At 33.7% G+C, this 72,089-nt stretch overlaps 3 protein-coding genes across 6 annotated transcripts; 2 read left to right on the forward strand and 1 right to left on the reverse strand.

Moving 5' to 3' along the window:
- The first annotated feature begins 22,839 nt into the window (after positions 1-22,839).
- Positions 22,840-37,969, forward strand: LOC117914682 (protein PHR1-LIKE 2). 2 transcript variants are annotated; one of them, XM_034830122.1, is made up of 6 exons: positions 22,840-23,228; positions 35,464-35,540; positions 35,949-36,003; positions 36,522-36,600; positions 36,699-36,768; positions 37,159-37,969. In XM_034830122.1, exons 1-6 carry the CDS (start codon positions 22,880-22,882, stop codon positions 37,603-37,605), a joined length of 1,077 nt encoding a protein of 358 aa, XP_034686013.1. In that variant the 5' UTR covers positions 22,840-22,879; the 3' UTR covers positions 37,606-37,969. The 2 variants fall into 2 exon arrangements, with proteins under 2 accessions (XP_034686013.1, XP_034686014.1); XM_034830123.1 differs by having other exon boundaries at positions 35,949-35,994.
- A 2,200-nt stretch (positions 37,970-40,169) lies between these two features.
- Positions 40,170-46,225, forward strand: LOC117914847 (probable calcium-binding protein CML22). 3 transcript variants are annotated; one of them, XM_034830346.1, is made up of 5 exons: positions 40,170-40,384; positions 44,983-45,204; positions 45,320-45,522; positions 45,612-45,786; positions 45,889-46,225. In XM_034830346.1, the coding sequence occupies exons 1-5, from the start codon at positions 40,369-40,371 to the stop codon at positions 45,999-46,001; spliced, it is 729 nt and encodes a 242-aa protein (XP_034686237.1). In that variant the 5' UTR covers positions 40,170-40,368; the 3' UTR covers positions 46,002-46,225. The 3 variants fall into 3 exon arrangements, with proteins under 3 accessions (XP_034686237.1, XP_034686236.1, XP_034686238.1); XM_034830345.1 differs by having other exon boundaries at positions 40,173-40,384; positions 44,983-45,222; XM_034830347.1 differs by lacking the exon at positions 40,170-40,384 and adding an exon at positions 44,561-44,776 and having other exon boundaries at positions 44,983-45,222.
- Positions 46,226-46,327: 102 nt separating this feature from the next.
- On the reverse strand, positions 46,328-49,135 carry LOC117914846 (receptor like protein kinase S.2). Its single transcript, XM_034830344.1, has one exon. It carries the CDS (start codon positions 49,007-49,009, stop codon positions 46,529-46,531), a length of 2,481 nt encoding a protein of 826 aa, XP_034686235.1. The 5' UTR covers positions 49,010-49,135; the 3' UTR covers positions 46,328-46,528.
- Between the last annotated feature and the right edge of the window lie 22,954 nt (positions 49,136-72,089).

The raw sequence follows: 72,089 nt of genomic DNA on the forward strand, positions 1-72,089 counted from the left end.
TTCCTTAGTGTATTGTATGGAGGTAGTGCTACCAGTTGAGATATAGATGGGTTCATTGAGGGTAGCATTGGAGCGGCATATTTCAGAGGCAGATTGGGCTCATACTCGATTAGACTAGCTCAATCTCTTGAATGAGAGGAGATTGAGGGCAGCAATCCATGTTCATGCCTGTTAGAGGAACATGGCTTGTGCTTTCAAAAAGCGGGTCAAGCCTAAACCATTACAAAGAAATGACTTAGTCTTGAGGGTCATCAGAGGATTGATCAAAGATCATAGAGGGAAATTCAGACCCAGTTGAAGCGGTCCTTATTTCATTAAAGAGTTTACCCCAAAGGGCACTACATGGTTGATGGATCTAGACGGAAACCCATTCTCAAAGCGGACCAACGTAGATCAGCTAAAAATGTACTATGTTTGAGACCATGATCGCAAGATGGGTGGTCATCATTTCAGTTAGCCATATACCTTGTTATCCCCTTTTTGACATATAGACCGTTGCTAGCCCATTAAGCCTCACATGTGCATCATAACCTTTCTTTCTTATTGCCTACTTACATTTCTACACTAGGATAGGGGCCCTTTCATGTATTCATGCTTTGTTTAGGAGTTTCATGAGCCTTAGGCCTATGGGCGCATCTTTCTCATTATTTTTCCTACCATCACACTACCGTATTTCATCATATGTCATTGGTTGTGTTCTTCATCTCTTTTTCTTATCTCATTTGCTAGTTGTTTTGCTTCATCTTTCCTCTACCCTGAGTGGTGATCCTTCTTAGTTTGAGAAGATCATCTCATTAGAGAGAGTTTATTCTATATTAGTGCTTGAGAGTATGTCTATCCATTATTGATCTCATCTTTGAAAATTATTTTGTTAATGTTCAGGGTATGTGTATTTGTATATATGTAAAAAAATAAAAATAAAAAATAATAAAAAATTCACTCATGTGTGTATGTGAATAGTATTCTCCATCATTGAGTATGTGTATTGATATTCGAGGGTCACTTTATGGAGTATGTTTGTTAGTGAGAGTTAGTATGTGAGCTTTTCGAGACTGTCTCTTCTTTGTATTCACTTTGTCACATCTGTTTTTAGAGTGAGATGAGTGATCTTCTCTTAGGGGCTTTTGATCATTGTCCCTTCCATCATTACATTCATTGATGATGTGACTTTACTCCATATTCTTATTTGAGTTTATCATTATTCCTCTTTATATGTTCATTGTTTCACCATCATCTTCGCTATGACTTTCGATTCATCCACTTCGTTTCATCCATTTGTTCTTTTTCTTACAATAACCTATTCCAAGTTTGATACTTTCTTTGCATCATTCTTATACATCTCTTTATCAATTTGATTTTCTTCATTGCCTCATTATTGTTATTATATTCACATTAGGCACCCTCAGGTCTATGGCTCACAAGATTTTCTATACATGTTGCATTTTATAAATAAGGGTATGGGTTTTGATCATTGGGTATTTGGTTCTAGTTTTTTTTTTTTATTTCTATTTCTCTATTACCCTAGCCTACGTTTCGTCCCATGTCTTAAGACCACTCCGAGGCCATAGGATCAGATGTCATCTTCGACGACCTCCATTTGGACAGGTGTTTGAGATTTGGTTGATATTTAGATGTCATCATGCTTCTTCTTATGGGAGATGCCTCTTTGATGTTTGGATATGATTCAGCTGTGGATATGGATGATTGGGATTATACATTTGATAATGGATGATTTGATGTCATTTGATTTTCGGATCTACCGCACAATCTGATGTCATACTAGAGCATATTCCATCTTGGTTGAGATTTATAGATTTTCATTGATTCACATGATCATCCCCACTTATGATATGCATGTCGAGCTAATGGTCTATTTTTTATTATTTTATCATGATTCCCCAATGAAGCCTCTCTTAAGTCATTCAATAGGCAGACTCACATTCATTTTTCCTTGGCGGAGCATTTTCGAGCCAATGATGGATAAGCTCTCATACATCAATTCTTAGTGAGATAGTACAGTTTGATCATCTTAGGTCATTATTGGGTTTCTATTGAATCACCAAGACAAACCGGTATACCTATGCTTTCTAAGTTGTGGATAGTTTGACTTTTTGATACAGAAGTGATTGGCTTGAGCCATTTGGTTACCTGCATGATGAGATGCATTAGTTGTTATACTTGGGCATATTTTCCCTTTTCTATTGTGGAGATGATTGTTTTCTCACATAGCTTTTACGATTTTTTTTATTCGATCGAGGGATATTTATTCACACAGAGCGCTTTTGAGCCAGTGATAGGTAGGCTCCCATATGTCAATTCTTAGTGAGATGATATAGTTTGATCATCTCAAGTCATCATTGGATTCCTGTCAAGTCACCAAGATAGACCGGTATGCTTATGCTTTCGGAGTTGTGTACAGTTTGAGTTTTCAATAAAGAGGTGATTAGTTTGAGTCATTTGGTTACCTGTATGGCAGGATGCATCAGTTGTTCTACTAGGGCATATTCCCTATTTTTTGTTGTCAAGATGATTGATTTCTCACATAGCTTCTACAGTCTTCCTTCTTCAATTGAGGGATATTTATTTCCATTACTAGTCATAGTTTTGATGATTTTGTCGAGATGAGCCTTTAAGAGATCATGACCTTTGAGTTGTGGTCGTCCCACTACTTATGACTCATCAATAGATCGTTATGTTGAAGCAGTGATAGTTTCCCCAATGGATTATTTTTCTTAAGACTCTCTAGTGGATCCTTCCTTCAAGACGACGATGAATTCCTCTAGTAGAGTATTCCTTTGAGACAGTGATGGTTTTATTAGCGAAGTATCATTGATACAGTATTTTTAGACCTTAGTCCAACATATTTTGAGATATAGACACTTTTACCACATGATTCAGGATACGGTCATAGTTCCTTAGTGGAGTGTTTTGAAATTAGGCCACATGATCGCATTGTGACCAATATCCCTAGATGAACGCTTTTTGAGATAGAGACAGTCCCCAACGGAGCATGTTTTGAGATGCAGATATGGTCTTTCATTGGGAGCTTTCAAACGGTGACAGTTCCTCCCTATGTCATTCCTCAAGATAGATTAGTTTGCCTCTTTAGTCCTCATTGGATTATGCATGGTGATAGAGATAGCTCTCAATAAAGCACCACCTTAGAGGCATTGATGGATGTGTCTTTTCGACTTCTCAACAGAGCATTTCGAGTCAAAGGCATTTGGATTATCATGACACTTCATGAGGCCTTTTGAGTTATTTAGATGAGTTATAAGACTATATTTTTAGCCGATTTGATCATCTAGAGTCACCAACGGGGAATCTTTTTTTAGACGCATAAAGTCTCCCTTAGACACTTTTAGTAGATTGAGAAGTATGGCAACTAGTTACACTGGGGCATATTTTCCCTCCTCATTTCCCGTAGTAAGGCGTTAAGAGCCATAGTTTGGAATTTAGAGCCATCTTTTTTTCTTTGTTTGGCGTTCAAAGCCATAATCGGGCATTTAGAGTTGCATTTCAGGCGTTCAGAGCCGCATTCCCAGCATTCAAAGCTATCAGTTTTCAGTTTGGCATTCAGAGCCGTTGTTTTTAGTTTGGCATTCAGAGCCATTTTTTTTTCTTTTTTGGCATTCAGAGCCCCATTTCAGGCTTTCAGAGTTTTATTCCCAACATTTAGAGTTGTCGGTTTTCAATTTGGCGTTCAAAGTCGTTGTTTTTAGTTTGCCATTCAAAACCACCTTCTTTCCTCAGTTTGGCGTTTAGAGCCTCATTTCAAGCGTTTGAAGTCGCGTTCCTAGCATTCAAATATGTTAGTTTTCAATTTGGCATTCATAAACGTTGTTCATAGTTTGGCATTTATAGCCACCTTCTTTTCTCGGTTCAGCGTTCAGAGCCACAGTCAGACATTTAAAGTCGCATTTCAAGCGTTCAGAGTCACTTTCCCAACATTCAAAGCTGTCAAATTTTGGTTTGGCATTTAGAGCCATTGCTTTTAGTTTGGCATTTAGAGTCACCTTATTTCCTCAATTTGGAATTCAAAGCCACAATCAGGCATTCAGAGCCTCATTTCAGGTGTTCAGAGCCACATTCTTAGCATTCAAAGATGTCAATTTTCAGTTTAGTGTTCATAATAGTTGTTCATAGTTTAGCATTCAGAGCCACCTTCTTTTCTCAATTCGGCATTCAAAGCCATAGTTAGACGTTCAAAGCCACAATCGAGCCTTCAAAGTTGCATTCCTAGCATTTAGAGCTGTCAATTTTCAATTTGGCATTCAGAGCCGTTGTTTTCAGTTTGGCATTCAAAGCCACATTCTTAGTGTTCAGAGCTGTCTGTTTTCAATTTGGCATTCAAAGTTATTCTTCAGTTTGGCATGCAAAACGTCATTTCAGGCATTCAGAGCCACATTTCAAGCATTCAGAGTTGCATTTCACGCGTTTAGAGCTATTTTTCAGGCATTCAAAGTAGTTTTTCAAACATTCAGAGCTGTATTTTTAGTTTCGTATTTAGAGCCACCTTCTTTCTTGGTTAGGTATTCAAAGCCGCTTTTTAGACGCTCAGGGCCGCTTTTCAAACGTTTATATTCGTATTTTCAATTTGGCATTTAGAGTTGTATTTCAAGCATTCAGAGCCGCAATTTTGGTAGTCTTGGCATTTAGAGTCGTTGTTCATAGTTTGGCATTCATAATCGTTTTTCATAGTTTGGTGTTCATAGCCATTGTTCATAGTTTAGCATTCAAAGCCACCCTCTTTCCTCAGTTTTAGCATTCAGAGTCATTTTTCTTCAACCTTGTCATTTAGAGTCATAGCTCCCAACATTCATATTCACTAGTATTGCACATGACATAGTCATTTGAGCTTTTAGCACATGTTTTGATCATTTTATCGAATACCCTGTGCTTGGTGTACTCATGTGGTGCACATGTAGTTTCCCTTTGAACACGTTATGTCATGTGCTCCTAGGTGATTCGACTACTACTCGACTTTGACATTGATTTTCGAGTCACTTTTGGAGGAATCTTCGAGGGAGTCTGGATCCATAGTGCAACTTTATAGACACTCTAAGAGTTACCTTTCTCTTAGGATTTTAAAGCCCATTTTGATCATTTGTTGTTTTGAGCGAGTTTGTGTTTTATTAGCGTGCCTATGGGGTATGTCTTGTTCTTCAATAGAGCTCACTTCATTACACTCATTATTTACACTCTCATTTCATTTCAATGTTCTTATTCCTTACACGTGTGAGCTTTACTAAAGAGTGGCATATTTGTATTGCTCTTACTTTTTTTTGCCAAACAATGGAGTTTTTTAAGAGCATGTGCCATTTTTAGAGGGGCTATTAAAGAGTGGTAGCACGTCTATTAATGGGAAGTGATTTTTTGAAGAGACAACCAGGGGAAGACATGTAGCTAAGACCATTGGGAGGCATCAGGAGTATTCGTGAAAGACAAGAAATATGGAGAAAAAAAAAAGTAAGGCTATAGAGGAGTTGTTTTAAAGAGAAGAAACATAGAGAAAATGAGGATTCTAGGTTGAGTATGGTGAAAAAGTGAGATATGGGGAAAAAAATGATAGTTAGATGTTCTGAAAAAACCATTTTGAGAGAGAAGCAAACTGTGAGAGTTTCATTTTTTAGTGAGAGGTGAGGCTGGGAAAGTAAGGAGAAGTTATGGAGAGACGAGGACCATTCAATAGGGAAGATATGGATTTTGAAGGGATAAGAAAATGGATTCTCGGGTGTAGCAAGAATCGTGGAGGAGGAACACTAAGAAGTCCAACAATCTTTGCTTTAAAGGAGTTCTCAGGTAAGTTCACTGTGTTTCTCTTGTTTCATCTTCACTACCACTATTCTTTGTCTTCTTCTCTTGCTATTTGGGACTTTGTTTGTTTGTTTGGTTATAGATAACAGAGGTTACACACGAGTTTTGTTGATTTCTGGCTTGTTCATACGCTCATTGTTATTGTTTCATTCACTATTCTTTTTAGCATTATTTGAATTCAATGAATCTTTGTTTCATTTAACTTTATTTGGAGATATTGGTTGCCTTGTTTTTTCTTGCTTGAATCTGCTTGTATTCTTCCTACCAATATAAGCCTATCGAATGAAACATGAAATATGGCTTTCACTAGTTCATTTTTATTTCTTTTCTTCGTGCTTTATTTTCTTAGTTATCTTCCTCTATTTTATATGGGTATTCTGGGTGCATGGCATTATGTGTGTCACTAGTTAATGATGTTAGAGATTGGCTTCTGGATGTTGTTTGGACGTTGGTACCCAAGTTTGTAAAAATGAGAGTAGGCTCAATGGTTTTTGATGTGATTATTAATTCATGGGGACGATTGCTTGTCACTGAGGCATGGGTTACCAAAGAATGGTGATTATATGGTTTAGGTTTCTTTAGCTTTAGGCCGCTATTGAGGTTTATAGCAAGTTTAAATAAACTGGATAACCAAAAACCCCTTCTTGTTGCAAGGTAACCATGCTTTCCAGCAGCTTAACATTTTCTGCTTGCCTGATTGCACCTAGCTCAAATTCACTCAAGTTCCCTTTTATCGGAGTCTCAATCTCATTCATCCTAATTCTGATCAAGTTCTCTAAATTAAGTTTGGTGTTTGTTTGGCTCATAACAATAAGAAGAGTAGTAGAGTTCCGAATGGTATTCTGCACATTCATCTAAGTGGCTTGTGGATTCAAAGTTGCATTCAGACTAGATTTGACACTAGATTTGACATAAAGAAGGTCAAATTGTGCGGATTCGCTAAATTCTATAAAGCTTGGAAGCACCATAGATAGACCTGGTTATCCATCTCCTTTAAGATCTTTTGGTAGAGGCAATGGCTCTCTTTGCAAGTTTAATGAACCAAGTGGACAGAATCAAGGATCCATTTGCTAGATCTTTGACCAACATGAAGAAGGTTTGCTTCTATACAAGACATGATGTTGTTTTCTCTTGATGATGATGATGAGAATAACATAGTTAAACGAAGAAAATTATTCCAATGCTATATCCATTCCAATGTTTTAAAAATCGGACTGGACCGGCCGGTTCAACCTTCGACCGGTGGCATTTCTGGTCTGGTTTGCTCTATTAAACTGTTTGAGGATTAAACCGGTCATGAACCTCTTAAATCTGCAGTCGGACTAATGACCTGGTAGAACCAAACGATTCTAATCGAACCAAACAGTTCAAGTGGAACCACCATTTTGCTAGCATGTAATGCTCCCTTGTATAAAAAAACTTTTTCAAAAGCCCATGTTGGGCTTTGTCTTATAATGACAAAGCCCACACCCCATTCAACCATATTGTTGGTTGAGTCTTGAGCCCACCAGATGAGGTAATGCCTTGGTCCTCAATGAGGATAGCTTTTATAGGCATCCTTTGCATCCTCATTCCTCTTAGAATCCGATGTGGGATTGCTAACCAACCTAATCAATGGAAAAAAAATAACGAATCCCACCCAAGAGGATTTGAACCTTGGACCCTAGATTCTATAGCCATCCTAGGACACCACTCGGCTACACAGTTTTTGTTATCTAATATGCCAAACAAAATAATATATATTGGATTTTAAAATTTTTTTATAATATTAAATAAAAATAATATAATATTTTTAAAAATTATAAAATTAGTTTAAATTTTCATTTTTAATATATTCACATTTAAATATTTTACATATTTCAATTAATAAAATTAAAAATGTTAATGTGATTTAATTTGATAATATTATTGATTTTTAATTTATTCATATATATTTTAAAATTTTATAGTTATTTTTAATTTTAATACTATATAAATTATATGTTTATGACGTCACCAGTTCGACCGTTGGTCCAACCAATGAACCATGAACCGATAACTTTTCCAGTTCGATCACCGGTCCGATTCTGAAAACATTGATCCATTCTGATCAAATATTGAAAGAAGACTCTTTCCAAGTGGGAATCCTACTGGTATGGAGAAACCGGAAAGTCAATATATATAGATGCCCCATTGATTCAAATTGATGGTTGACGACTTACTCTTCAAGTGGTAGAGGTTACAAGAGGAGGAGTATGGGGAATTCCACTATCGATATTGAGCCTATGCTAATAGTTTGATGTACGTCCTAAATGGGTTTAAAGATCTCAGAATTGAAGCATGGTATGTGGAGAACAATCAAGGAGCTGCATTAAGGTACGAGAGCAAGGAAATCACTAATTCATGGTAGCACTCTTGTTCTTTACTATCGTAAGGAAGCAATTGGATGGAATATGGAGATTTTAGGACTATAGAAGCAATTAAAAGATGCAAAGATAGAAAGGGTATCAGATGTAATGAAAAAGGAGTAGGTGTCACAACTGCAACCATCAACTCCAACAACTATAATTGATCAAGCTCCTCTCCACACGGGTCTACGCGCTCGCGATTCCAATTAGCATGGCCTTCCCACAATTGCTACATGACCACCCGCTCCATTTATTTGGTCCACCCAAAGGAAACCCAGATAGCCATTCTAGTTTAAATCTCTCTTCCTCCACTCATTTCCCTTGAGCTTCTTTTCCATCCTACGCATGTGCATGAGACCCAATGTATGCATAGCCACCTAAAATCTTTCCAAAGCCCTTCCTTAAAGTCCTTCCCCACCAAACCCAAATCTCAAGCTAAACACTCCTCAATCCTATCCAACCCAACTCCATCTTTTCCACCCAACATGGACCTGCAAACACCACTAACAGCTGGTCTCACACAAACCCATCATTTCCCTAACCTTCATACCCACTAGCTTATCACCCATCACCATACCCACTACCTTTATCCCATTCACCAAACTCATACCAAACTCACCACCATCAACTTACCCCATATCATCACTCCCATCAATCACTCCTCATTTCTACACAGCATAGACCACTTTTTCACTAACCTTTTTTTTACCCTTTTCCTACCTTTGTATGGGAGTGCGTGGTCACCTTTGGGGGTGCCATTTTCAAAACCATAGCTCCTAGGACTTTTCGTGGAATCTCAGGTGCTCACTTTGGTGGCAGCACTTGTGCTCTCGTTGCCTAGTCTCTCGACAGTTAAAGCTTTGGTTTTGACTCCCATTTGCCTGCTCATATGAGGGACAAGAGCTCAAGATTAATCCTTGAAATTCCTAGTGGCAAAGAGGTTGCAATTTGTTAGGGTGAATTCATAATATTCCAACAAACACCAGAATTTTTCTACCCTTTCTTTATGTAAAACTAAATAAGTAATATCAACTAAAGGAAAACCCCCAATGTGAAGGGAAAAACCATGGGACCTAGTCCAGTTCAAACCTCCACTATCAACAATAATGGGTTACACCTGTCTTTTCTAGAATAATCTCTAGAGGCTACCAAATACATCAAGAGTACATATAGCCTTGGATTATACAATCTCTCTTAGCAAAAACAAGAAAATTAGAGAAGTATACCAAAAACATTGTTACTGTTCATGGGTAGTAACATCAGTTTCCAAGCTTAAAATCTGATCTCACTATTCAAATTGTAGATACTTAAGTTTCAAACCTCTCCTCCAAATTTCAACTCGATCGGACCACAAATGAAGCAAGATCGGCTTGTTGATGAAATCTGGGTAGATGCGTTTTTCCTCTCTCTCTTCTCTTCTCTCTATTTTTTTTCTTTTCCCAATCTTTTTTTTAATGCAATTGACTTGGTCCCCAAGCATATGGGGCCTACTCCCTCACATACCAACAAATATCCTCCTCCCCACTATGTGAGAGGCTCTACCAAGTCCTCTTGCTTTCTACAGAATTGTAGCTTCTCTGTAGGTATTGGTTTTGTCATCATATCTGATCCATTCTCATCAGTATGGATTTTCTCAAGGCAAAACAATTTCATCTCTAGTGCATCACGAAGCCAATGATATCTCACATCAATATGCTTGGATATAAAGTGAAAAGTTGGTTTCTTATTGAGATGAATAGCACTCTTACTATCATAGTAAAGTAAATACCTTATTTATTGTAGACCCAATTCCTGTAGGAACTTCTTCATCCAAAGTAACTCCTTGCTAGCTTTGGTGATAGCAATATACTCACCCTCTGTAGTCGACAAAGCAACACATTTCTGCAACCTTGATTGCCATGACACTGTCTCCCCTAAAAAAGTGATCAAATAACCAGAAGAGGACTTTTTGGAATCAACATCCCCAACCATATCTACATCTATACATCCTACAAGCATAGGTTTGTCAGTCCCAAAACATAAACATATCTTAAAAGTACCCCTCAGATACCTGAGAATCCATTTCATTGCAGCCCAATGTTCTTTGCCAGGATTAGAAAGGAACTTGCTGACAACTCCAACAACATGAGCAATATCAGGCCTCGTGTACACCATGGCATACATCAAGCTATCCACGGCTGATGCATAGGGCACCTTTCGCATTTCTTTTTTTTCTTTCTCACTTGAAGGACTTTGTTTAGAACTTAGTTTTAGATGACTTCCAAGTGGAGAACTCACTGGTTTTGCCTTGCCCATGTTGAACTTATCTAAAACCTTCTCAATATAGATTTCTTAAGATAGCCACATTTTTCCATTCATCCTATCTCGACAAATCTTTATACTTGCAGACCCCAAGTCCTTCATTTCAAAGGACTTACTCAACTCCTTTTTCAATTTATCAATTTTACCAGTATCACGACCAACTATCAGCATGTTATCCACATATAGCAAGAGAATTTATTCACAAACACACAATGGTCAGAAGCAATTCTATCATACCCATACTCAACTATGAAGGAATCAAACTTCTTGTACCACTGTCCCAATGCCTGCTTGAGACCATACAAGCTCTTCTTTAATCGACACACTAAGTGTTCCTTGCATTTGATTGAAAACCCTTCTAGTTACTCCATATATATTTCCTCCTCTAAGTCACCATGGAGGAAAGCAGTCTTCACATCAAGCTGTTCAATCTCTAGATTTATACCGATAGCTAAGCCTAACACAACTCGAATTGAAGACTTCTTAACCACGGGCGAGAAAATCTCTTCAAAGTCAATGTCTTTCTTCTGACTAAAACCCTTCCCAACCAATCTTGCCTTGTAGCTTGGCTGTGATCTATTTGGTTCAGGCTTTCTTTTCAATCCCCATTTATTCTTCAATGCTCTCTTACCCTTAGGCAACTCCATCAATTCATAAGTGTTGTTCTTATGCAAGGATTTCATCTCTTCATGCATAGCTCTCAACCACTCTTTTTTCTCGTCATGCAATAGAACCTTTTGATAATTTTTTGGTTTTCCCCCATCAAAAAGCAAAAAATACTCATCACTAGTATACCTTCTGAAAGGTTGACGCTCTCTAGTAGATCTTTTTAACTGTGTTTCAATAGGCAACTCTAAAGTAGCTTGTTCTTGCTACTGTTCTAGGCCATCATTCTCAACTGTAGGATTTTCTTCTACATAATCAATTGCAAACTCATCATTTCTGTCAACTGTATCAACCTATTCTTCTTACACAACTTTCCTGTGTTCATTATGTCCCATAAAGTTAAGAAAGACTGGACCCAAATCAACTTGTTCTTCATTGAAAGGCTTTGGCTTCTTAACCCGATCTAAGTCTTCAATGGTTTGATCTTCAAAGAAGATAACATCTCTACTTCTTATAATCTTTTTGGTAGTTGGATCCCATAACCTGTACCCAAACTCTTCATTTGAATAACCTAGGAAGATACACTGTTTAGTCTTGTTGTCAAGCTTGGACCACTTGACTCTAAGAACATGAACAAATGTCATGCAGCCAAACACTCTCAAGTGCTCAAAGGAAACAAATTTTCATGTCCAAACCCTCTCTAGAATATCACCCTCTAAAGGATATGATGAAGACAGATTAATCAAATCAACGGTTATCCTCATAGCCTCACCCCAAAAAGACTTAGGCAATTTTGCATGAGAGAGCATACACCTAATTCTATCACAGATGGTTCTATTTATTCTCTCAGCTACACTATTTTGTTGTGGGGTCTTAGGAACCATCTTCTCAAGCCTGATGCCATGACTTCTACAGTATTGCTCAAATGGCCCCTTATATTCACCACCATTGTCTGCTCTGGCAGATTTTAACTGTTTGCCAGTTTGCCTCTCAACCTTCACATGAAAATCTTTGAATACATCAAGTACTTGGTATTTGGATTTCAAAGCATACGCCCACACCTTTCTTGAATGATCATCAATAAAAGTCACATAATAAAGTGCACCACCAAGAGTATTACTTTGCATAGTACAAACATGAGTGTGAACTAAATCAAGAATATCTAGTTTTCTACGTGAAGGAAATCTACAAAATACAACTCTACTTTGCTTTCCAAACAGACAATGTGTACAAGGTAATATTGACATACCTTTCACTGGTAGAAGCTTCTTTCTGGCAAAAACCTGAAGTCCCTTTTCACTTATGTGACCAAGTCTCTTATGCCATAACTCAGTAGAGGCTTCATTTTCAATAATGTTCACCTCTCCCTTAACTAGTCTCGCTTTTGTCTTGTAGAAAGTACTATTTTTTCCCCCTAGTTGAAACAAGAGAACCCTTAGTAAGCTTCCACTTACCCTCTCCAATGTGATTCTGACAAGCCTCATCATCAAGCTTCCTAACAGAGATCAAACTAAAGTGCATTTCAGGAATGTGTCTAACATTTTTCAAAACCAATTTGCGCCCAATGCTAGTTTCTAGATCTACATCTCTCATGCCAACAATTTTACATTTTGCTTCATTTCCCATCCTAACCCAACCAAAACTACCACTGGTGTAGGAAGAGAAGAAATCTCTACGAGCAGTGATATGAAACGACACTGTTGTATCAACCACCCAAGTGGAATCCTGGCATGCAAGGTTTACACACGCATCATCACAAATAATGATCGTATCACCATCAGATGCAATTGTTGCAATGTCTTTGTCTTCTTTCTGTTCTTCACTTTTTCTTTTAGACTATTCTCTTTTGAATTTTCTACACTCTCTCTTAATGTGCCCTACCTTACCACAATAAAAACACTTTATCTATTTTCTGGACTTTGACTTTCCTCTTGACTTGTCACGATTATAATCATTGGAAGGTTTTTTGCTTTTACTTCTCTCTCACCTCTCTATAACAAGTGTTTTTGTGTTAGAGGAAATACCTAACTCTTTTCTTATTGCCTCTTCATTAAACATGTTGTCTTTTACCATGTTGACAGTTATCACACCATTTAGGGTCGAATTACTCAAGGATACCACAAAAGTTTCCCAACTGTCTGGTAAGGAACTCAACAAAAGTAAAACCTGTACCTCATCATCTAGCTTAAGCTTCATGGTAGACAACTCATTCAACAACCCTTGAAAATTACTGAGATGCTCTGCAAAACTATTACCATCCTTGTACTTTAAATTCACAAGCCTTCTTATCATAAAGGATTTGTTATGTGCAATTTTTCTCTCATAAAGACTAATTTCAGCCAAAGGCTATATGCATCAACTTCTTTGGCTACATAATGGAAGACACTCTGATCAACCCACTGTCTAATCTGTCCAATGGTTTTCCTATTTAATTTCTTCCACTCATCCTCAGTTATAGTAATTGGCTTATAACCCTTGCATTCAATGGGCTCAAACAACTCTTTGCAATATAGAATATCATTCATCCTAGTCTTCCAAATTGAATAATTGGAAATTGTGAGTTTAATCATTCCTCTGTCAGCCTCCTCCATTTAATTCACACAAGAGATCCCACTGATAATCAACCTTGCTTTGATACCACTTGTTAGGGTGAATTCACAATATTCCAACAAACACCAGAATTTTTCTACCCTTTCTTTATGCAAAACTAAATAGGTAATATCAACTAGTAACAATAAATAAATAAACTCATATAACATAAAAATAAATTAGACACTAGAATTTTTTCATGGAAAACCCCCAACAATAATGGGTTACACCTGTCTTTTCTAGAATAATCTCTAGAGGATACCAAATACATCAAGAGCACATATAGCCTTGGATTATACAATCTCTCTTGGAAAAAACCAAGAAAATTGAGAAAGTATACCAAAAACGTTGTTATTGTTCACGGGCAGTAACATCAGTTCCCAAGTTCAAAATCTGATCTCCACCGTTCAGATTGTAGCTACTTGAGTTTCAAATCTCTTCTCCAAATTTGAACTCAATCAGACTACAAATGAAGCGGGATCAGCTTGTTGATGAAATCTAGGCAGATGTGTTTTTCCTCTTTTTCTTCTTCTCTCTATTTTTTCTTTTCCTGATCTTTTTTTTTTAATGCAACTGACTTGGTCACCAAGCATATGGGGCCCACTCTCTCACATAAGAGGGAACCCAACACAATTGAAATACTATTTTTCTCTATTTTTGCTAGGTTCATTGGTGTTCGCCTTAGTTGGATAGTGGTTCCTAAATAGCTGTTATATTCAAGTGGATTCCCAATCACGAAGGACTATAATCGCCTTGTGTACACTTGTTTCAATAGTGCATCCAACATACCTCAAGTTGGTGGTCTAGCATGCCTTTCCCCAAATGGTTACCTAGCCACGGGCACAGTCCTCAACTACTATAAGGAGAATGCCAAAATAATCATCAACACATTTGCATCACTTGGACTGATTCATCAAGCACTATTAACATCAATATGAGACTTCTTGATTTAATATAATAGTCGGAGCTAGGCCTATGCTAAATTATTCCATTCAATATTGTTTGGAGAATTTGAATAATATTGACACCACCATCACTAGTGGAATCTCTTCAGCTTCAAGGCACACAAATGACATTTTTGAAAATTTCAGGGATCTAGGCTATTATAATGAGAATAAGCTCTCTTGTGTTATGGCTCTAACAAAGGAACTAAATAATTGAGGTGAAGTTTCAAACGGGCATCGAAGTTATTCACTGCATGTGTTGGATCACAACCTGTATCAGATGCTCTAGAAAAATGGTGCTCGTGGTCTAGAAGATATTGAGCCCTTCTAATGAAGTTCCTTGTGGGGTTTATGAGGATTTGGCATAATTTAAGGATAATATAGGAGAAGTTTTGGTGGTGCAAAATCGAAATTTCCAATTTCAAACAATATGATGTTCAGAGGCTTTGGTTTTGTGAACTTTGAGAGTCCAGAAAATGTTAAACGAGCACTGGAAACTGTAAATGGATCACCACTTGGTCAGAAGTTTCTCTATATAGCAAGGGCATAGAAGAGGGCAGAACGCAAATGAGGGTTTAGCATAAGATACAACAATGAAGTCTCTTTGCACCCCCAACCCTATTCTGACATGGTATGCATGGCCACCTTTTGGTGGGTCAGTTTTCTAAAATCCATGCCATCCTCTTAATTCTTCATCCTTGATGTCAAAATTAGATTTTCAAAACTCCAGTTTTCAAATATTTTTAATTCCACTCCGGTTTTCAAATAAATTTAATTCCACTCATGTTTTCAAATAATTTTAAGCCCCCAATTTTTCTTCCTTCCTTAGGGTTTTAGGTCACCAAAAATCTTGATTTTAATAAACTAGCTACCATTTTATTTCCTACAAGCTCATTTCACAAATTTTCTTTGATTTTCAACCCCTTTTTTTTTTCGATTTTCATGTTTTTAATAAGTATGAATAAAATTTCTTAATTCCAAAGATGATGGAATTTATGAGATTAATTCATGCAAAATCAATTGGGCTTTGGTGGGCCCAACATATGAGATTCTCTTGTTCGTTGATTGATTGCTATGCTTGATTGATTTTTACCCTGCTCTGTGATATGCATGTGATTATTTTATACTTGAGCTAATCTTGTTTCCATGATAGCACATTATTATTTGCAGCTAAGGTACACTTCCACTCCCACTTTGTTTATTTATTCTCCATGCATGGCTTGCTTCCATTGTATGACTATTCCTTGGTATCTATTGGTTTCCTTATTAATCACCATATATGTCTTAGCCTTAGTTAGTAGAGACCTATTTTTAAGGGCTTAGAGGGGTGCTACAACTTGTCTTCATATCTTTCCAATAAGTAACTTGACCCTCGGACCAAGACTTGGTTTTAAAAAACTTGTTTTTCCTTTTAAGAGTCACACTTAAGGTTTTTTTTTCTTATTTTATTTTCCATTTAAAAAATAAAATAAAAATAAGTGGCAACTTCAAATCTTTTTCAAAAATAATAAAAAGAAAGTCTTGTCATCGAGTGGGAACACATTGTGAAAAATGCATGGTCCACAATGTGGTAACTCCAATTTTAACAAAAATCATTTTTTTTCACTAAAAATCAAGTCTTACCATGAAATGAGAGCGCATGTGAAAAAGGCGAGTCCACACACAGTAAGATTGATATAGAAGGGTAAGTCCTATATGCAATTGCATTTTGTGTAAATACCTACGCCCTTTAAAGGATTTACAGAATCATATTCTCAACATCACCACTACAATATTGATCTTCAATTACAAAACCATGACATTGACAATTGAAAGCAAAATCATTTGTGTCACATTGCTAATTATGGGGATTTGGGTTTTTCAAGGCTTTTCCTGAACATTGCACAAAGTTTCTACGTTTGAGAGGCATGAGGAATGTATGGATCTTTATAGGCCTAAATACAAGGACAGTATAGAACAATGACATCACAACACCAATCCCACAAGAGCTTGAAAGGCTATCAAAAGTTCATACACTTGATTATTATAATAATTTATCCACTATTGAAATTCCCTTTTATCGGGGTCACTTGAGAATCCTCCAATACTTGTAAGCATGAAACTTTGGTGATTAAAAACACATTTATATCCTATCTTCAGAGATTCCTTAAATTTATCCTATTTTGTTCTATAACTAGTTCAATTTCTAACTAGATTTAGAAGGCTCAATAATAATTTTTTTTTTTTACCATTTCCAATGTCATTGGCTAACATGACCCAACTTGTTTTTCTGTAAATCTCTTAGGCTCTTTTATTCTGTAATTATTCTTCTTTTTTTTCTCTCAATCTCTTAGGCTCTTAATGTGAAACCGAAAAAGAAAACATGTTGCTATGTAAGTTTTTCCATTTTTTTTCTCTTTTTATTCATTAATAACCTTGACTATGAAAATGCTATATATGTTTTACTCACAAAATAATAGAGCAAATAAAACAAAGTAATAGAAAAGATAAATGTGTTTAAGTATTAATGTATATCCAACTTAGTGGATGTTTGTTTGGTAAACCAATTTAATAACTTAAAATAACTTAATAATTTAATTTAAGTTATTAAGTAAATTAAGTATGTTTGGTAAAATAGCGAAATAATATAACTTAAAGTCAAAAACAACTTTAAGTAATAAGTAAAAATAATTAATTTATTATTAAATACATATTTTTATTTTACATTTTTACCCTTCTTTATCCTATTTATTTCCATGATCTCTTTTGTTACTCCATGACTTGTATTATTACCTGATTTTCTTTGTCTTAATTATAATTTATAAAGATAAATATGTAAATTTGATGATTTAGAATAAATTTTTAAGTTAATTTTATCAAACAACCTTAATACTTAAAGAAAGAATTAATTAATAAGTTTTAAGTTAACAAGTTAAGTACAATTTAACTTAAAGTTAACTTAAGTAATAAATATTAAGTTTTACCAAACACCCCCTTAATCTTTATCTTTTCTTCTTTCTTCAATTAACTATCTCCAATTCTTTTATTATGAAAATTATTATGATTTTTATTATTAGTAGTAGTAAAATTTAATTACTATATATCAAACTTTGAACTACATTCACTCTTTCTAGAATCACCAAAACCTTATTGCTTTTAGATTTTCACTCTTTATTTTTATGAATGGTAAGTATATTTAAGTTAATAAATTAGAAATAATTATACTTACAAATTTATTGTGCCCATTTCTTGTGGTTTTGGCATGGATTAGATAGGGGCTAGCACATTGTAGAGAACAATTTTAACCGTATAGGTTGGTGTGAATCCTTTAGAATGTTAACGATTTCTTTCACCTCTTAGCTTTTGAGTTTGGCAAAATTTGGTGGCTGACCAATGACTTGAAAGAGGAGGGCTATTGGAGACCACACAAGTGTGAACTTCTTGGAGAGGTACTTTCGAAACTTGCTCACTTTATGGTCTAATGTGTCACACTGCTCTGAATTTTTGCTCTAAAAGTTTGAATCATCTTGCACTATGATTTTGATTTCATACATTACTTTTTGCTACAAGAGCTTTACAAACTTACACACTCACAGTAAAAGCATGATATTATTGTTATCCTCCTTTTCTTAACTTTGGATTAATATGAATATCGTAATAATCCTTAGTACAAGAAACATAATAATCTTCTTTAATACAAGAAACAAGCTTTGAGATATGTTGAGAAATAAAAATGATTTCCCAAAAAAGTGTCATGATTGGCCAATGAGAAAAGTATAAAAAGTCTATAAAGTATATTAGATAATTTTCTAAAATTTCGGTGAGTGATGTGGGAGAGTGTAAAAAATGTAATAGTTTAAAGGCCAATCATATGTGAAGTAAGAGTCTCATTGAGTCGCCATATGTGATGCAATAGATGAAAAAGAGGAGCTTGGGTGGTAGATGGAGGGTTGCAATTATTTGTGTTGGGTGGGGCATGGAGGTTGAATTCAATAATGGAAGTCTACCATGGTAGGGAAGGACATGGGAGTGGTGGTCCAGAGCTTGGACCAGTTGACCAAAACTAAACCACAAGACATTTGAAATTGCTTTGGATAAAGAAGAGAGCAACCTCCATTCATGCCTCAAATGTCTTACTCAAGAAAGTGATGTCTGAAAAAATTTAGCAATCTTAAGTGGAGGGGACCCAAAACTTGCATATGCATTTGGCATTAGGCACAATCTAAAAAAAGGAAAAAGAAGTATGCATTGTTTGATATATCGTGAGTTATTGGGGGTGGGGGCTCTGCCAAAATATATGCATATATATGATGCCTTCATGCATGCATGCATGGCTGCTTATGAGAGAGCCACACATTTAAAAATGAATCCAGATAAGCACCTTTTCCTCAACTATCCTGCTATTTTTATTTATTTATAATTAGTATGGCCCAAATAAAGGCGGCTGCGCGACTCTTGTGTCAATTTTTGGCCCTCGTCTTTCTATTCACCAGTTCACATCTTCACCTTCCTTTCTGTTCGAGACCAAATGAGCTACAATTATTTTAATTTCCCTACTCACAAACTGAAAGAGTAAGTAATATTATTATTACTATAACTATTATTATTATAATATAAAAAAAGGTGACAGGAGTTTGAATAAAAAACAATTAGGAAAAAGGCGCAATAGTAGAGACTACTCAGACTTAGGCGAGAAGCAAGCTAATAAAAATGGTCTTAGAATGCAAGGACTATACGCCATATATCTAGAACAATTTTTTATTTTTTAATATAAAAAATATATTTTATAATCAAATATGTTTTTTGTTTTTATTTTTAAAATATATTTAATAATAATTTTACTTCAAGTCTTTTTAATATTTTAAAATTTTTATTTTTTAAATATTATAAATATTATAAATACTTCTCAAAATCACTAATAAACTCACTTTTAAAAATAAAAAAAACATGATATTTCTAAATAATATCTTTTAATTATTTTAACTTATTTTAATGATTGTATTAAAAAATAATTATATAAATATATAAAATAATTAAAATAAAATACTAAATATAAAAATTATTTTTAAAAATATTAAAAATATATATTAGGTTTTTAAATATACTTTTATTCTTAAAAAAATCAAATAATAATTTTTAAAAATTATATTTTGAAATTAATTATAAAAATAATTACCAGAAGAAGGGTCGGTTTCCAAAGCACTGCAAGAGTCCCATCACATGAATGGGAACAAGTGGATGGGTGGGGCCCTCACTGGCCGCCCTTGTCTTGCTAGCCTCCCATTCCTTTGGACTCCATTTGTCCCTCTTCCTAGGGATGGCAACGGGGCGGGTTTTTTCGGGTACCCGCCCCGCCCCGCCCTAATGGGACGGGGTTAAAATTTATTAAACGGGTTTGGGACGGGTTTGGGATTTTTTTTTAAACCCGGGGCGGGTTCGGGGCGGGTTCGGGTATTGCCCCACCCCGCCCGCCCCGCCCGTTTACATATAAAATTATTTTTAAATTTAAATTTAATTTAATTTTAAAATTAATTTAATTTAAAATTTAATTTTAATATTTTTAATATATAGATAATAATAAATTTTTTAAAAAATAAGTTATAAAAATATAATAATTTTATTATTTATAAAATATATTTATTTTAATGTAATTTAAAATTTTTAAAGTTAAAAAAAAAAAAAAAAAAAAAAAAAAAAGCTAAACGGGGCGGGCGGGGCGGGTATGGGAATTTCCCATACCCGCCCCGCCCCGCCCCGCCCCGTTTATTTTTTTTAATGGGACGGGGATGGGAATTGATTTTGCTAAACGGGGCGGGGTTGGGATAGGGGCGACCCGTCCCGAACCCGCCCCGTTGCCATTCCTACCTCTTCCCCGCAAAAACAATTGTGTTCGTATTCGTATTATAAATGGGGTTGTCAATAATAATGGCCGTTGTAGTTAATTCGGATAGAATATGATATTAGTTTGAATCATTTGATATTTCTCAACCTGACTTCTGAGTTGGACTTCCAATAATTTGGACAAGAATCCTCGATGGAACCACCCCTCACCCCCCACCCCCGTCTCTTCTTAATTTGGAGCATTGCAAGTTGCAAGTTGGAAATAATGATTGATGATATTACAAGTTACAATTATAATTATGGGCTAAGCTTAATGACTATGCTTAGAATCTAGGCTAAGAAAATGATCACATGCAAACTAGAATCATTAATGTATTGAAAACAAGATTCTTGCAACTCTTATTTTTATTTTGTACATTATTGATGAAAGTCAACTTCCCCAACTTCATTTATTAACATCATGTTATTTGAGCATAGGGTGAAGTAATTTAAATTTTTTTTTTTTCGTATTTTAATCATTTTGTCTAAAAATCAATTGATGATGAATGAGGATATACCAAACCTTTCATGACAATCAATATTACACATCTATGGACATATTTTAAGAGTTATCATTTGGATGACCGGTTATCGAACTTAAGAACGACATTATTATTCAAGAGAAATTTGTTTATAATTTATAGGTTAATAATGAAAGTATAAAATACCCAAAAAAAATCTTGTTTACTTGGATGGTGAACTTAGGAGTTCATTTTACCATGTTTTTTTTTTTTTTTTTTTTTTTTATAAAATGATTCTACTATAGATAAATAAATAAAAACTTTTTTAAAAAAACTAAGTTGCTCGACAAATTTTAGAAAGCAATTTTAATTTTATTTTATTTTAAAAAATCACTATTATTATTATTTAGAAAAATACTTGATGGGTCCAAAAAAAATATTTAGAGAAAATATTTTAATTAAAACTATTTCAAATATAAAGATGAGTGCAATTGTAGTAAATTTTATATATATTGACAATACTGTTTAAATCTAATACGATAATACAAGCGATTTAATATGATAGGAAAGCGTTTTTATATTTTAAAAAGGTTGCATTTTAAAATAATTATATACCAAATATATAATTAAATAATTTTAGTAATATCTTATTAAAAATTTAAACAAAAGATAAATTATTATATTATAAATCAATAATGCTAAAGTATTAAAATAAAAAAGAAATTTAAATTTTTACTAATAATTATTTAAACCTCTGACGATGGTAGTAAGTTGCTTCATTTGTTTAGAAGTGAAGTCATTGGGCCCACCACCAATGCATGCAACACGAGATGGAGCTATATAATGAGGCTATAGTTAAATTGAAGTGAGAATTGGAGCAATCAATGGAAATCAGGCCAATGCTTTTCCACCGTATGGAAAGAAAGAAATAATGGCAAGGCATCATTCTTAAGCCAAACGTCAACATATCTTAAAAAATGAAAGACACTAACAGCATGTTGGAATTGTTTTTGAAATCAGTTTTTTTTTTTTTTCAAAATAAAAAAATACAAGATATATGTTTCACAATAAAAAACTATTTTCGGTTAAACAAAATACGAGTATATTTTAACTATTTTTACTTAATTTTTAAAGACTATTTTAAAAAATAATTATATAGATATATAAAATAATTAAAAATAAAACACCATATATAAAAATTATTTTAAAAATGTTAAATAGATCCTAAAATTATCTTTACATCCACTGAAAAATATTTATAATCCACTTATAAAATTTTAATATACCCGATTTACTATTCCTTTCTTCTCTTTTGCAATCATTTTCTTTATTTTTCTGTCAATTTTTTTATTTGTAACAACAAATCTAAAGAGAAAAAAAAGTATCTTTTAAGATTTATTTTTTATATAAATTTTGACAAAAAATTATAAAAATACTTGAAAAACAATTAAAATAATTTTAAAATAATTTAGAAATAAGAAATCATACAAAAAAAATATAAGAGAAATGAAAAAAAAAGCTTAAGACAAAAGCAAATACCTAGGTTAGTACGTTAATATTATGTAAATATTCGGAAATGTATATTTCTTTTTAAGTTTGGTCATTTTATCCGAGTTTTTTATTTTATTTTTTATCTTAGACAAATTTATTATTCATGTGGATATAATTTTCTAAAAATTAATGAGAAAAAGTATTTTAAAAAAATGGGAAAAAAATTAAAAGAATGAAAATGCCAGCGAGACAGCACGTTGGCCAGTGTGATTAGCCAGTGAGAGAGAAAGAGAGAAAGAGAGAAAGAAAGGACAGAGACAGAACAAGACATCGCTGTCTCTCTCTCTTGTGTTCTGTTCCTTTCTCCTTTCTCTTCCTCTCTCTCCTTCTTTTATATATTTTTTAGTTTTAGTAATACAATTGCATGCCTTATGCCTTGTTAATCTCATTTCCCACATATCAACACCCAAACCATCCATTTGAAGCAGCCGTTTCTCCTCTCTTCGACACTTTTCGGGGCTCCCAGCCCCGAAAATCTTCGACTTTTAACTTCCTGGTCTCTCATTTTCTCCGCGTAATGTACTCTGCAATTCATTCCCTTCCGCTCGACGGAGGCGTTGCCCACGCCGACTTCCAGGGCTCTCTCGACGGCACCAATCTGCCCGGCGATGCTTGCTTGGTTCTCACCACCGATCCCAAGCCCCGCCTCCGCTGGACCGCCGAGCTCCACGAGCGATTTGTTGATGCTGTTACTCAACTCGGTGGCCCCGATAGTGCGTTCTCCGATCTTCTCCTCTCACCTTACCTCTTCAATTTAAACACTTTCCTTATCTACCATGTTGTTTGTGTGTCTGTGATTTCTATTTCTTTTTTTCGGTTGTGGGTTTATTATTATTATTATTATTATTATTATTATTATTATTATTGGATGATGATTAATTTAGGGACCGTTTGGTGACGGCTAAAATCACAGCAATTTATTTGCCTTCAGAAACAAGAAAAGGAAGCTGGAAGTGGTCTAAATGAGGTCATTAAGTGCTTTATGGTTTTGCGAGTTAATTGCCCTTTTGCTGAACCTAACTGATTTTATTGAAATCTTATTAATCTTTTTTTTTTTTTTTTAAATAAATTGGGTTCATTTTTCCTAATTTTCCTAATTGGAATGTTAGGGAAGTTTAAATTTCGTGCTCCTCCCCCTTTCGGCTGAATACATTTTGCCACCGTTAGTTTGAGATTTCATGGAAATACCTCTCCAGCGCTATTGGATGTATTAGGGCAAATTTGTTAATCCTTCTATGGCACGCTTTATAGTCGAGGCATTACTACTGTGTCTATTTGAAGAAGAAGCAAATGCGAACTTGACCAGAGGATGTAACACTCTTCTAAGTGTCACACAAGTCTCAAACCGCCACAATGCATTTTAAAATTCTGCTAGTTCACAGCCAAGTGGTGATCAAACTGCTCTAAAGTTGCTACATTTTTCTTGCTATAGGTCATAATTGCTCTGAGATAGGCTTCAATTAAGTGGAGGTTTCCTAAAGAATAATTTGGCTACATGCGAGGGATTTGCCCTATCCAAACAGGGATAAAATGTTTTGATTTAAAATAAGGATACAATGTGCCATCTTGGAAAACCTATCAACCATAACAAAAATAGAATCGTGTCTTCAAGCCTTAGCAACCCAGGAACAAAATTCATACTAACGTTTTTCCGAGGGTTGTGTGGTATAGTAGAGGAATGTACCAACTAGATGTCTACTATGCAACTCCTAATCAAAGAATCTCAAAAAGAAGTATGAGGAAGGCATAGCTTTTACCCTCCAAATGATGAAATTAATGTGATCTCGATGATGACAATCTTGAATTTCTTGATAAATGACATCAAAATTAGGATGAGTAAGACATGCATCCTTCATCCACTACATATGAACCAATATGTGGTCTTGAAGAAACATCATCCACCTAACATTTTCTTAATAGGCAAACATTATCCACCTAACATGCTTGGCACTTAGCTTTCTTTGAGAGCTAAGGTACCCCAATACTTCATGGTTAGTGTGCAGCACAAGTTCTTGAGATAATAGATAATTCCTCCCTGATGAAGGGCTTACACAACAACATAGAATTCTTTATCATAAGTGGAATACCTTTGTTAAGCTTCATTGAGTTTCTTGTTGGAGTATGCCATAGAACGCTCTTCTTGACTTAAGACTATAGATCAGGATATCATCAAAATAGACTACTAGTAACTTTCCTATGAGAGAACACAAAATTTGTGTCATAATCTTCATAAATGTACTATGCAAATTAGATAACCCAAAGGGCGTGAACCACTAATAAAGTTCATCTTGGGTCTTAAATGCAGTTTTCTACTCCTCTTTTGATGAAATATGAATTTAGTGATAATCACTATGGAAATCAATCTTAAGGAATCATTCTGATTCTGCCATTAAATTTAAGATGTCATCTGACATAGGTATAAGAAACCTATACTTAATAGTTATTTTGATGATGCATGACTATCTATGCAGTCTCCAAAAACAATCCTTCTCAGAGGTAAGCTAGGTGGGGACAACATAAGGGCTAAGACTATGCTGAAAAAAGCCTTTTTCCAATGGTCCATCTACTTGCCCATTTATTTCAGCTCTCTTTAGGATCCAGTCTATAGTCTATGGCATTGGAAATTAGATATTTTACATCTTATAACTAGATCAAGAGCATGTTGAATGTTCCTCATGGATGGTAACTCACTAGGTAGGTCTTCAATAGTTGTATCTTGAATCTCAAGTTAACATGCTATTGTTCCATGGATGGTAACTCACTAGGTAGGTCTTTAATAGTTATATCTTGAAACTCAACCAAAAATTTGTTAACTTGAGATGGGAATGTGATATCAAAAGCTAAAAACCAATGAGAAATGTTTTTAACTACCATAAGTAACAACACACCTAAATTATGTCATTCTTTTTCAAACTTTTTATTTTTATTTTTTACTTTTTATTTTATTTTATTTTATTTTTTATTTATTTTTATGGGTGTCATTCTTTCTCAAACTCATTTCGTGTTAATATAAGAAAGTTTCGCTTCTTAAGATCTTGAGTAAAAATGTTAGGTGCCTAAGATGTTGAATTGATTAATTCAATTGATGTCTTTAATTGTGGCTTGCTATCCCTTTTAGTAGATTTATCAAGGCTTAATGGGGTAGACTTTCTATTATCTTTTAACCAATAAGTGTTTTCCCTACCATAATAGGCAACATCAAAGTCATATAGCCAAGACCTAAAAGAATATAAGAAACATCCATGAGAAGGACACCATCCCAGTCTCTATTCGAGTAGTCTCCCATTGTGATAGGAACTGGACATCTTTCATATACAAGCAATGAAGTTTTGTCTACCCAAGTTGCTCTATATGGATGGAGATGTCATTCAAGTTGAAGTTTCATCCTAGCAACAATAGCTTCAAAAATGATGTTCATCGAGCTACCACTATTAATAATGAGCTTGCTAATTTATCCCCAAATTTAATATAAGTTTGAAAATACATGCATTTCCACCCATTGTTATTGCCAGAGAGGATGAAATGCACCTCATAACAATAGTGTGGGTCTCATCATTAGTCCATTCTTTTTCAAAATCCTCTCTTGGTTTAGACATATAATATAAGGGTTCATAAACTTGGTTATTATCTTTGCCTTATTGTGAATACTCACCCTTATCCTATAGTTAGAGTGTGACATGGACAACATGATGCTATATGACGACCCCTATCGTGGAATGATGATACTCTATGTTAGAAACAATGAGCAAGGATTATCGAAATTGATTCTCCACCCCTATTACTGCTTACTCCTTAACTAGTGTTGTTATTACCATGTGAAATAATTTAATTGGTTTTAACACTGCTAGTAACCCTTAATTTGTTTCTTACCTTATTATGAGATAAACCTCAAGAATGATAAGAGTCCATAGTTTGAGAAGTCATACATCTTTAACTAGGAATTTTAAGCTGTCTCTTAATGTGATATCCCACATCGGATTAGGGAGAAAGTTCTTGATGCTATATAAGTATAAACTCCTCTTTAACTATGTAGAAGCATTTTAAAGTTGTGAGGTTATATTTACACTGTTGCAAGCGGGTCATTACAAATGGTATTAGAGTCGATCTTCAATTTCGGTGTGGGGGTTTGTTTGGCCTCGTAGAGGGTGTTTGTCTATTTGACCCTGCAATCCTGTGGGACACTACAAGGATGTTGTGTCCACATGAGAGGTGTTTGTGATATTCCACATCGGATAGGGGAGAAAGTTACTAAGGCTATTTATGTATGGGTTCTCTTAATCCTGTAGAGACGTTTTAAAGCCGTGAAGGTCTCTTTGAATCCAGAGCGGATAATACCTATACGGTTGGGTGCAATTTGTTACAAATGGTATCAGAGTCGATCACTAACCTCGATATGGGGCTTTGTTTGGCATCGTGAGGTGTGTTTGTCTGTTTGGCCCTGTAATCTTATAGGACACAACGAGGATGTTGTGTCTATATGAAAGGGTGTTTATGATATCTTACATCGGATAAGGGAGAAAGTTCTTGACGCTATATAAGTATAAACTCCTCTTAATCATGTAGACGCGTTTTAAAGTTGTGAGGACCCCTTTGAGCCTAGAGCGGACAATATCTACACTGTTGGGAGCGGGTTGTTACAAATAGTATCAGAGTCGATCCTCGACCCCGATGTGGGGGTTTGTTTGGCCTCGTAGGGGGTGTTTGTTTATTTGGCCCTACAATCTTGTAGATACAACGAGGACATTGTGTCCGCATGAGAGGTGTTTGTGATATCCCACATCGGATAAGGGAGAAAGTTACTGGGGTTATTTATGTATGGGCTCCTCTTAACCTTGTAGAGACATTTTAAAGCTGTGAGAACCCCTTTGGGTTTAGAACAGACAATATCTACATGTTGGGTGTGGGTTGCTACACTTAATTTCTAAACCTTGTGATAGTCTTCCTCTAAAGTTTTAGGAGAATGAAAGTTCACCTCTCTTTTAAGTTCTGATCTCAACCCAGTAATGTATTTTGCCACAATTACCCAAGGACCTAAGATTCATCTCCCACTTCACATCTCAATTTAATCTCCTTAAAGTGAGCTAAGTGGTTTGTCACATTAGAGGATGATTGCCTAAGGTTAATCTATTGATCTAGCAAGTGTCTCTTATGATATGTAGGGACATATTTTTCCTTTAACTTTTGTTTCATTTTAACTCAAAAGGTAATTGGTTCCTCACCTAAATGCTCTAGGGTAGATTGAACAGTTTTGTTCATATCGTTCAATAAAACTAATAAGTCTCATTTTAGTGAAGCTGATGTATTAGGTGTAACATATCATTGGGTTTAAAGTAATCCTCAAGATCAACTAACCATTCACTACTTTAACCTTGGTTATATCACTTAAATTTTCATGTGGCCTTAGTACATGTTTCAAAGGTATATGCCTGATAGGCTAACCAAAGTTCATATGGTAACCCTCTCTTTGTTTTGGCATGATTGAGTCACTTCCCCATGTCTCCTGTGTTGGGATAAAGCCTTAAAAAGCATGACATGATGTAATAGATCAAAATTCATTTATAAATTTATTTATTTATATTTCTTGTGGTTTCCCTTTGTTATCCCATATGCATTAGTTGGTCATCTAAGCCTACATGTTTATATTAGTTGCATTGTACATAATTTGAGTACATTAGGAGTTCCACAAAAAATACAAGTCATGGATTCCTTGCAAGATGATAAGTTGTTCACAATCAATTTATGGATTTGGGCAATCCAATAGAGACTGTAATGCATTACCTCCTAATTGAAAGAATGACTTGTTTTGTCTGTTGGGATGAGTTTCCCATGGTGAGTGTACTAGTGTGTATATATATTGGATAGGACCTACAGTGAATCATGACGTAATACTATTAGTCATCATGATTCACCAAGCTACTATACTACATGGACTCTCAACCTTAAGAGGATATTGAGTTTGTGTCAAAATCAATAAGAAGTTTTAATTTATGGGTAAGACCCTAAAGTGGTCATATATCCCTATAGATTGGGTCACTGTTGATGGAAGTTGGTAATAACGTGTATTCTCAATAGAGGCACCATGATATCCCATAGGATTAAGATAGTTTCTCCTTGGGTGATCCAAAAGACATGTGATCTAAAAGACTATGGCCATAGCATTCATTAGTGGAAATTTGACGTATGCTCCTTGAAGTTAGAGTATGTCAATTGATTCTATAATAGGTGGAATCTATAATTCAAATATTGAAGAGGTAATCTTGATAGGTGATAGCACTATCTTGTTAGATTACGAACACTTTTTTTTTTTTTTTTATAACTAAGGAACCTTTCATGACCAAGCCCTTAGGACTCTCCATGGGGGCCCAAACCTCCGGGTGTTGATTGCCTTACAACAACCAGCACCGGGTTGTTGTGAATAGTAGTGGATAGTAGGTTATGGACTCGAGCTTCATTTTGTTATCATTTACATAAGATACTAGAGTGTAATTAATTCTTTATAGTGGGATGTTGAATCAACTTCAGAATTAAATTTTGAGGGAGTTAGTTATGAGTCCTAGTGGTCCTTGCTCGAGCTCATATACTTTGATGATATGGTTTATGAGGGTTGAATAAGCTCTAGGTTCACTTATGTGCATAAGAGTGTTTTGATAATTACACAAGATTTCACAAGACTTAGTGAACGATATCTCTAGATTGGACTAATTGATTAATTAGATGACACTGTTGGATTAATTAATCAATTAGGACTTTTTTTTAAGTAACCTAAGTTGATGTGGGCTCAAGTCACTTAAGGCAAATAGAGAATTCTATAAATTCCCCTTTAGGGGTTCGGATTTCAAGTTAGTCATCTTCCACCATCTAGAGAGAATGGAGAGAACTTTAGCCTCCATCTTCCCAAACACTCCACTGTTTGAGCTTTATGAGTCTAGAGCTTCATCTTCAAAGAATATTTAATAGCTTGATTGGATTGCACAAACTTAATAAATAGGAGAGTCTAGAGCTTTAAGAGTCTTTGCAATTCTATATATTGACTTTACTTGAGTGATTTGCAAAATATATAGACTTTATGACAACAAATAAGAATAAGAGAGAGCCTATGATAACTAATAGATAAGAACGAGAATGGGACTTATCATAACAGGGAGATAGAGTCCTAATAGAGTCCTATTACTAATTCTAATAAGGTAACTCATTTTCCATGCATGGATGACTCATCGACATGTTCCCTCTAGTGAAACTATGGGGATTGAACAATAGCAAGCTTTTCTTTTAGTAAGTGGAATTGAGAGATAGATAATGACTAGATATTGATAGGTTGATCTTTTATTGGCACATATTTTATCTCCAATTCTTTGGCAATAACCTTGTCTTTGATAAAACGGACATCAATCTCAATATGTTCTGTTCTTGAGTGGAAGACTAGGTTAGAAGCAAATTGTTTAGCCTCTATATCATCACACCAACCTGTAGGGTACCTATTTATCTCAATTCCAAAGTTCAGAGAATAAAGATGGTAAACAAATAAGTTCTATTGTAGCTTGGCAAGGGCATGATACTTTGATTCAATGCTTGATCAAGTAGCCTTTTGTTTTACAATGCAACTAAGTTCCCACCAAGATAAATACAATAACCTATTGTGGATTTTCTATCGTCTAGGGAGCTAGCCCAATCTTCATCAAACATACCCTTCGAGTGTCATTTCTACTATTGGTGAGAAGAGAAGCCCATAGTCAAGAGTGCCATTTAAGTATATTAGTATATGTTTACAAGCTTGCTAGTGATTAACTGTTGGTGCTTGCTAATATTGACTCAGTTTATTTACAACAAATGATATGTTTAGCCTGGTTAGGGTTAGGTACTGCAAAGCTCTAATGATGCTCTTGAATAGAGTTGGTTGTTTGAATGGATCACTGTTAGCAAGCTGAATTTTTCTTCCTTGGCACATAGGCATTTGGTTGCTTTTGGCATTTGACATGTTAGCCTTAGACAATAGATCATTTGTATAATTCTTTTGAGTTAGATTCTAGACTTGGTTCTAGGAGCTTCAAAACCAAGGAAGTAGTTTAGTGATCCCAAGTTCTTTAAGGCGAATTGTGCATTTAAGCTTTCAATAATCTTTTCATCTTAACTTGATCATTCGTAGTAATCATGATATCATCAACGTACACTAACAATATGAGAATTGTTTTTTCAGACTTGAACATAAATAGAGAACTATCTAATCACAGAGCATGATGAACCTAAGTGAGGAAAGCGCACATTGAAAGCGCATCTCAATCTAAAGTTAGCTCAACAATGCACTATGAAGAGCCCAATACAAATTGCGCACCTTGGGAGTGTCAATCTAGATTGCACACTTGGAGAAATGCACTTAAATTGCGTACCTTTGAGTGGCAGTTTATATTGCGCACCTAGGGGCTTAGGGGCTTAACTTGCATTATGCTTATCATAGAGGGCACTTGAGGACCCTGCTCAAATTGTGCACTATTTAAGTGCGCTTGAGTGAATAGTGCACCTCTCTTAGGAGTTTCAACATTTTGCGCTTATTAAGTGCGCTTAGAAGGAAGCGCATGCCTTGCCCCAAGCCTGTACAACTCTCACTAAGTGCACTTTAGCACAATCATAGGTGCACAAATCTTTTGCCAATAACACAATGCACGTTAGTGCAGTCCTAAGTGTGCAATTTTCCACTAATAAAGAAGGGCATTTCCCCAAGATTATAAAGTGCTTAATTCCCTCCCCCAACAACAAAGCGCACCATAGAGAGCATCTACACCAGCGCATTGCCTTGATCTCTCCACTTTGTGCTCTTACCAATTCTTCTGATCATTGCACATTCATTAAGGCAACATCTCAAAATAGCATCTTTAGAGCTTTGATTGATCCATCCACATCACTATGCCGTCATACTAAAAAAGAGGGGTGTAGCCAACCATTCCAAACTACCACATAAAAAAATGATGGCTACACTGACACACTCAGGTCATGAGTATGCACAAGGTATTATTAGATGAGGTAGCTGTAGAGTAGTTGGAGGGGGGGAATTTTCTCCTATAAAAAACAGAAAATGTAAATATACAAAGGAGAGGAGGAAATAAGAGGGAAAATAAGTTAGATATTTGTTCTCAGGAGTAAGAGTATGAGTAACTTAGTTTTTGGCTATAATCTTGCATTTCTTTTTCTTAATTTTAATGAATGAAAAGTCTTTCAATTCTTGTCTTTCAATTTTATTTTCAATTTTCTTTTTTCATTTCCTGCTTTTGTTGTTTTGTTTCCTTAGGTAGTGTTTACCACTCTAAGGTGTGAGAGGAGCTGAGGTCTCCATGTCTTAGTCCAGCTCACCAGTGATCTAACCATGCTTAGTTTAAAAGAATCTAACTTAGGACAGTGATTACAATAACCATGGGGAGAAGGGGTTAGGATGTTCTAGTTGTGAGGGCCAAAAGTTAAGCAACCTTACTACCATACCTGTGCTTTACTGCAAGGGTTTTATAAATTAAATGCATACCTTTTGACATGCGGAGGAACCCATGTGAACCATCCAATTGCAAGGTTCCAAAAGAGAACAATTGGATTGAGTTGATATTTGTTGAGGTGGTTAATGTTCATGTCAATTGGAACCTCTTTGGTATAAACCCTTGGCATGATCCTAAAGTTGCAAGCACAAGTTTAGAGTCCTATTAAGGAGTGGAGCTTGAGAGAAGGAATTTCGGTGGATTTCTGCTCTTGGAGTTTGCTTTCCTTTAGTTTTCTAGTTTTTAGGTTCCCTCTTGCTCTCATTTTGAAATACATTTTTTTGAGCTTCCAATGTGCACTCACACCCCGAAAACTTGTATCTCTAGAATTGATCTAAAGTTCCTTGTGGAGATGATCTGAACGCTATACAACTGTTAGTTCTTTTATTTTCTGTTCAAGAACTCTTTTTGATAAACTTTTATTGCAAAATAATTTACTTTTCCTTCATTTAAAACAGAAACGTGATGATCCATGGGTACAATCCATTGCTAAGCTTCTCTTGCAACAGTACCCTCTTTGTAATTTTGTCCTTGATAAAAAAAAAACCATCAGAGTAAAATTCAGCAATGACGTTGTTGCCGTTAGTAAATTGGAAGACACTTAACAGGTTTTTTGGTTATTTTGGGATATGCAAAATATGATTCAGGAATAATGGTTAAAAATCAGCATTTGAATTAATTAAGGACTTTGCAATATGAGAAATATGACGTAGCTGACCATTACCTACAACCAGCTACTCATTACCTTTGCATTATGTCTTTTGAGAAAGTGTATTCAGATTAGCTGTAATGCAATTAGTAGCCCCACTATCGATATACCAAGCTTCATCATTGATGGTTGGTGGTGAAGTAATGAATGACCTTTGTCTCCCACACAATTGACAAGTTGGTCTATTCAAGTCTCTATGGGCACCTCAACCACAACTTCTACCACAGTAATTGTTGTTTAGAGCTTGACTGAATTGATTGTTGTTGCCTTGATTGTTGATGCTAGGTTTAAAATTATGATTGAAGTTAGCAGCCAGATTTGCTGTTGAATTTATTTGTTCTAATCTCATTTCCTAGCTTTGTACCATAAATTGGACTTCTTGCGGGGTTACCTCATCACATCGAGAGGTAAGATTTATGACTACAGGATCATACTTCTGATCCACTCCTCCAAGAATGTACAAAATTGGTTCCTCATCAGAAATTAGTTGTACTGCAGCAGACAAATTCTCTGCAATAGCTTTCATCTTTAGTATATAATCATTTACAGTCATGGATCCCTTCTTAACTGACTGAAGCTGAAAACGGAGTTGCAGTTTGTGCGATTGTGTAGTGAATAATTTTTCAAGAATACTCCAGACTTCATGTGAGTTAGTAAAATGTACCATATAGCCAAACATGGCCTCCGATTGAATTTAATAACCGACTCATTAAGGACTGGTCAGTTTTCTTCCAGATGACAAAACTAGGGGTTGAATTGATGTACCTCACCAGGATCCTCTCTGTAGAAGAAGAGAGATGGAAGGAATAAAAGGAAAAAAATTATTTTCCTTGATCTTTAGCTTGTACAGATACTCACATAAATATACGAAAATTCCTAGCACCAAAATTAGGAACTTTCCTAACTTAATTACATCAAATTCCTTTGATTATGGGATTGCCTAATTCTCTTCTTAATTGCAATATCACGAGTTTCCTAATTTCATCCTTCCATAGTCAACATATTGAGGTGGGCGTGATCCCAAACAAATAACCTTCCGGCTCATGAGCAAGGACTGCCGGCAAGACTTGTGAGTGCTAGAAGGTGTAGTTGTTTCTGTCTAGTTTCAGCATTACTGGAGCGAGGTTCTGAAACAGAAAAAGTTGAGACAGAATAAAGATTTGTTGATTGCTTTGAGAGGAGGTAGCCATTGACGTGAATGAATCTGCTTTGATACCAACTTAATAAATAAGAGACTCTAGAGCTTTGGGAGACTTTGCTATTCTATATATTGAATTTACTTGAGTGATTTACAGAATATATTGACTTTATGATAACAGATAAGAAGTAAGAGAGAGCCTATGATAACTAATATATAAGGATGAGAATGAGACTTCTCATAACAGAGAGATAGTCTTGTAACTAATTTTGATAAGGTAACTCATTTTCCATGTATGGATGACTCTTCAACACTCAGCATCCTCAAATGACCTATCTCTCTCCTTCCAAAGAGTCCAAAACAAACATAAGGGGGCAGCCCTCCAAGCTCTCTTCCACTTCTTCTCCATAAAAGAACAGTGCCAACTTAGAACTTTCCTCTAACCTCCACATCTATTCTTGTTCTTCCTATCTTTGCATACCAAACACACCCATATAGTAAGTTTCATATAATGTAGATAAGGTTGGGAGATATGCCACTGTGAATTCATTCTTTTATTTTTGTCCACAGTTGCTACTTTGATGATATGCATTTGCTATTTTATTCTTGTATTTTACTTGGGTTTGATAGGAGCATTCATGGAGATAGCAATGTGCAATCCATCTTGTATCTTTTGTGTGCTGATGAATTGCTAACTCATTGACTTAACAACTGTTCCATTAGGCAATCGATACTTTTTATTTTCTTCTTTTCTTCCATCATTTGAGTAGTTGCAGTTTGTGAATGCAAATGGCTATGTTATAGCTTGGATGAGGTTTTCTGAATACTGACCCCAAACCCTAATAGAGAGAGAAAAATAAAAATAAAAATGCAAAGCCTAGTCATGCCTATGCTGGGTGTTGGGACACAATCTCCTTGCCCAAGTTGGTTCATGGTAAACTAGGAATACAGCTGAGTCCAACTCGACTTTACCAGTAATGATTGTGCTAGGACGTAGCTTATAAACCATAGTCCTGATTTTCCAGGTCCTTGTTGTGGTTTGCATAAAGAAATTCTAAAATCTTATGGCATTGATGAACTCTTTGAACTACCAGAGCCTGAATCTGTAAGTAATTAACCATAGGGTAGTTTAGAAAATCAATTGTATTGTTGATTAAGTAGCTGGAATGCTGTAGGTTCACCCATATTTGAACTCTCATAAATGCATGTTACATGAACCAAGAATTTTTGAGTTGTGGTTGTACTTGGGTGGGCCAATTCTTGTGCCTCCAGAAGAGCTCCTAGGTTGTCCAGTTTGAATCCAGATTTGGTTGAATTCCCCCCAGACTAGCATACATATATATATATACATATGTATGCTAGTCTGGGGGGAATTCAACCAAATCTGGATTCAAACTGGACATAGATATATATATATATATATATATATATATACATGCGCACATCTCATAAATCAGTACCAACTTTTGCGTAGCTGCCAACTGTACATAGATGACATACATTTTCTTCTTTTCATTATTTGGATTTTGAACATTATTAATGGGTTAGTGATCTGACTTTTTGGTTTATCCTGTTATATATGGTAGAAGCAACTCCAAAGACGATCATGAGAACAATGGGGGTAAAAGGCCTCACCCTTTATCATTTGAAGTCGCATCTTCAGGTTTGTTGTTGCTGTCCTCTCTTTTTCCTGATCATGAGCTCAGAATTGTTATGCTTTTTTTGTGTCAGCCAATATGCCAGAGAAAATAAAACTTGGAATCTACTTAATAATCTACCAAGGTCCCATGTTTGCTTTTCTCTTTCTGATACTTCATAGCAATTGACTGAGGCTCAAGTTTTTTTGAAACTCTGGACATAAAAAAACATGATTACATTGGAGACTTAAAGCTAGAGGATGTTCAATTTTTCAAATGTACAATTTTGATGACTTATTTACAATTTCATTTTTTGTTTTCTTCTTTTCCCTGCTGACAGTTATAGAGATTCCAGTCATAATTTCTTGATGATATGATTTATCATATTCATAAACATAACTTTTTTCCTTGTACTTTATGCCTCATCCTTGCAGAAATACCGGTTGGGGAAGCAATCATGCAAGGAGTTAACTGACAACTGTAAGGAGGGTATTGACATGGATCTCCATAGAACACTTCAGGAATTTGTGCATTCTGCTATAGACACAGCGTAGTTTTGCATGTTTTTCATTTTGATTCTTTTAATGCACACGCAATCTGTTAAATTAAATGAAAGGAACTGCAGAACTTGAATATTTCCAAAAATTGAAGCCATGAAATGAATTTTTTTAATGCAAAACATGGGGGGTACATCCCTTAGGATAACTCCTATATTGACCGGATCTAAGGTTGTTTTGGGAGAAAATTTTTCTCTCAATAGAATTTTAGATATTTAGTGGGATTTGCCCCTTTTGACATGATATCTTCTGATTTGAATACCCTTCTGAAGTCTGGAGAATTTTTGTAACCTATCAATGAAAGAGAGAGAGAGAGAGAGAGAGAGAGCTTATCCAGGAGAATAGAAGCAGTGTATAAATGGTATACTGGATGGTGAAAATGGTCAATGCACTGAGTGACAAATAGCAGTGTTTGAATTGATTCATAACCATTCTATGTTTGGATTGCAGCATCTTGCATTGCAGAGAGTCAAGACACTGGTTCATCTTCAACATCATCATCAAGAATGATACCTCAAGACTTGAATGAGTATGTTAAATGTTTTTTCTTTTAACTACCAAAGTTGTCTAATTTCACTATTATCTCATTATTGTCTAATTGCTCTGTTGTCTCTGTCTTTTAAACAGTGGTTATCAGGTTACTGAGGCTTTGCGTGTTCAAATGGAAGTTCAAAGAAGACTGCATGAACAGCTGGAGGTTAGTTTCTTTGATTGGCCAAATGCAGCCCAGGCTGCAGGTCTGTGTTTAGAAGTGGCCTGTGCATTTTCGGGCTAACATTAGACACTTTGAACGATTCTACAATAGGTTACTAAAAGGGCTTATGCATGATGAGTACAAGCACAGATGAGGTCAAAAGTCATAACTATGACCCACCCTTAATTGCCTTAGCAATTACTTCAAAATTCATCAGTGCAGAAATACCCTCATGCAATCTCTAAAATGCCAAGACTTTCCTTATAAGAACTCAAGATAAAAAAATGCAAACATGGCTGAAACAGAGAGTTTTTGGCTATCCTGTTAGCAAACTGCTGGTTTGATTATAATTTTCTTGAAGAAAAGGATATCATTGTGGCTTTATTTAAGCAGGTTCAGCGCCATCTTCAACTTAGGATTGAAGCACAAGGCAAATACCTGCAGTCAATACTTGAGAAAGCCTGCAAAGCTCTCAAAGATCAGGCTGCAGCAACTGCAGGGCTTGAAGCTGCTAGGGAAGAGCTCTCTGAACTACAGATCAAGGTCTCCAATGATTGTGAAGGGATGAACCCACTTGAGACCATAAAAATGCCTTGTCTATCTGAAATTGCAGCAGCTCTAGAAAACAAAAATGCAGTGAATGTCCCAGCCAGAATTGGTGACTGCTCTGTGGACAGCTGCTTGACGTCAAGTGGGAGCCCAATTTCTCCAATGGGTGCAAGTTCACGGGCTGCAGTGATGAAAAAGAGGTCAAGGCCCTTGTTTACTGGTGGAAGCTCCTTGGCTTTGGAGAACAACATGCGGCAAGACGTAGAGTGGATGATGACCAATATGGGATGAAGTGCAGGAGGACATGGTCATCCTTTTTCTTTGTTTACTATGTTCTGTGGGTTTTGCCAACTGTAGTAGCAGTGGTCTGTATATTCATCCTCAAAGCAGATCCTTTCAACATTAGTGACACCATTTCTTCAATTCTCAGTTGCCCTTTTACACCCATGGTCATGAGATGCACATTTTAACAAACTCTTTTAAGCAGTTACCTACCTCATACCAAACGCCATTACCAAAATCTTGCCACTACATGCCATTGTTTCTTTTTTATCTTCTTTTTCTTTTCCTTTTTCTTTCTCCTTTTGGCCAGTGATGTGACTTTTTAGCTGAGAAATGAAGACCAAGAGATTTGCCCTAATTTGCAGGCAAAGTTTAATAGTATAACACTTTCTAACAACAGTAACACCTATTCTTATCTTAAAGTACTTTTGGGTATGGCTTCAAAATCAAACTCCCATACAAAACAAAAAAGTAAACAGGGTCTTGATCCTGCCTTCAGTTGATTCTTTAATTTTATTTATTTATTGAAGGACAACAAGAAGTGATTGAGTGGAAAGGTAGGCTTCCACTTAGCCGGGGAATAATATAATAGTGTATAACGAGTTGCTTTTTTCTCACGCAACTGCTGCAATCTGATTGGGTTTCTTACACTGCCTCCATATTTGAATTCTTTTCTGAGCTTTGCCACCCCCATTATCATATTTAAAGGGGTTTGTGTCCAATTTTATATTGAATTTAGGTGACAAATAAGGGAGAAAAAATCTAACTACTTTAATTAATAAAATGATTTTAGCAAAGCATTTTACATATTTTAATTAGAATAATATGATGCTTCTATATCCAATTAAACAAGAAAAGTATTTTCATTTTTAATTTGCCTAGTATACATGTTGCCAATGATTCTAGAAAGGACTCCACGTCTAAAAAATATTTTTGAAAAAAAATTAAGTATTTGATAAAATTTAGAAAATATTTTTAAAAATATAAAAAATCATTTAAAATGTTAAAAAATCACTTAAAACCCATTTGGTGGTGATTTTAGAAAGAATTTTTATCCAAAAAAAGGTTTTCCAAAAAAAAAAGTTGGATGTTTGACAAATTTTAAGAAACACTTTTTAAAATTTTTTGAAAAAAAGTAGAAAGACGGCTAAATACACTCTTATAGTGTTTTATGGAAAAACACTTAATAAGTGATTATTTTACAAGTATTTTCAAATAAAACACTTCCACTGGAAACGCTTCAAAAACAAATACCCGAACACACACTCTTATTAATTAACCTTTTTAACAAATTCAATGTAAAATATTTATTCCATATACTCATTTTATAGATTAGGATAATTGACATAAGTTTTTATAAACCTGTAGATTTAGGGGTCATAAAAAAATGACATATCATTTCAGGTCCTATTGAAGGAATGAAATGGTCCATTTTTTATATACCAATAACAAAGAATTCTATATAAATTAAGAGTGTGTTTGTTAGTAATTTTGAGAAATATTTTTAACACTTGAAAAAAAAAGACTAAAAATATTTTTCAAAATCATTGTCAAATGCACTCTAAGAGTACATTTTACAATGATTCTGAGAAATGTTTCTACTATTTTTAACACTTAGAAAAATAAAATTTTTTAAGTGTTACAAAAACTAAAAAAGTAAAAATACTTCATAAAATAACTGTCATACGCATTCTAAGATGATTATAACTATTTTAACAATGTTTCTATTAAGTGTTTTTAGTAAAAATATTTTCTCTAAAAGTATTTTTAAGAGAATTATCTATCAAGTATTTCTAAAAAAACACTACAAGTAATTTTTTAATATTATAAGTGAATTTTCAAATTTTTAAAAATGTTTTATAAAATTTGCCAAACATCTAACTTTTTTTCAAAAAGGCTTTTGAGGCTAAGAACATTTTTTAAACTAAAAACACTATCTAAAATCACCACAAAGAGTTCCTTTGATAGTGATTCTAAAAAACGTTTTTAACTTCTCTAACACTATAAAATTTTTATATTTTAAGTATTAAAAAAAAGGTAAAAAGGTTTCCTAAAATTATTGCCAAACACACTCTAAATTTTTTTTTTTTTTTTTTTAAAGATTTTCAAGTTATAAGCTATTATTTTAAAAATATTTTCTACTTGTTTTTAAGTTTTGATTGTTTATTTTTATAAATCTTGATTAATTTAAATAATTATTTAGGAGATAAACGACAAATAAGCTTTTATTTTTACCTTTGTTTAAAATTTTATTTAATTATTAATTATTAAATATTTTTAATTCTTATAAATTGTGAAATATATAAAATTTTGCTTTAATCAATCTTTTATTTATTTATTATTTTTATAACTTTTAAATATATAAAATTAATAAATAATATGGGGGAGGTTGAGTCATATTTACGTAATTTTGACATAATTAGATAAGTAATTAGGAATTGTAGTTAAATGATATGATGAGCTCAAGCCTAAAGCTATTATTAAAGCTATTATTAAAGTTAAAAGCTAAACCAAAGAAGCAATTCCAAGGTTGTTGAGAGTCTTATTAGAGAAGCGGAAGAGGGAAGCCCTAGCGTGCGGTTATGACAGTTACTTGTGGGGGGAATGAGGTATGATTGCACTGGAAGCTATTATGGCATTTCCACTTGGTGGAGATATGCTTTTTTATCTTCCTCCTCATAAACCCTTTGGTGCTTCAGTAGCTTTCTCCCCTACTTGCCCTCCTTCATTCTCTTGGTTTTTGAGGCTTCAACTTTCGTCCCACCGAAACCCATGAAACAATCAGTGGGTGAGTCTTTTTTTGTTTGCTTTTCAACTTTTGTCTCTGTGTGTGCATATATACCATTCAATCTCTCTGACTGTTATTTTCTTTGAAATGTTAAGCAATGCGCTTCAAGCATCTTAATGTATGTTTGGGTTGCTGAGCAGAGAAAAGACCTTTGAAAACTTCACTTTTATGGCCTATGTTGTTTTGGTTTACCTTAACAGTTTAGTTCCTGCAGTTTTTCATACATTTTCTCATCTACCCAACACAGCATAAGTGAATAATGCCTTAATTATATTGAGTTACGTTTATCTGTTCAGCTTCAATTTCTGGCAATTTTTGTGATATGTATTATTGTACATTTCCTGGCTATGTTCAGTATTAGCATTTTATACAGGATTAAGGGTTTCTGGGTAGTTGATTGATATGATTCAGAGTAATAGCAATCCTCAAAACAGAACTGTGATTTGTAGTGATCTCTAGAGTTTTGTGTACATTCATTGACTGAAACTATCTTATATATATGAATTAATCCTTGTTAATGTAATTCTTTTCTTTCTTTGATTTGGGCTCATTTAGAGCATGGCTTGATTAAGAAAATTGATTACAGGACGCCATGGTCATAATTTTCTAATTGCTTCCATTCTTAGAAGATTATATGGATTTAGTTTCAAATTTATTGGGGATTCCCATAGTTCAATCAAGTTGTATACAGAAAAATTTCATGAAGCAATGATGTAAATTATGAACTTGTGGTAAAAATATGCATTGAGGTTGTCAGTAGTCCGGCAATCTGATTAGTCCTATCTGGATGGTTTGGCCCTGCTACACTGTAATAAGTAAATTAATGAATCATAGAGAGCATAAATGAGGTCAAAATAGCATATATACATACATATATATATATAGATATATATATAGATAGATAGATAGATAGATAGATAGATAGATAGATAGATAGACAGTTTGGCCTTCCATTAGGTTTTGTACACCCTCTTTTCGCCTACTAAGAATACTGGTGTATAATGATTCATGATCATTTCATACCTGTTGAATGTCCAAAAAATTTGTCTTGGTTGAAGGTATGCTTCATAAGGATAAAAAACCATCAAGCTGTAGTTTAATCTTATTTGGGCGGCTTCCAAAGTATTTTGGGGGTTGAAGCCAGCTGAGTTGGAGTAGGATTGTTTATGTTTCAAAGAGACAATCTTTGAAGTTCTTTAATGTACCCTAAAGGAAAAAAGGAGGTAAGAAAATGAAAACAAAGACTGGAAAAAGATGCAAAGATGTTTACTGTTGCCTGTTTATGGTGGGATGAATTGGAGTCTTGACAAACAATGTGCCTAACAAAACAAAGTAGCAAATCAGGTAAACCTATCAGATACAATATGAAGGATGTGGTAGAATTCATATTTCTTCTTCATTTAATGGATATTGTGCTGGCTTTAAAAACCAGTTTATGTTCTCATGGGAAGCAACGGTTCTTCCACAAGTGTATTTTGCTTCTTCCAAAAATGAACCATGATAGTGCATCCCAAACAATAATTCAAACTCTTTTCTTGTTATGTAGAGCACTTCTACATCAGAAAAATGGGCATTGAAACTTGTGTTTTATTTATTTAGTATTTTTTTTATGGACAACAAAAGGATATATTAAGAAGCACCGAAAAGAGGAGCTGCATCCTGTGTATACAGGCAGTATGCACAAAACATGCCAAAACAAGCACCAAACATATATAAGGTTAGCCTGCAAAAACAAGGCAAGCTAACCACAAGGAAGAATATCTAAGAAATCCAAAATTGAGGGGTTCTCCATTTCTAGTGAAGTGTGGGACCCCTCCAGTAGTAATTTAATGAAGAACTTCTTCAATCTTTGATCTAAGAACTCTTCATAATCAAAAGTCCTTCAATTGCACTCTTTCCAAATATACCAAAATAAGAAAATTGGAGCCATTCACCAAACTATTCTTTTCTTCTGATCTAGCCCCTTAAATTTCCATTCAAGGAGGAGATTTCTCACTAAAACCAGAAACATGCAATTCAAGCCAAAGACTGATAACAGAAAAGTCTATAGCACTCTTGTTTTATCACAATGAATTAAGATATGATAAGTTGATTCTTCACTATCTTTACAAAGGTTGCATCTGTTGACCATAGGTCATCCGCTCTTCATTAATAGATTTACTGTTAAGATCTTCCCTCAAAACAACTTGCCATGCAAAAAAACATGTTCAAAGGGGAGCTTGGGATCCCCAAATCTCTTTAGCTAGAGTAATTTAGATGTGATTAGCTGATTTTTCATTATCTTTACAAAGACTACATCTATTCAATGGGTCATCCCTGCTTCAATTAACATATCTATTGTTAAGACCTTCCCCCAAACAACTTCCCATGCAAAAAATCATGTTCTAAGGGGAGCTTGGGATCCCCAAATCTCTTTAGCTAAGAATGCTAAATTACTCTCAATAAACTTGACATTGAAATTTCCCCTCCTATAATATTTCCAAAATAAAGTGTCCTCTCCTTCTTGTACTTTCAACGGGTAAATAAGCTCCAGAAATTGGGTCATCTCCTTTGTCTCGTAATCTCAATAAGGATCTTCTAAAATGAACCTCCCAATGGCCACCTCTACCTCCTCCTCCAATCCCATAAATCTGCAACTGCAACATTTTTGAAGGGGGCTATTCTAAAAAGCAAAGGGAATACATCTTTCAGCTTAAACTCCCCTGCCCATCTATCCCATCAGAATCTTGTATGTCTACCATTTCTGATTTGGATAGTTAATCTGAGACTGAAATTTTCCCAACCTCTTCTAATGTTTTTCCATATGCTCATCCCAAAAGAATCCGTCACCCCTCAAGTAGTCCATCCCTCTTCCAGCTCCCCAAATTTTCCATGTATAATCTTTGTCCACAAGCTCTCCCAATCAAGAGAAAACCTCCATAACCATTTGCCTAGCAAGGCTTCAGTAAGACCCTCCAATTTTCTTAAACCCTATCCTCTATAATTCTTATCCTTACAAACATCTGACCATATTTACCAAATGGATCTTTCTTCTTTCTCCCTTATCTCTCCACAAAAAGTCTCTTTGAATTTTTCCTAATCTGATCTTTACTCTTTTGGAAATTGCAAAGAGGGGCATAAAATAAAGTGGGAGGCTTGATAGGGTGTTCTTAATAAGGTCTAGCCTTCCTCAGTGTTCTGATCCTCCATTGGAACTTCTTGTTTGAACTTCCATTATTAAATTGTTTCATACAACGGACAAGCTCAGTTAAGCCTTAATGTTGACCAATAACTCTACTATGTAACAACTGTCTTGGTAACATATTTTGATAAATATGTTAGATCCCGCCACAAATCCAATAGCAACAATTACATCACTTAATGACTTTTTCATTGACATATTTTCAACTAGTGAGCCAGGTCTATCATGAGGGTATACTTTTCATCCTTTATGAGGCAACTGCTAGCTGAGTCTTGAAAGTAACACAATCAACTATGTTTCTTGACAATTTATCCTGTAGTGAAAGAATAATCAGTGTTTCTATAGTGAAGTGTGCAGTATAGATTGATGTAGTAATGAGACTTCTCTCAGACAACAAATATCTCCTTACTGAGAAGGGATATTTTGGAATTAATATCCAATTATAATCTTTCTAGAACAGGGAGATATCTAGCTACTGTAGTGAATGCCAAGATCTGAAGTGTTTCTCAAATTTCCTTAGGTGATAAACTCCAAAACTTAGGAGTGTATCTTCTAAGTCTTCCAACTGCATAGAATATATCTAGGTTGTCTAAGTTACCATCCATTCACTTGCTTAACATGTTAATTGTGCCTGACCTGTTAATAGCTGTTCATTTACTGCTTACTGTGGTCCAGTAGAAGGTTGTGCTGTGTGGGTGTCAGAGCATCTGAAAGCATAACAGAAGTGATAACTTTGACAGCGTCTGAATCTCTAGTGAACTAAATGGAAGCCTATTATTTTAAGTCTTATGCCTATTTTTAAATTTATGGGTTTACTGAATAAAAGCCCTTGCTTAATAGTTAGTAATACTTACAATGGTCTCCCAAGGAAAAATTCCTTCCTCTGCCTATGCAACTAACGCATCATCACCACCCTCACACCTTTTTTGTTTTTGACCTTTAACGAGAAAGTGAGAAGATGGGTGGGGGCTACAGTTGTGGGCTGTGGGCATATTAAGTAGTGGAAAGAAAATTCCCTTTTTGCTTCTACAATCTAGTTGCTTAAATAAGTGAAATTGTGACATATTGCTTTTCTGGGTTATTTAAGACATTTCTGGAGAGTATCCAAGTAGGGCATCTGTAATTTTTTTTTTTTTCATGTGTTGCAATCTCCAAATAATGAAAATTCCCAGCATTTCTTCATCATATCCCCTGATTATGCTGCTGTGGTGGTAGAAACAGTATCAATATTTTTTTTTTTGTCATTTTTTATTCCCAACCTTGAATGACAGAAATGTTTTTAAATGTATTGTGTACCTTTAGGTGATGAAATTTTGCCTGACAAGTGAAACACCTGGGATATGAGATTTAAAATATAATGTAGTTTCATCTTACTTGCTTGCTTACTTTTGATTATCTTTTGTCTCTTGTTTTTAAGGCACATTTTACCCTCGCACTGCTCTGAAGTCCTTTTCCAGCAAAGTAGGAGTGATGCTTTTCCGCTGTGGTTCCTCAAACAAGTACAAGAAGTTGGATGCAAAGCTTGAAAGGAAAATGATGGAAGTCAAGAGAAACACATCAGGGCGTAACAATTTCAGATCATTTGACAGCATAATCATGAGGTTCCCTCAATTCAAAGAGGGATTGAAAAATATAAGAGGCGTGTTTGCACAGTATGGTGAGTTCAAAACTTCAGTGATTTTCTGTGGTTAAGCTTTTTGTAGTTCTGAGATGTCTCTGAGGAGGTTACATATCTTTCTCTCTATGTCTGGTAGATGAAGACTCCAATGGGATTATTGACCATGAGGAACTAAAGAAATGCCTACAGAAACTGCAACTCCATCTTACAGAACAAGAAATTGATGATCTTTTCTGTTCCTGTGATGCTGATGAGAGTCAAGGGATACAATTCAATGAGTTCATTGTTATTCTGTGTCTCATCTATCTCCTAATGGAACCTTCCACCTCTACTCATCCTGTATCCCCAATAAACTTAATAATTCTTTTTTTATTTTAAATTTCTTGTGTCGGTGGCATGGGCTAAAATCATTTAGGGATATGTTTCAGACATCAAAGATGGGTTCACCACAGCTCGAAGCCACATTTGATACAATAGTTGATGCATTCTTGTTTCTTGATAACAATGGTGATGGAAAGCTGAACAAAAGGGACATGGTCAAGGCTTTGAATGAGGCTTCTCCCTGCGAGAAATCATCTGCACATATTACTAGGACACGATTCAGTACCACCCATCTACAATGATTCTGCAGCTTTTATTTTCTCTTTATTTTTTATTTTCTTGTGAATTGTTTTAACCTTCTGTTGGTGATTCCTGTGAATGCAGAAGAAATGGATGGGAACAGGAGTGGGAAGGCTGGCTTCAGGGATTTCCTCTTTGCTCTTACTGACTGGGTTGGACTTGATGGTGATGAGGAAATTCCTATATCAGGAAGTTAATCTAAGTGCACGGGCAGCATAATGAGCAAAAAAACAACTCAAAGTGAGTTTAGATTTGGTATATTTGTGTGTACATATGCCAAAAATGTATTTAGTGTATTATTAAAAAATATTGTTGCTGTATCATACATACACCATTTATGATTTCCTCTTCAAATAGTAGACATCTGAACCATCCTAGGACTTACTGCTATAAATTATCATTGAATAATTTTTCTCTCTTCTGAATCTGCTCTTCCTGTTGTGTATTAATCATATTGGATTACTTATGTATAGAGAGTATTCTGGCAGTGCTTAACCAGAAGTTGTCTAAATTATCATAAGCATACATCCAAAGGCACACTACCCCCTTGCTATTTACATCAATTACCTAAAGCAATATACAACAGCAGGAAAAGAAAAAGAAAACCACTAAACATTCTCAGCTATCTGGAAAATAGCTGATAAAGGAAAGAGGAACAAAAAGAGAGGAAAAAGAAAAGGTATACATTCTCTATCTGTCATGTCCTATATTTCTTTGGTCAGTTCTATTGTATTCCGAGGGCCTGGATTCTCTTGATCAACGACAAAGAACAAGCATTTCTTTGTTTCCATTCTTCTCTTCTCTCCTTGTTTTGTCTTTCTTCCATAAAGAATTTATCATTGCCATCAAGTATGCTTACAATCTGCCCCATACTGGGTCTTAATTCTGGTTTGGAGCGTGTGCATGCCATTCCTAGTTTAATCAGTCTCACCAGTTCCTCTTGATCATGCTCTCCATCTAACCTCCAATCAGCCATTTCCTCCAGTGGCTTTTTCCTTTCAGCCAATTCACGAACCCTCTTCACCAGTAACACGCCAGGCCATCGGAAATCTACTGCCATCTGTCCGGTAACCACTTCAAGCACCACCATGCCAAAGCTATAAACATCAGCCATTGGAGTTGCTTCTCCGGATTCCATATACTCTGGTGACATGTAACCAAAAATCCCCCTGACTGATCTGGTTGGGTCGGTGACTTGATGATGACCATGCTCATTTCGTGTCAAGAATTCCGCTAGGGCAAAGGAACTGAGCCTTGGATTCATGTCAGCATCAATGATAATGGCAGAAGAGGTAATGTTTCTGTGGATAACTTGTTCATCCCATTCCTCATGGAGATAAAGAATGGCGGAAGCTAGCGATTTGATGATGTTGTATCTGTGACGCCAATGCAGGGTGGAATGGACTTTCTTGTTATCTAGGTGGAAAAGGAGGTGGCTCAGTAGGCGATTTGACAAGTAATCATAGACGACAAGCATCTCTCCTTGCTCAGTGCACCATCCATGGAGCTGTACCAGGTTCCGGTGGCGGAGCCTCCCCAAGTTCTGGAGTTCATTTGAGAAACGTGCCCGCAGTGCTGGGCACGTCTTCATGCCAAGCCGCTTCACCAGAACATGGTGACCGTTGTCAAGGAAGCCATGATAGGCAGTTCCAAAGTCCAATTCTGCCACCCTCTGAGATTCTGAGAAATTATTTGTTGCAGAGGCAATTTCCTTATAGGATATCTCTTGTGGAGTTTGGACCATGGGGAAAATACTGCTTTGCTGGCGGCTGTTGGAAGAGTTTGTTTCGGTAATTCTTCCATTTTCTGCTGTGGCATATATGGTTTCTCCTGTGGCTGTGACATAGATGGATGAAGAGAATGTGGTATTGGTGGTGGTGGTGGTGGTAGTAGTAGTAGTGTCTGTTCCAGTTTCACTTGGGGAAGATAAAGAGATATACAAAGGGTGGGATTGAAATGATGGGAGAGCAGGAAGCCTGGTGGAAGATTGGGAAGAAAGTGTTTCTACAATCCATTTCATGTTGGGTCGTGAGTGGGGGTTGTGGAGTGTGCAGAGGAGGCCCAGATGAATTAGACGCTCCATGTCAGATAGCCTGTAAGACCCGTCTGGCAATCTATTATCCCCTACCTGTAAAAGCTTCCCCTCATCGGACAGCCGTCGGATCCAATCAAGCAAAATGATTTGATCATCTGGATATGTGAGATCCACTGCCCGCCGTCCCGTAACCACCTCCAACACTACGATTCCAAAGCTGAAGACATCAGATTTTGCAGTGGTCATGCTTCGCTTTTGGAAGCTCTCTGGGGGCAAATACCCGATTGTGCCACCAATTCTGGTGGTCTCTGCCAACCGAAACTGATGATGCCTCATTGAATTGGTCTTGGTTTCAATTTCAATTTCGTGTTCCAGCCACCGAGCCAGTCCAAAGTCACCCAGCCGGGCATTGTAATGGGAGTCAAGCATCACGTTGCTGGTCTTCACATCCCGGTGTATGATCTGAGTTTCCAACTGCTCGTGGAGATAATAAAGTGCAGCGGCCAAGCCTCCAACTATTCTCCTCCGCCTCTCCCAGCCAAGAAGTAGTGAATTCTCTGGTCTCCGGAAAAGTATCCTGTCGAGGCTGCGATTGGGCATGTAATCATACACAAGGAGCAACTGCTCTTCATGAACACACCATCCCCTCAACCTAACCAGATTACGGTGGCGCAGCTGAGCCACCGCCACCAATTCTGCCACAAAAGTTTTCTCAAACGGCTCTCCCTTCTCCGCCACGCACTTCACCGCGACCACCGTCCCGTCACTGGGCAGAACTGCTCTAAAAACTTTCCCGAAGCCTCCACTTCCAAGAACCTCATCCTCACAGAATCCGTTGGACCCTATATAGAGCTCGGAGAAACTGAATATCCTGGGGTTGTTCCCAGCAACGACCTTGTCAGAAACGTGCACGCCTTCCATGTCATGAAACACCTCGGAGGCCTGCTTCGTTAGCGGGTGGCAGTGACAAAAACTAGTCCATTTCAAGTCATGAAACCGGCTTAGGAAGTGTTGAAGAATGGCAAGAACCTGGGTGCCACACCCTCGACCGCGAGCGCGAGCGCGATTGGGATTGGGATTCTGTTTCTCTGTGGAAACATGATGATCCAGAGGGTGAATATCATTGAGCTCTTGGGGTAAGATGAAGCAGATGCGGTTGAGGCACTGCATGGTGGTGGTGGTGGTGGGTTCAACGGCACGGGGTGGTGGTGGTGGTGGACATGAATGGGGAAGGAGGGCTAGGAGAAATGAGGATGGTATTTGATATGGAAATGGGGTTCGGCCTTTTTGGAGGTGAATGGTGCTTTTATTCAACCGTGGTAGGTTGTACAGTTGAATTGTATGCTAAGACCCGGCCCCGCCCCCAGCCCCCACCCCCAGTTCTGATGTCATCCCCAGAAACGAAACTTCTATTTTTATCCCCCAAAATCTTCTTTCAGAGCCTTCCACACAACGCCTCATGTCTTCCACTCGCCGTGGGACATCCACCCTTAATACACTTGGTTTACCAACAAATATTGATTTTCTTCCCTTGTGTTATTTTTTCCTCTGTTCCTCTATAGCCATTTTTTTGGTGCAAAAAAAAAAAAAAAAAAATAGTGTTTTGAAGATGAAAGCAACTTCTTATAGCTTTTATGTTGGAATTCTCTCTACCCATTTCAATTTGATTTGTCCATGTTGTTTGAATTATTCTTAGCGTACACAAAATCCAATATAATCATTTCAACTTCTTCCGTGGTTATGTACAAAACTACAAAAGTCAAACGCTACATCAGATGATATCCATTTTTAAAATTTAAAATAAACATAATGAATTTGTCATATTTTTACTATAAATATTTTATTGGAAACGTGATACCATCTGATTGTTTTTTCTCAGGGATTCGTCACAAATTGTCTAAAATAATATGAATGTATTACAAGTACCATTTTTTTAAAAGGAAAAATTAAAAAGACTTGTCAATGATAAAATCATACTTACATTAAGATATGGACAAGGCATTTGAAATGCTCAATCTTGTAGGCAGAGGAATGTTAGGAAAGAATCCGGTGTGAAATGCATGGCATCTAGATTGTTACAAAAGGCAAACCAAATTAGGAATCAAAGTTCCAGTCGAATTGGATGTGGTGGGGATTCGGGGAAACAGACGCGGTGGCACATGCGACATGCCCCACGCGCATGTGAATGGAAAGCCTTACCCATTCCCAGCTGGGTGGGGTCCCATCATTCCCATCTCCTCACTTCCTCTCCATTTCACACCACCGATCTACAATATCAACGCAAATTACTCCGAATTAACCTTAATAACGACAATTTTTGGACTCAAAGAGTCAAAGCCCCATTGATAAGATATCCATCTCTTTATAGTTTTTAAGAAAGATGGCCCAGCATCTTGATTCATTCTTCCATAATGTTAATCGTGGGGGGTGATCACACGGTAAGGTTGTGTTGGGGAACGCATTCTTCATTTTTGGATCAAGTTTAATTATTTTATTTTACCTTTTAATAACATACACATGATTTCTTTCTTTTCTCTTCTTACTATTACTATAACCGTTTTCAAGCGTGAACATGATTAGGATTCAATTCATTCCTCTGGGTTTACCATTCACACCACTTCTTTCCACCGTTCCCCGGTTGCCCTTCACATTTAAGGACCAAATTTTGATTTTTTTTTTTTCTTTACTTTTTTAACATGAAACTCCCACGATATTCAAGTCACATTTAGTTGGTAGAATAAAATACAATAAAATATGTATATTTTAAAATATCACATTGAATAAGATTTACATATCTTAATATATGATTTTCAATTAAATATGTCAAATGAATATGATATTCTAAGATAGTATATCTAATAAGATATATTATATTATATTTGTATTTAATTTATAAAAAAAAGTATATATTAATTTTTTGATATTTAAAATAAAAATGATATTATATTTCAATATATTCTATTTTAAAAATATATGAAAATTTTCTTATATTTAACAATATTCTTGACTAAAATATTTAAATATTATAATAAATTTTTTTATATTATATTATTAAATTATACATATATTAATTTTATTTTACAATATATTTTATAAATATTGTTTAAGTTCTTTTTTTAACCATAACTTTAATTTTATAATAAAAATTTATTTTAAAAAATAAGTAATATAAAAAATAAAAATTGATAAACAAATAAAGTTACGATACATGAAATATATATATATATATATATATATATATGTTTTAAATCTTAATTTAGAATTAACGTGTGAAAAAATATAAAATATATAAAAAAATGGATGGTATATTATTCACTTATCCTATTCTAGCTTTGGTTCAACATATAATATAATAAATAATGATATAACTTATCATTTCTTTTAATATATTTTCTTTTCATTACTAATTTGTTTTCTTTTGTAAATAGTCTATTGATTAGAAATTAATTATATTCTAGGTAATTAGGAAAATTTCAATAAATGTTTATGCTGAAACCCCACTTAAACTAACCACTACCAATGTAGATGCTTCAATTCTAAACCCCGTTCATTGGTTACGATCTCTTTAGCTATATTGATAGAGCCACTTGTCCACCCATCACTCTTATTACCAACGTCGCCATTATGCCTAACCTGACCTATTCCTCATGGCTTCGTTAAAATCAATTGATCCTAAATATACTAATTGACTTATTTTTACCTACTATAATTCCATTCATTATCCTGTCACAACCTCTGATGAAACATGAACCATTCTCGCTAATACTTATGTCACACCATTGCGTCCAATCTCATTTGTCTTTAACAATCCTATCAATAATCCTACCGCCAATCAAACATAAAATAAAATATGTCATCCTTCCTCTTATCTTATATCACGTCACATCCAAGAAATCAAATGTAGCATGGAGGGAGAAAAAACCTTTATAGTATTAAACCCCCTTCTTTAAAACTTCCTAACATAAAATTGGATTGCACCAAACTTGTGGCCGGTGAAAAGAATAAAACAATATGGTTTACAAATCACACTCCAAATTCAAACCAAAAATCACCATCCATGGCATAAAAAGTCAATCCTCCATCAACCACCCACACCCGCCGAAATTTAAGCCGTGATAGTCAATGAAGGAGGAAATGGACAAACGAGGATGTAGTTCTGATAATATGATAAGTGTGATTCGGTGACCTACTTGTGTTTCTTTCATCTTCCCTTTCTGGTTGTGGGTAAGATGAGATGTGGTGAACTGCTTCTCCTACTCACATCTCTTGCATTAAAGTTCGAGGGTTAGTCAACAGTTGGATCCACTAAAATTCAAATTTAATTCAATTTGGATTGTTAAAGTTGTAATCTTGATGCTTGATCAATCACATGGCTTTGAATGACTGAGGTTTCAGAATGCTGGGAATTTGACTTTTTTCACAATCATAAGACACATTATCATTTCCCATCTTTTGTGGGAATTTGGGATTCAATAATTCAAATTTTGCCTTGATACGCTATATAGGCATTCATAAATTAATATTGTATAAATGGGATTTATGCATGAAATAATTATAATATAAAAAAGGTTGAGTAATAATTAAGGTTGTGAAATAATAAAAAAAGATAGTGACAATAATTAAGACAAATAAAGATAAAAAGACAAAACGAAAAGAGAAACTTAAGAATAAGTTAATAGTTTTTCATTATTGTTTAAAATTACTTTTAACATTAAATTATATTATTAAATTATTTTATTAAACATATTTAATTTATTTAATGATTTAAATTAAGTATTAAGTCTTTAATGATTTATATTAATTTATTTAATGGGTGTTAGTTTACCAAACACCCATTTTGTTCTTTTTCTTGATAGAGCATATTGGAGGTAAATTTTGCTTGATTCAGTATACAGTGAAACATGTCACTAAAAATTATACTTATAACAAATGGACTAATATAAGTCCATATTAGAATTTAATATTATTTCAAATATTGCAAGGACAAAGTATGGTGGTAACAGTTGGGGTTTTGGTAATGGTCACCTTTCAAGATCCAAAGCCTATTGCGGGGTGTTGTTTTAAGTCCAAGCAAGCAAGAAAAACTGGGCATAGATTCCACTCGTACACTTGGGTAAGTTGACAGTACAGCTTCATCATCAATTTGGCTTTACCCAAGATGAGTTGTGGGTCATACCACATGACCTCTTTTCTACCTCTGTCTAGCAAGAGTACACTAAAAGTTTTGGATTCAGAAAAAGAATCTTGTTTTTATTTGGTTTTAACATAGGGCAAAATGATATAAAATTATGAATAATCCTGATAGTTCCTTGAGGCAAACAAGCCCTCATACATGAGACAGAAATGGATGAAGACAGGGGGAGGCCCAACTAATATTAAATTTAGTGGTTAGTGGTTAAACTGAAGAGTTTAGTTTGGGTTGCTATCCAACTCCACCCCAACCCATGTACGGTGGAGAGTGTATTAGGGTTAACCCAGGGTTGTGGCAGTCAAAAACCCACATAATGAATTTAGAAAAAGGGGATGGGAATGATGTCACAAGTTGGAGATGAATAGAGAGATTAGTCCTTTTGGCCTCTTGGGCTTTTGGGTTGTTGGCGTTATTCAAATTGGAATAGGTTGCTTGGTTGAATTGTGTTGATAATGGCTCCACACCAAATCCCTAAATCCTCCATTATCTCATACAAATCGATTCCTTTATCTTAGCTTTCAACATTCTGTTTCTACAATGACAACCAACAATGTCTCCATCGATTCTATGCATGCTCAAGGCAGGCATATCACATCTCTACTCACCGCCCTAACCCCAACCTAAAAGGGTTTCAGTAAAAAAATATCTTTATATTTGAGGGAAAATTATGTTATAGTCACCCACTTTGCGAGGTATTCAAGCTTCTTGGCCCAACTTTGTGGGATCCAGGCCCAAGGACCAAAAACGAAAAAATAAATCTCTAAGGTCCTGTTTGATTTGATGGATATAACATGAGATACGATAAGAAATGAGATATTATATCCTATTCCATATTTGATTGATGATGGGATATAATAAGTTATCCCACTACTTATTATATCCCATGTTTAACCAAAGGTAGAATATGATAAGTGGTGGGATATATGATATATCATCCCATTTTTTTTTTCTTCATATATTTCATATAGAATATGTTAATCCCGTGATAAGATATGAGATATATATCTCATGTACCAAAAATTCATTTTTTTATTTATCAATTTTTTGTTTTTTAATATATTCATTTTTCAAAACATTTTTTTTATTATAAATTAAATTTATGATTAAAAAAGAAAAACTAAAAAATGTTTATAAAATAATATTAATATATGATATATAAATTATTTTTATATATTAAATAATATAATATATATATATATATATATATATATATATATATAAATTATTTAGTAAAGTTTAAATATTTTAATTATGAATATTGTTAAACATAACAAAATTTTTATTTTTTTTAAATAGAAAATATTTGAATACGATATAATTTTTGTTTTAAACATTGAAAATAATATATATTTCATATTATTTTTTATTCATTTCACAAATTAATTATAAATATAATATAACATATATGTTACCTTAAAATATCATATTCATAGGATATATATATCCAATGATATTATATACCATTGAAAATTATATCACAAATATGCATATCTTATCAAATAAGATATGATATCCTAAAATATACATATCATATCTTATCTTATTCCGTCAACCAAACATAGTCTAAGTAACAAGTAAGTAGTGCCTACCAATAGCCGTTTACCTCAAGTATCATTTCCATGTACTTTACAAATCTTTCCTAAATGTAATCCTCTTCTTGATCTAGGTTGTTATATATATGTATTTTTTTTCTAATCTTTTCTAATTTTACAAAAAGTTTTATGAAATGTCAAATTTTTAGATGAATATTACAATATATTTTTCCCATTAAATATGAGGAGAAACATTTCAAAAATTTTAATAATAAATTATAATATTTTAAAATTTTACTCAAAATTTTATCAAATCTGAATATTAAATAATAAGGAATAAATACAAAACAAATGAATAAAAATTTATCTATAAAAAATGTAATAATAAATTTTGTATATAATAAAAGATACAAATTGTGTATTCTTTCTAATAAAAGAAGATAATATTTTAATAAAATTTATAAATAATAATATTTGATAAATGATAAGTAAAAATAATATTATATTAAAAATAATTTAAAAAATAAATCAAATATATATATTTTTTTTAAAAAGTAATGCAAATAAATAAACTTTCTTCATTATCTGCATATATATATATATGTACTCATCATTTACAAAGATTGGTTTGGTCTAAATTCCCATAATATTTGGTATGATTTTTGAATTCTAAATTATTTTTAAAAATTATTAGAATCATTAAAGAATCAAATGCAATAACATTGAATAGTACATGTGTTTACTCATATTTAATTTCTAATTAATTTATTTAAAAATTTTAAAGTAAATGAACCAACCTGAATCAAATGAGATTTAATGTGTTGGATTCATTAATAAGTCTAGTAAATTTTAAAAATATTTTTGAACTCAAAAATTAAAAAAATTAATATAAGAATTTCTTGTGCTAAGATTAGTTTAAAGGAGAAACTAGAATAGTTATTTTTTGAGTAGTTTTGTTCCAAAAAATTTGGTATTAATTGGTTTAATAAATAAATAAATAAATAAATAATGAAAAAAAAACTCAAACTTATTTTAAAAAATAATTATAAAAAACAATAATAATATTAACAAAAAAAAAAAAAAACACAACTACAACAACAAACCAATATCTGGGATCCCTAAAAATCAAAGAGCTCCTCCCCCTTTTCATACATCCTGCAGCCCCGAAAATAAATAGCCAAGCCCCTAACAAAACTCATTTAAAAAAATCAGCAAGAGGGCTGTAGAGCCGTTTTCCCTCTTCCCATTGCATCTCCGTCAATCAACCCACGCAAATGGGTCCAAAGCAACAATCAAGCATCCAAGCCCAACTCAAAATGATTCAGCAATAACACCAACAAATGGGCCCAAATCAATGTCCATAAAATTAAAGTCCAACTCAAAATGCAAGCCCAAATCGGCCCAATCCCACAAACGATTACTATTCAGATCAAAGAATAATTACCTCACCAATTTTCAAACTCTTAGAACGAGAGTCGCAATGAAGGTGCGTGGATGGAGACGACAACGGCGGCAGCGGGTATAGCGGAAATGGAGATGGAGAGAGAGAGGAAGAGGGAAAGATGGGGGCAGAGAGAGAGAGGATAAGTTGTGTTTGTGTGTGTGAGTGAGAGAGAGGATTAAAACAAAATAAAATAAAATTATAAATTATTTACATAAGCAAAATAATTCATGAATAAGAATTATAATAAAGAAGACACCAAGATGATTGAAAATTAAATAAACAAAATATTTCATTTATTATATATATATATAAAGCACACTCATTCTCTAACACAATTTCAATCGGGCATTAACAAGTCTGTACCAATAAAAGAACACCATAAGCTGAAAAAATTTAGTATCAGGGAAATAAAATAAATTAACTTTACGAAATTTCATGTAATTTAAGGGAAATAAAATAAATTAACTCTACGAAATTTCATGTAATTTAATCTCATTCATCTTAGGGGTTGTTTGATATGTGGGAATATAAGATGAGAATAGTCATTTTATTCCTTCCCTCCCTGGTTCACATGTTTAGATAAATTTTATAAAGGTAAGAATTGAATAAAAAATAAATATGATATAAATCAAATCCCATTTATAAGTGAGATTTTAATTCATCGCAAGCAAGTGATATTCTGATTCATTCATCCTATACAAAAATATAAAATAATATAAAATTATTATTTTACCCTTGAATTTCATTTATCAAACCCTAATGTTTCTTCATCCCATAACAAGACTATTTTTTTTTTTAATTTCATTATTTAGTAAAAAAAAAAAGTCTCAAAGTTTATTTTTAAAAAAATTTTAAAAAAATTATTTTAAATTGTGTAAGGGTATTATTGTCAATTTATTTATTTTTCATTTTCATTCCTATTATTACCAAATATTAGAATGGAAATAAATAATAATTCTAATTTTGAATTCATAGGTTTATCCAAACACTAGAAATGGAATCACCAAATTCATTTTCCCTCATCAAAAAATAAGAATGCAAACACAATATTCATTTCCATTCTCTATTTCCGTTTACCAAATATCCCTTAACATTGAGAATGAAATTAAACCTTGGGAACACAAGCTTAGGTCTTCTTGTCACAGAGACTAAATGAAGATAAGAGTGTGGGGAAAGTCGAAGGAGGTTTTCTATTTTGAGGTGCTAAGAGGAAGCCATACGATATACTAACTCTTGAGGCTACCATCATAACAACAACAATAATAATAAGAAATTAGATTATAATCAATTTCCAAGCTTTGCATCATTGATACCACATATCCTACTAACACATAAATCAATCCATTCAATAAAGAGAACAATTTTGCAAAAATCAATTGGTTTTTGTCAAATGAACACAATTTTCATGTTTAAGATTCGTGGTACTTAACAATAAGAACATACCATATATCTATTTTATGAGTATTGGCTTTGTATGGAGGAATATTTTAACATGGAAGCATCATCATTCGAAACATATCATTTTTTTTTTCCTTTTAGAATTAATACATGTAATAAAGAGAGTTTTGACCCAAAATAGGACATTAAAAAAAAAAAATCCATAAAGTAAATTTGTTTCCAAAATAATGCCCACTCTTATGTGCCTGTACCATGTAGGCTTTCATGTCATAAAACTATAGTTTGTAACTATGACTTTGACCATTTAAAAAAAATTCAAAACTGTAGATAGTGAATATAGTTTTAAGCTGAAAGTTAAAACCCCAGTTGTTAACTACAATTTTGAATTATTTTAAAAATGGTCAAAGCCATAGTCACCTGCTAGAACTTTAACTTTATTTTTTTTATTTATAAAATTATGTTGTTTCATTTGAAACATTTAACTTTACTTTTTTTTATATAAAAATATTATATTATTTTGATTTTATATTTATTAAAAATATGTGTATGGTTAACAAACTTATCTCATTATTTAAAAAATAATAATATAAGAAATTAAATAATTGATATTTTTAATTTGATATAAAAATATTTCTGTTTAATTTTATTAAAACAATTGGCACTATATTTAATATAAATATAATTAGTTAATTATATTTAAATATAAATAAAATATAATAAATTATATTTATTTAAAACAAATAAATTATGAAAGCCTATTTAGAAAAAAACAAATAATATAAATCATTATATTAATTAATAATTTTTTATATACTATATGTAAGTGGTATATAATATCACATGTATATAAGTTCAATTTAAGTTTAAAATTTATCATATTTTCATTTAAATATATAATAATTTGTTCATAATAAAAAGTAAACAATGTAATACAAATGAAAATAAACACAAAAATAGAAAAACAATACTCAATGAGTGCCACATGATGGGGCCTTTCTCTTTCTCTACGAACGCCTATGATACAAAGACATATTTTTTGAATTTATCTGTACAATTTGCCATGTCTCAGTATGTGTAGGTTGAGATGGAGCTGATGAAGACAAGACTAGATGTCTACGTGGACCACGATGTTGCTTAGGTGGGCATACATCTAGCTCTGTAACATGTGTAAGGGCATGATGCATGGTAGCCTCTATGGGAAGAGGTGTAGGTGATGGTAAGGTGGTAGATGGTGGGGCAATCTCAAGTATATTGATATCTGATATGGTACCATCTAGGAAAGATAATATAGGAGATGGAGAAATGACATCTGGTGTAGTGGTATTCGATGCAATAACATATGATATAGTGGCCTTGAGGAGAGGAGATATAGGTGATGATAGTGAGGTGACATGTGGTGTAGTGGTCTCCTCGAGAGAAGGTAGAGGTGATGGTAGATTAATAGATAGTGGGGTGGTCTCTAATATAGTGACATCAGGTATAGTGGCCTCTACAGGAGGAAATATAGGTGATGGTAAGGTGGTATTTGATACGACATGCTCTAAGGGAGAAGGTCTAGGTGAAGGTGAAGGCGATGGTAAGGGTGAAGGAGGAGGGGGAAGTGTGGAAGCCTCAAGTGCAAATAGGGTAGATGATATGGATAGTACTAACATGGTCTTGGGTGGATGTATAGATCATTGAGGTTGTCAACCAACTCGCCTACTGACCGTAAATCTCTGTTATACCAAAATATTTAAGCATAATACATAGTAGCTTTGGTAAAGAAAAATAAGAGAAAAAGCTACTATGACTTTTGTAGTATTCTGGGTATTGTCCTCAAGGATTGACTTATGAGATTTGTCAATATTAGGGTAAATGAATTACTTTTATTTGAATCCTAAAGTGGAAAAGGATATGTGAATAAAGTGAAACTAAGTAAAAAAAAAAAAAAAACTAAATTAATAACAAAATAAATATTGATTTTAAATTCGATTGATTCAAGTTTGGAATTTTCCACAATCCAACTTAGGGTATAGAAATTAGAGAAAACAAGGGTTTTTTTTTTTTTTTTTTTTTTTTTTTTTTTTTTTTTTAAGTAAAGTGCTCTTAGGGTTATAGGGTTTTTTGGCCATCCATGATCAACTTGAATTCTATAACTCAAAATTGCATTCGAAACCTAATTTTTCCTTTGTAAAACAGATTCTTAAAACCATAAAATGAATGAGATTGATTGCTGGTTTAAGGTTTAGCTTTTTAACCCTTCCTACTCCTTATAACTTTGTTTTGGGGCAAATAACAATAGGAAAGACCGGTATAACTAATGATTAAGAGTTGCCAAGAATCACTAGTAACAGGTAATATCCTACCATATCATTCCTTAAACTAACTCACAAGGATAGGATAAAAAATTGATAAATTGCAATTCAACCAATAATTAATCTCATTATTATAATGATTTACCCATTGTTCCTATAGGTTTCTTAACCCTTAGGTTTTCATGTTTCAAGCCCTAAGTTGTTTTTTTTAGCCTCTCATAGGGTGATGTCACATTCACAATCCATAATAGGATAAAAATCCATAATTTGAATCAAAAGAAACTAAAAACAATATATTTAGTAAAGAAGAAAAGAAAACATACCAAAGTTCTTGTATTCTTCCACCTCCAGTGTCAAACGCTTCGAAAAAGATCCAAGATGCCTGAATCCTAGAACTAAAAGAGTTTATATAATATCATCAATTACCTAACATGTAGCACACTCTCATTGGCCACTTATTAAAAATGACTAAAAAAAATAATAAGATGGTGATTTCTAGTTATGTGTCACCCACTTAGGGCGGATGGAATGCCCTAGATGAAATTCCCAAGGTAGCTAAAATTTTTTTGATGCCTTACAATGAGAAAAGAAGGCTTTATATAAGGTTTGAAGACAGATATGAAATCCTTTGAAGTCCACGAATTTGAAGTACTTTGAAATCCATCAAAAGTAGTTTGTCATTTTGTGTAGGTGTCTTTTAAATTTGAAAGATGGTTTGAAGCCCACTGATTTGAATCACAGTTTTGAAGAATGGTATTGATGACTCATCATTAGCTTTCACCATCAGTCCAAATTTGAAAACGTTTGAGTCTGCAATAGGAAATTTTCATCAAGCCCTTGATTCATTGGAAAACTTGAGATCCTTTGAGATCTTGCCACGATATACAAAGTCGCTTTGAAAAATGTAGTCAAAAGTAATATTTTTGACTGTTTTTCAAACATGAAGACCAAGTTCTAGTTTTTGGAGAGTTTCGTAGATAGAATTTGAAGATGGCGTGGAGGCATTACTCCAAGGGTGTATATGGAAGCCATAACAGATGTATTCATTGAGATTCCCTAAGAAAGTAGAGGATGCAGTATTATCATCAGAACCAGAGTCAGAAAATAGAGATAGAGTCTCAAAAACTTTTTTCTTAAGCATTTTGAGATGTCGTTTGATTCTTTGTCAAAAGAAAAAGAAGTTCTTGATAACAAGATGTTATCAGGAGGAATTTGAATAGTAGTCTTTAAAGGACTTGGTTTTGAAGGAGTATTTTTTAAGGATATCCAATTACGGATATGAGGAATTTGTTAGGTATCAAAGGAGAGAAAATTGGCCACCATTTGACTTTGAATTCCCTTGCCAAATGCGTGGGAAAATGAGCTGGAATCATCTAGGAGAGAACAAAGTCCCAACAAAGAATCCAAGAAATTTGAAATCTTGAGAGGAAGAATTATACTTATGAACAAGGAGTAGAAACCAAGTGACTCCCATGCTTAGTAAAGTATTTATATCATTCAAGAATTTGATGACAGAAAATATCCTTAATGGCACCAAAATATAGCCACCATTCTTGGAACAAATTTGGGAAATCATTTTGATTTTTGATTTCATCACCCTAATAGAAAACTAAGAGTGATCAAAGGGGTGAAAGAAAAAGGTATAGTACCAAGCGTCAATATAATCATGATAATTATATGACTTTGGTCAAAACTATTGTCAAACCTTTGTTTGCTAGGCTTAGACAAAATTAGATATATGCATGTATTAATTTTTTTTCCATACTATAAAAATGACAATTTTAGAAGTTTTAACCTCGATAGCTTAAAGATTATAGTAACAAGACAATCAAATCAAATTTGAATCATAACAAATTAAGAATTTCAATAATTCTATTCAAAAACAAAAAATTTACATAATACATTCGTAACTTTCCATTATGAAAATATATAAAATTCATATAGTTTAGGTTATGAGTTATACAAAATTTTTTATATGAATATATAAGATAATAGCTTCAAGTTTTGAAAATTTATCACAATTGTATAGAAAAAACCAAAAAATTAAAATTATACTAAAATTTCATAGTACTAACTAATAATAAAAATAAAAGAGAAAAGTTTTGTCATAGTTATTAGCTATACAAAATTATATTATAATAAAATGAAATATTTGCATAACTTGAGGTTATAAAATATTTTTCACATAACTTCTATTTATATGAATTTCATAAAATAGTACAAAAAGATAGAGAAGTTTCCAAAAAAACATAAATACATTGGACAAAGAAAGAAATCCCTTGGATAATGTTTTAGATTTTTTTTAATAAAAATAAAATCATAAAATCTTATCAAACAATAGATTTGAATTTCTACTGGTTCAAATTCATTATATTCATAATATAAATAATAATAAATAAAAGAAATGCATTTGATCACCTATGTATTAAAATGATATTCTTCTCACCTGTTTATGGTATATGATTTTTTTAAAACCTAACAATGGTTTAGATGATTTTGGCTCACAAATGTGTTTGAATTTAATGCAAATTTAGGAACTTTTTGGCCATTATCACCTCTCATTGTGCCTTTACGGTAATTTTCCAAGGTAAAAATGTAAATTTATTATCGGAAGTGAAGTTAGCTTAGCACTCATGCAGACGATTAGTAGTAGGCTCTATTCAACACAACGTCCAAGAAACGCTCAAGAAAACTGGAAAAAAAAATCACATATAAAAGAGATTTGAGAGACAACCTCACTCTATTTTCATTCTAACTCATGCTTCGTATCAGTTTCTCGCATTTTACTGAGAAAATCTCATATCATTTCCAAGAAAAATACCTACCACCGTATCATTTCCAATCTCAAGCTGTGATAAGAGATGTTTTCTTTGGATGACGACCCTCCTGATCTAGGGATCCCACCCAACTGCGGCCCTCTGCCCGTCATGAGAAACTCGAACTCTAAACCTAACCCTCACGTTCGTTTCGACCATCAATGCAATGCCTGACCGTAGAGGATTCAGGGGCCCGAGCTCACCAAGGCGCTCTATGTGAGATTCTTGACATGTTCTTTTATTTTTTATGCTTTGTTTATAGTTGTTCCAATGATCATGCATGTGTCTTTATTTCAAGAATGCCCATTTTTGAATAGTAATATTTGCTTCCTAGCAAGACATATTTTGGAATGATAGCAGTGGTAACAATGCATAATGGTTTGTTTTTCTATGTTTCTTTGATTTTATAACAATGCTCTTTTTGTTTCTTTGATTTTTAATAATACTCATTTTAGATATTTCAATGGGAATTAATCCATTTTCTCAGTAACCAAACCTGGTGGTATTTGTTTGTCTCTTAATTTATGTGATACATTTTGGAATAACAATATTTGCTTCCTAATATGAGAAAATTATTTTCAAAATGGTAGTCATAATATTGCCTAATTGTTTGTTTCTTGTTAGTTTTGTAGAACTACCAATTGTAAGTAAGTGTTTGCTGCTTTGATTTTTCTAAAATGCATATATAGGATTATTGTATTGCCTACATTTTAGAGGAAGTCTTAAGGTGAATATTGCATTTTGTGTTTTCTTAGCAACCAATCATTCCTTTTTATTTATTTATTTATTATTTTTTGTTTTAATTTATGTTGTGCCCATTTTGGATGAGAAATGTATCTTTGGGTCTGGTATTTTAGAGGAAAATTTTAGGATTATTTTCTTTTTAAAGCAAGAAAAGTATTTATGACTTGATTCCCACACGACCAAATCATTGTTTGATTGTTCTCTCTAAGGTTGTCATTTGTGAAAAACATTTGTAGTTTTCTTCATAATTGTTGTTTTCTCTTTTATACATATGAAATGGGGTAGATGTGGTCAGGACTGGTTAAAACAGCTAAGGAATGAGGGATCGATGTGATTGAAACATATGTGTTCTAGAATGGCCATGAACTTTCTCCAAGCAATGTGAGTGAGAGTAAATGTATTTAGTGATGCTTAAGCTTGATGTTCTTCTATTTCAATATTTGATGATTAAATTGATTTGAATTATTTTTTCTTATAATTTGAAAACTTTTAGTATTACTTTGGGGGACGGTACGATCTTATCAAGTTTGTGAAGATTGTTCAGTAGGTTGGGATGTATTTGATTCTCCGTATTGGTCCATTTGTTGCAGCAGAATGGAATTTTGGGTGTGTAGACAACATCTACATATTGTATTTTTTATATTAAGAATAATGGAGGTTCACCCTCATTTCTATTATTGTTTTAATAAATATAAATTTTGTGAAACTCTTTGAATTTTAACCGATTATTTCCTGGGAAAGGAAAAAAATTAAAATGTTGTTCTATGATATAATGGGGTTCCTGTTTGGTTGCATTACATGCCTAGAACTATCTTCCAGACCAATAGTAAACCCTTCAAGGTATGTAAACGGGAACATAGATGTCTGGTTTAGGTAAATTCATAAATGTGGTTCTGAGAACCTTACATTTTAATATCTTTAGATGATGGTGCTTCTGTTTCCAAATGAAGTGTGCCTTTTTCTAATTGATTTTGCTACTTGAACCTTACCTTTTAATATATTTAGAAAATGGTGTTTCTATTTCAAAATGAAGTGTGGCTTTTTCTAATTGATTTTGCTACTTGTTGCGATTCAGTATCACATGCAGAAGTTCATGACACTCATAGTGAACATAATGAAGAAAGAGAAGCTTTTTGCATCTCAAGGAGGTCCTATAATCTTGGCGTAGGTAAGTATAACTCTTAATATGAAACTAGTTTGATGGAAAATGTGTGGCTGATCTTCTTCTCTGGAAAAATAAGTAGATCTATATACAAAATTGGAGGAATTTGTCAACTTTTTTTACAAGTTTTGACATATACATCAAGACATCTAATTATATGTAGATGATTCAGGGCTTTTGATTTTGAAATTTTAATTACCACAATTATGCACACCTTAGTAGGGAAAATTATATAAAGAAAATTGGCTGTAGAAAACTTACAGGAGTACCATGTTTTCAGCAAGGAAAACTATACTTCATTGAAAACAAATTCTATGATTTTCCAAAATGCAGAAAAGTACCTTTTTATATTTACTTGCTTATTTTTCCTTGGAAGCTGCTTGCTCTATCAGACTTTTTCCAGTCACAACATTAGTTTGTGGTGCTTGTAGAGAGATATGGGAAAGCCATGCATATAGGACCCATACATCAAGTTGACAAGAGCATTTGGAAACTGATGTATAGGATTACCAATCATGGTTGTTTCATAATGAAGATTGATGATCAAAAGAGACTTGATGTTTGTGGAGATTGATTTTCATTGATGATGAATAGTTGAGATTAGATAAGGGTATATACAAAGTTGGTAGTATATTCAAGAAACTATATATTCCATCTAGGCATAATTCTAGGGTCAATGACAACTATATATTTACAAGATCACTACCACTTAGGATTGAGTATGTATAAGGAAAGATGCAAAATCATGGAGAATGAGATTTCCTAAGATTCGGGAGATTTCCTATGGCAGATTTTCAACAATGTTCCTTAGACTAGTACCTTTTCTTTAGAATATTTTTTTGTTAGTAAAAGTAGGGATGGTGGATGGGACTCAGGACTATGTTTCCCTTAAAATTGTAAGTACAAGAATGAAAAAAAAAATGCACTTCCAAGGTGTTCTAAGTGTATCATTTGCCAATAAGTTAGTAGGAAGATCCTTGAATACAAGAATTGAATTTTGGAAAAAGAAAGTTTTGAATTGGATAAATGATACGGAATTTTAATGCATAAGTTAAAATAGAAGGAATGGTAAAATTAGAAAGACACATGCAATAAATTTTATGAGGTGACCAAATAGGGAGGTATTGTGGTAGATATTTTAGATAATGCTTGGGAAAATTTGAATTAATGTGTATTGAAGGTGCTTTTTGGTATAGCAACAATGAATTGAGTTGTTTATAACAATTCTATATAGCAACAATGAATTGATTTGTTTATAGCAATTCTAGAACCTCAATGAGGCTTAGTGGTGCAAACTCTTTTTGCAGTATCACTGTTGGGTGCTTGTCTAGCATTACAAAGAGGGTTAGGCTAGAGTCATTATGCCTAGGGTTATAATGCTGCTAAATAACCTAAAAAATGGTGGCTAGTGATGAGGAAGCTAAGAAGTTGTAAGAGAAAATAGTAATGCATTTTGCATAGCCTGTCATTCCATGCTTTCCCATGAACAGTGATGAATGGCTCCCGATTGGTGTTAGTTGAAGTGGAATTCTTGACAATATAGAATATATCATGAGTAAATTAAACCACATATACCTATATTAGCCAACCTTTTCTGTGCATATATGTACCTATATTCCCTGATTTCCTATTTTTCTTGTTTATTCCTTTTTTTTTTCTACAAATTTCAAAATTTCCTGATTTCATAAACATGCAGCAAACTAGTTGGCATAATGATTATCTGGCTAAATGTCGTGATCATATTTCATTTTGTACTTGACTTCAAAGTTTACCCTCTTTTTTGAGGATTTGTTTTATGGAGCCCTTTTAGCATAAGAATAATTTTGAGAATGTAAGAACTCCTGTCCTGTTCCATGAAAGCAACCTATTGGATCTATACAACTAGTTTGTAATAGATTCAACACTTTATTGTCTCTGAGGGAAGAATACTTTTTACCATTATTTGATGTTTCACATTAGAAGACTTGAGTTTTGTTGTTGTTAAATCTTGATAACTTGTCTGCCATATTGTGCAGCTTGAACTGTTTTTCAATCACTCTCATCATTATTATTGTTATCTATATAATTCAATTTGGTTTACTATTTTGTATAATTATGTCATATATGTGCTATGTACCTGTGTAGGGATATGATTGTTTGAAAGTGAACTTTTATCTTGGTGTTTGAAACTTGGAGGCATCTATGACAATGATATTAGTGGAAAACAATTATGGCCTTTCATTTTAGGCTTCTAAAATATTATAGTTTTTTCTTTTGTTTTATTTTTTTTTTTTTTCAGGTTTTTTTGTTTTACTGTTTTGACTTATGTTAGTTTGGTCTTTGAATGCTAGTTAATCTTGGTACATTCTAGTTCCTTTCCATCAATGTGCTTCCTTCATGTTACTTTGTGACCATATGCTATGGTGTTGAGATTCATATAAGCAATTTTCTCTTCCTTGTAGGTAGAAAATGAATATGGAGACACTAAAAGAATTTATGGAGATGGAAGAAAGCCATATGCCATGTGGGATGCCAACATGGCTCTTTCTCATAACATAGGTGTGCCTTGGATAATGTGCTAGTAGTATGTTTCTTCTGATCCTGTGGTGTGAGTTTTATGATTTCAACAACCACTTAGGGTTTGTCAACTTAAATGATAACTTATTTAATATCTGAAGTAAAGCTCCTATGTTGATATATATAGTATATTCAATGGAATAAATGCAGATGTACTTAAAGGACTACAGGTTCTAAGTATGACAAACAATAGGTAAATGGGTTATGCATGTGCATGGGTAATTGATAGATCTTATTACAATATTCAACATATTCTATATACAATCTCTAATAATTTCTATAATACCCATATAGTCTTAAAAATGGTAACAACCATGGAAGTTCAACTTATAACTTACCCAGTGAGGAGTAAACATTCTAAAGAAGAGTTCTCATTCGACTTCCTAAACAAGTGGCAATCCAAAATCAGGATTGAATGGAATTCGCATAAATTCTTTGGTCTAGAAAACCATAGATATGTTGAGCTCAAATTCTATCCTACATACTAACATAGCCCCTTAATTATCTAACATTCCTTATATCACCCAAATAATAGCTGCAAAAGCATAGTTCCACAAATGCCTACCTATCTTTTCCTACCAAAGCCCTCCAAAGATAGTCATGAAGTTAAATATCTTTTGAAGCTGCCAAATGCATCATAATTGAAGAAAATAACCTTTCTTAAATCTCAAAGGAAGTTTAGCAGTGAAATGAATAGATTGGCCTAAAACTATCAACTTTGAAGGAAGTAGCAAAAAATGTTTGTTAAATGCTGACATGAAGGGATCTAGGCTATGAATTATGAGAGATTGGAGTAAGTTGTGGTGTGCCTAGGTTTAAGAAAGAAGGCTTGTATAGTGTAACTTAGGGCTACAAATTGAATTAGAAAATTGATGCAAATGAATATCCAACTAAATCTAGTCAAGAAAGGAATGAAAGAAAATAAATAAATCTTAAATTATTCTATCAAGACTATTTAGGTAATTTTCTGCAAAAAAAAAAGAAGTATTTAGGTTATTCTGGAGATTAGATTCTTTCTTATTATAATTATTTAGTAGTTTTAAAATTCTCCTTAAAAGAAGTTTCTAAATTAATATTTTTTTTTTCTTATAGTTTGTGTTTGGTTCTTTTGAATTTAGAAGTCTTCTTTATTTTTTATTTTTTATATTTTGATTTGAAACAAATGATGTATTTATTATGGTTAAATAGAAACATGAGAAAGATGAGTAGTCCTCCCCAAAATTATGAAAACTGGATCAAAATATGATTGAACTCCTCCATAGTACAAGGAATTTATATAAATTTTTATGAAGAAAGTTTATAAAGTAACTCTTATCACAAGAAGTTCATAAAGTTTTAGATTTTTTTTTTTTTGCAAATTTATTTTCTTTTAATCTTTTGGAAAATATTTAATAGTTTTAGGAAAGGAATTAAAATGTTAATATATTACTGCATAGGTTATGTTTACGTTTTATTCAATTTTTAGGGATTTCTTAAGTTTATAAATAACATTAATTGATGTAAAATGAGATGAATGATTTATTATTATTATTATTATTATTATTATTATTATTATTCTTATCATTATTATGCTTGACTCCATTATTTTTCTTCTATGTGAGACTCTTAGAAGGCTTTAATAAGGCTTTAAAGGTTTCCTATTTTTTTTCTTTATTTCTTATTTTCTTATATTTTATTTTTACTTTCCTTGATTGACATTCAATTTATTTCTTGCTCCACCTATAAAAAAAATAAAGTGCAAATGTGGTCTTTGTCAAGTCAATATGACCATGAGAGACAAGGCCTTGATAGTGAATATAAGCTATAAGACAATTGTTATGATATTAATTAAGTTTATAGGAAACTAATCGATACCCTGGAAAGCCATCTCACAGGGGTCTAAATCTGTCTTCTCGCATGTTGATACTAACAATAAAGCTCTCATTTATGTTAAGCTTGAGACTTCAAATTTTTTGAAAAGTACTTAGATTATTTGGAATATAAAACCTTTTCATGATTATTTAACAATCCACATAACTAAGTTAGAATCTTAAAAAACTCTTAAAATCTTGATGGTTTTGGATTTTTATTTATTTATTTGATATCTAAAACCTAGTACTAGTTGATAAGCACAAATACTTTTACTAATGAGAATGAGAATGAATATTTAAGATACATAAATGTTGGTCTCTCTTTCTTAATCATTTTGTTTTATGATAGTTTACTCTCATGTTAATCTAATCGTACCTCCAACCAAGCTTACTGTGGGTTTCACTTGTTTCTTCTTGGTTCTTGAACTATGACTTATCTAAACTAGACAATATCTTCTACTTAATTGATGAGCGTTTTAAGCCTAGGTGTACAAAATGTAATATACAATTTATAACAGTGAACTATGCATTATAGTTGGAGTTCATTGACATTGATAACATCTGATTCTTGTAGTATTTTTGTTGTTGTCAGTTTAACCGTTGGTGAAAGTGAAAATTTCTTGAAGGAGATAAGCCAACCAATTCTCCTAGCTGAATCAAAGGGTCATGCCCTCCATGCTTTTGTGAATCAAAAACTTCAAGGTTATTATTTATCTCTTCCAATATTCTATTTTAGCATCATTTCTTCTATTGTTGTTTGCACTCTTAAGAAGTAGTTAATCAGAATGCAAAACTACACCTGTCATTTATGTATCATTAAGAACTTATATGCTCAAAAGTTGTGCTAGTGACTATCAATAGTAAGCTTGAGTTTCTCCATTATGTGGCTTTTAGTAGGACATAAATTCTCAATGTTCTAATTCTTGATTATAATATATGAAGAAAAACATAGTGCTGAATCAATTAATCACAAACAATTACAAGTTATAGACATGATGAACAATGGAATGAAAAAATAGGATAGACTTATTGATTTGGAATACAAAGCCAGGACTTGAAACAATATGATGAAAATAAATTGAAACAAGGAAAAGAAATGAAAATAGAAGGAATGAAAGAAAAAACAAAAAGAAAATTGGCAGAGCTAAATTACATCAGTAAGCATAAAACATGTATTTTTCTTAATCCTTTGAATTCTTCAAAGCCTTTATTTATCTCACTTTTATTCTTAAACCCCTATTTGTTACTTCATGCTTGTAGTCTTTCTGTAGTAAAAATAACATATAATATTAATTTCAAACTACTTTGAAGTAAAGTTCCTTGGTGATTAATTAATCAATGCCACTTAATATCAGTATATTTGTGATTTTCCTATAAAGAAACCTAATCTCTTAGTGATTAGTTAAATTGCATTTTGTTTAGGAATAGAGCATATTATTACCATCCAACTTTATTATTGATATTTGCCCTAAATCCTAATAACTGCATGTTTATTAGGTATTCTTTACTCATTAAGAAAATATTGTTCCATTGATATTTTGCTCTTTCATATTAAAGTGAAGTAATTTTGGAACATAGTAGTGCATTATTCTGAGTGCATGTTATCTTAGCCTTCAATATCTGTGAATATCTCCCATATAGATTTGTGTCATTATATATTACCCTAAAAAAGAATATCTATGGTTAAGAAAAGAAACCTTAAACTAATAACACGATAACTCCAATGATCCAATTGTTGAATAAATTGGGTCCTGTAATAATTCCTAACAGAAAGAAAAGAAGTGTTTTGTAAAACATTGTTTCCTTTATTCATATAATAGATCTCATATTTATTCAAAATTTTCATTCTATGTCACAAACTTCTACTATGTCAATGTTCAATTGGTATCTTTGTTGAAATCTTGGCATTTTCAACTTTCATATGAATATTGTGTCAATGGTTTATTAAGTTCCAAATTGTATTTCAATCATCTAAATAATTTATCATTGGTTATCTTTTATATTTTCTAATATTCAGGTAGTACATCTAGAAATGGATCACATTCACTCTTCAAATTTGAATGTCCCATTTCTCTCAAGGCAGGAAATAATGAGATTGTTGTTTTGAGCATGACTGTTGGCCTACAAGTAAGTTGCTCCTTTATTTTATTTACTTAAGTACTTGACTCTTGTTGGAAGGATCTGGTTGTTTGTTTTGATTGTCTCACACTAACTTTATATGGTGCAATGGGCTATATGTTTCTATTGGAAAAGAAACACAGTGCAGAAATACATTTCCTTCTCCCATGTGGTGTTTCAATCTTCACAAGTCCTTCAGATAAAATGTTCATTGCAACTAGCTAGTTTGCAATTGCTTTGTTTGACCTCTTTTTGTACTTTTTATTTATTTATTATCATTTAGGGGCTAATTTTGATTTCCTGAATGTTGACATTTACTCATCATGAGATATGCCAGAGGTTTTTTTAAATGTCAAACACTATTTTTATAGTGATTGCATCAATTGATTGCTTTATGTCTCTCATCTACATTCATAAGCTAGATGTAGGGTATATGTAAAAGAACTTCTTGCCTTTTATGGGACTAGTTGTTGTTGTTGTTGTTTTTTTTTTTTTTTTTTGGTTGTTGTTGTTGAACCTTTTCACCTAGGATATGCAAGTCAAAATGAATATGCATTTTATTAATTACAAACCTACTTGCTTATGGGAATGTATTATGGATTGCAACATGACTTGAACTAGGTTTGAAGCTTCTTTCATATGCTCTTTATCACTAACTGATTTTTATTTTTTATTTTTATTTTTGTGTTGTTTGTAGAATGCAATACCGTTTTATGAATGGGTTGGAGCAAGGTTAACAAGTGTAAAGATTAAGGGTTTAAATAATGGAATAATGGACTTGTCTACATATCCTTGAACCTACAAGGTATTTCTCTTTGTTTTGTCTATCAATTTACATCCTAGGACCCTACTATTTCAAAGCATTTTGATCTCTTAGTTGTTATAACCTTGAATAGTTTTTCCCAACAGAATGTTGATCATATTTCTAGTTTACCATAAAACTATTTTGAACAACCTGGTTCTATTTTTTTATGGCCTAGATTATGTACGCCAGTTTTTGGTTTCTATAAATCGACTACTAGGATATCACACAATGTGGATCATTCTTTATTTGCTTGTCAATCATAGAGGTAGTGTCCTGATAAATACATAAAATTAATTTCCCTGCTACATAAATTAGAACAACCATTATTTTAGCATTTTGG

This window comes from Vitis riparia, chromosome 5 (assembly GCF_004353265.1).
Source record: "Vitis riparia cultivar Riparia Gloire de Montpellier isolate 1030 chromosome 5, EGFV_Vit.rip_1.0, whole genome shotgun sequence".
Lineage (NCBI taxonomy): Eukaryota > Viridiplantae > Streptophyta > Magnoliopsida > Vitales > Vitaceae > Vitis > Vitis riparia.

What these genes read in the sequence shown, in the direction of transcription:
- LOC117914847 (XM_034830345.1), top strand. An exon ending in AGGCGTGTTTGCACAGTATG is followed by an intron (nt 45,223 to 45,319) that starts GTGAGTTCAAAA and finishes TATGTCTGGTAG; the next exon opens with ATGAAGACTCCAATGGGATT. An exon ending in CTTCCACCTCTACTCATCCT is followed by an intron (nt 45,523 to 45,611) that starts GTATCCCCAATA and finishes GATATGTTTCAG; the next exon opens with ACATCAAAGATGGGTTCACC.
- LOC117914846 (XM_034830344.1), bottom strand. Translation starts at nt 49,009, where the DNA reads ATGCAGTGCCTCAACCGCATCTGCTTCATCTTACCCCAAGAGCTCAAT.
- LOC117914682 (XM_034830122.1), top strand. Translation starts at nt 22,880, where the DNA reads ATGCCTTATGCCTTGTTAATCTCATTTCCCACATATCAACACCCAAAC. An exon ending in ATTTGAAGTCGCATCTTCAG is followed by an intron (nt 35,541 to 35,948) that starts GTTTGTTGTTGC and finishes TCATCCTTGCAG; the next exon opens with AAATACCGGTTGGGGAAGCA. An exon ending in AACTGACAACTGTAAGGAGG is followed by an intron (nt 36,004 to 36,521) that starts GTATTGACATGG and finishes TTTGGATTGCAG; the next exon opens with CATCTTGCATTGCAGAGAGT.